General features: G+C 45.7%; 1 protein-coding gene across 15 annotated transcripts; it reads left to right on the forward strand.

Moving 5' to 3' along the window:
* The first annotated feature begins 15,210 nt into the window (after nt 1–15,210).
* Nucleotides 15,211–44,876, forward strand: LOC311132774 (polyadenylate-binding protein-interacting protein 2B-like). 15 transcript variants are annotated; one of them, XR_014613537.1, is made up of 5 exons: nt 15,211–15,427; nt 25,931–26,103; nt 29,826–30,002; nt 36,260–37,174; nt 37,319–39,216. XR_014613537.1 is itself a non-coding variant. In XM_084166085.1 (5 exons), the coding sequence occupies exons 1-4, from the start codon at nt 15,322–15,324 to the stop codon at nt 36,683–36,685; spliced, it is 882 nt and encodes a 293-aa protein (XP_084022211.1). In that variant the 5' UTR covers nt 15,211–15,321; the 3' UTR covers nt 36,686–36,708; nt 36,824–39,216. The 15 variants fall into 15 exon arrangements, 11 of the variants coding, with proteins under 11 accessions (XP_084022211.1, XP_084022206.1, XP_084022216.1 ...); XR_014613538.1 differs by having other exon boundaries at nt 36,260–37,164; XM_084166085.1 differs by having other exon boundaries at nt 36,260–36,708; nt 36,824–39,216.
* Nucleotides 44,877–72,089: the final 27,213 nt, after the last annotated feature.

Here is a 72,089-nt window from a genome sequence, read left to right on the forward strand (position 1 = left end):
GATAAATTACAGACCTCTACATGCTTTGTAAGTAGGAAAACCTGTAAAATTGGCAGTGTATCAAATACTTGTTCTCCCCACTGTACACTGCCCCAAAAAAATAAAGGGAACACTTAAACAACACAATGTAACTCAAAGTCAATCACACTTCAGTGAAATCAAACTGTCCACTTAGGAAGCAACACTGATTGACAATAAATTTCACATGCTGTTGTGCAAATGGAATAGACAACAGGTGGAAATTATAGGCAATTAGCAAGACACCCCCAATAAAGGACTGGTTTTGCAGGTGGTGACCACAGACCACTTCTCAGTTCCTATGCTTCCTGGCTGATATTTTGGTCACTTTTGAATGCTGGCGGTGCTTTCACTCTAGTGGTAGCATGAGACGGAGTCTACAACCCACACAAGTGGCTCAGGTAGTGCAGCTCATCCAGGATGGCACATCAATGCGAGCTGTGGCAAGTAGGTTTGCTGTGTCTGTCAGCGTAGTGTCCAGAGCATGGAGGCGCTACCAGGAGACAGGCCAGTACATCAGGAGACGTGGAGGAGGCCGTAGGAGGGCAACAACCCAGCAGCAGGACTGCTACCTCCGCCTTTGTGCAAGGAGGAGTAGGAGGAGCACTGACAGAGCCCTGCAAAATGACCTCCAGCAGGCCACAAATGTGCATGTGTCTGCTCAAACGGTCAGAAACAGACTCCATGAGGGTGGTATGAGGGCCCGACGTCCACAGGTGGGGGTTGTGCTTACAGCCCAACACTGTGCAGGACGTTTGGCATTTGCCAGTGAACACCAAGTTTGGCAAATTCGCCACTGGCGCCCTGTGCTCTTCACAGATGAAAGCAGGTTCACTCTGAGCACAAGTGACAGACGTGACAGAGTCTGGAGACGCCGTGGAGAACGTTCTGCTGCCTGCAACATCATCCAGCATGACCGGTTTGGCGGTGGGTCAGTCATGGTGTGGGGTGGCATTTCTTTGGGGGGCCGCACAGCCCTCCATGTGCTCGCCAGAGGTAGCCTGACTGCCATTAGGTACCGAGATGAGATCCTCAGACCCCTTGTGAGACCATATGCTGGTGCGGTTGGCCCTGGGTTCCTCCTAATGCAAGATAATGCTAGACCTCATGTGGCTGGAGTGTGTCAGCAGTTCCTGCAAGAGGAAGGCATTGATGCTATGGACTGGCCCGCCCGTTCCACAGACCTGAATCCAATTGAGCACATCTGGAACATCATGTCTCGCTCCATCCAACAACGCCACGTTTCACCACAGACTGTCCAGGAGTTGGCGGATGCTTTAGTCCAGGTCTGGGAGGAGATCCCTCAGGAGACCATCCGCCACCTCATCAGGAGCATGCACAGGCGTTGTAGGGAGGTCATACAGGCACGTGGAGGCCACACACACTACTGAGCCTCATTTTGACTTGTTTTAAGGACATTACATCAAAGTTGGATCAGCCTGTGGTGTGGTTTTCCACTTTAATTTTGAGGGTGACTCCAAATCCAGACCTCCATGGGTTGATACATTTGATTTCCATTGATAATTTTTGTGTGATTTTGTTGTCAGCACATTCAACTATGTAAAGAAAAAAGTATTTAATAAGATTATTTCATTCATTCAGATCTAGGATGTGTTATTTTAGTGTTCCCTTTATTTTTTTGAGCAGTGTATATATATATATGATTATATATGTATGTGTATATGTATGTATGTGTATGTACAAATCGTGGTCAAACATTTTTGAGAATGACACAAGTATTGGTCTTCACAAAGTTCGCTGCTTCAGTGTTATGAGATATTTTTGTCTGATGTTACTATGGTATACTGAAGTATAATTACAAGCATTCCATAAGTGTCAAATGCTTTTATTGACAATTACATTAAGTTTATGCAAAGAGTCAATATTTGCAGTGTTGACTCTTCTTTTTCAAGACCTCTGCAATCCGCCCTGGTGTCACGATCGTCTGACGAATGAGACCAAAGCGCAGCGCGTTGAGTGAACATGACTTTATTAAATTAAAGTACTCAATGCCAAAACAACAAACAATGACGATACGTGAAGTCCACAGTGACAAAGACTGAATACGGAACAAAAACCCACAAACACAAGGTGAAAACACACAGTTTAAATATGGCTCCCAATCAGAGATAACGAGCCGACAGCTGACACTCGTTACCTCTGATTGGGAGTCACTCAATACAAACAAGGAAACACAACCACATGACAACCCAACCAAACAAAACACAACGAAACGAACACACCCTGGCTCAACATACAAAGTCCCGGAGCCAGAGCGTGACAGTACCCCCCCCTAAAGGCGCGGACTGCGACCGCGCCTCAAAAACCCCAAACAGGGGAGGGCTGGGTGGGCATTACTCCTCGGAGGCGGCTCCGGCTCCGGGCTTGACCACCACCCTTCTTCAATCCCCCCGTAGCGCCCCCGGTCCGATCTGACCCAGCTGGTAGGATCTGGACTGACGACGCGCACCCCTGGCTTGGCGCGTGAGGCAGGAACGGACCGGACCTGGCTGACGATACGCACCCTAGGCTTGATGCGTGGAGCCGGAACGGGCCTCACCAGGCTGACGACTCGCATCCCTGGCTTGGTGCGAGTAGCAGGAATGGGCTGGATCAGGCTGACGGCTCGCACCCTTGGCTTGGTGCGAGTAGCAGGGACGAGCTGAACCAGGCTGACGACTCGCACCCTTGGCTTGGTGCGAGTAGCAGGAACGGGCTGGACCAGGCCGACGACTCGTACCCCTGGCTTGGTGCGAGTAGCAGGAACGGGCTGGACCAGGCTGACGACTCGCACCCTTGGCTTGGTGCGAGTAGCAGGAACGGGCTGGACCAGGCTGACGACTCGTACCCCTGGCTTGGTGCGAGTAGCAGGAACGGGCCGGACCGGGCTAGCGACGCGCACCGTATGTTTGGTGCGAGTGGCAGGAACAGGCCGGGTCGGGCTGGCGACGCGCACCGTAGACTTAGTGCGGGTGGCAGGAACAGGCCGGACCGGGCTGGCGACGCGCACCGTATGTTTGGTGCGAGGAGCAGGAACAGGCCGGGCTGGGCTGGGAACGCACACCGTAGGCTTTGTGCGTGGAGCAGGAACAGGCCGGGCTGGGCTGGCGACGCACACCGTAGGCTTTGTGCGTGGAGCAGGAACAGGCCGGGCTGGGCTGGCGACGCACACCGTAGGCTTTGTGCGTGGAGCAGGAACAGGCCGGGCTGGGCTGGTGACGCACACCGTAGGCTTTGTGCGTGGAGCAGGAACAGGCCGGGCTGGGCTGGCGACGCACACCGTCGGCTTTGTGCGTGGAGCAGGAACAGGCCGGGCTGGGCTGGCGACGCACACCGTCGGCTTAGTGCGTGGAGCAGGAACAGGCCGGGCTGGGCTGGCGACGCACACCGTAGGCCTTGTGCGTGGAGCAGGAACCGGCCGGGCAGGGCTGGCGACGCACACCGTAGACCTGGTACGTGGAGCAGGAACAGGCCGGGCAGGGCTGTCGACGCACACCGTAGGCTTTGTGCGTGGAGCAGGAACAGGCCGGGCTGGGCTGGCGACGCACACCGTGGACTTGGTGCGTGGAGTAGGAACAGGCCGGTCCATACTGGGAACACACACCACTGGCCTTAACCGGGGATCAGGAACGGGCCGGACCGGACTGGTAACACACCTCAGTCTCTCACGCCGTGCCTCAACTACTTCCCTCCCTCTACTCGCCAATGGCTCCCGTAATCCGGTAGCCTTCTCTCCACGTCTCCCTGTGGCAGCCTCCTGCTGCCCAGCCGCCCAAGCCATGTGCCCCCCCCAAAAAACTTTTTGGGGTTGCCTCTCGTCCTTCCGACGATGGCCCTGCTGACGCCGTTGCTCCTCTCTCAGTCGCCTCTCCACTGTTTTACTCCATGGCCGGCGATCCATCCCATCCAGGATCTCCTCCCAAGTCCAAGACCCTTTTCCATCCAAAATCTCCTCCCATGTCCAGACCCTTGGCTCCTGGACACGCTGCTTGGTCCTGGTATGGTGGGTTTTTCTGTCACGATCGTCTGACGAATGAGACCAAAGCGCAGCGCGTTGAGTGAACATGACTTTATTAAATTAAAGTACTCAATGCCAAAACAACAAACAATGACGATACGTGAAGTCCACAGTGACAAAGACTGAATACGGAACAAAAACCCACAAACACAAGGTGAAAACACACAGTTTAAATATGGCTCCCAATCAGAGATAACGAGCCGACAGCTGACACTCGTTACCTCTGATTGGGAGTCACTCAATACAAACAAGGAAACACAACCACATGACAACCCAACCAAACAAAACACAACGAAACGAACACACCCTGGCTCAACATACAAAGTCCCGGAGCCAGAGCGTGACACCTGGCATGCTGTCAATTAACTTCTAGGCCACATCCTGACTGATGGCAGCCCATTCTTGCATAATCAATGCTTGGAGTTGGTCAGAATTTGTGGGTTTTTGTTTGTCCACCCGCCTCTTGAGGATCGACCACAAGTTCTCAATGGGATTAAGGTCTGGGGAGTTTCCTGGCCATGGACCCAAAATGTTGATGTTTTATTCCCAGAGCCACTTAGTTATCATTTTTGCCTTATGGCATGGTGCTCCATCATGCTGGAAACGGCATTGTTCGTCACCAAACCGTTCTTGGATGGTTGGGAGAAGTTGCTCTCGGAGGATGTGTTGGTACCATTCTTTATTCATGGCTGTGTTCTTAGGCAAAATTGTGAGTGAGCCCACTCCCTTGGCTGAGAAGCAACCCCACACATGAATGGTATCAGGATGCTTTACTGTTGGCATGACACAGGACTGATGGTAGCGCTCAACTTGTCTACTCCCGACAAGGTGTTTTCCGGATGCCCCAAACAATCGGAAAGGGGATTCATCAGAGAAAATGACTTTACCCCAGTCCTCAGCAGTCCAATCCCTGTACCTTTTGCAGAATATCAGTCTGTCCCTGATGTTTGTCCTGGAGAGAAGTGGCTTCTTTGCTGCCCTTCTTGACACCAGGCCATCCTCCAAAAGTCTTCGCCTCACTGTGCGTGCAGATGCACTCACACCTGCCTGCTGCCATTCCTGAGCAAGCTCTGCACTGGTGGTGCCCCGATCCCGCAGCTGAATCAACTTTAGGAGATGGTCCTGGCGCTTGCTGGACTTTCTTGGGCTCCCTGGCGCCTTCTTCACAACAATTGAACCTCTCTCCTTGAAGTTCTTTATGATCCGATAAATGGTTGATTTAGGTGCAATCTTACTAGCAGCAATGTCCTTGCCTGTAAAGCCCTTTATGTGCAAAGCAATGGTGCAACTCCCCTCCAAGTCTTCGACCACTACTTTGTATCCTTTTCTCTCTCGCTCTCCTCCAACACTACTCACTCTGCCCCTACTCAGATGGTAATGTGCCGTCGCAACCTTCACTCTCTCTCTCCCGCTACTCTCTCCTCTTCCATCCTATCATCTCTTCCCTCTGCTAAATCCTTCTCCCTCCGATCTCCTGATTCTGCCTCCTCAACCCTCCTCTCCTCCCTCTCTGAATCTTTTGACTCTCTATGTCCCCTATCCTCCCGGCCGGCTCGGTCCTCCCCTCTTGCTCCGTGGCTTGACGACTCATTGCGAGCTCACAGAAGAGGGCTCCGGGCAGCCAAGCGGAAATGGAAGAAAACTAGACTCCCTGCGGACCTGTCATCTTTTCACTCCCTCCTCTCTATATTCTCTTCCTCTGCTAAAGCCACTTTCTACCACTCTAAATGTCAAGCCTCTGCCTCTAACCCTAGGAAGCTCTTTGCCACCTTCTCCTCCCTGCTGAATCCTCCTCCTCCTCCCCCTCCCTCCTCCCTCTCTGTGGATGACTTCGTCAACCATTTTGAAAAGAAGGTTGACGACATCCGATCCTCATTTATTAACTCAAATGACACCGCTGGTCCTGCTCACACTGCCCTACCCTATGCTTTGACTTCTTTCTCCCCTCTCTCTCCACATGAAATCTTGTGACTTGTGATGGCCGGCCGCCCAACAATCTGCCCACTTGACCCTATCCCCTCCTCTCTCCTCCAGACCATTTCCGGAGACTTTCTCCTTTACCTCACCTCGCTCATCAACTCATCCTTGACCACTGGCCATGTCCCTTCCGTCTTCAAGACAGCGAGAGTTGCACCCCTACTCAAAAAACCTACACTCGATCCCTCCGATGTCAACAACTAGAGACCAGTATCCCTTCTTTCTTTTCTCTCCAAAACTCTTGAGCGTGCCGTCTCAAGCCAACTCTCCTGCTATCTCTCTCAGAATTACCTTCTTGATCCAAACCAGTCAGGTTTCAAGACTGGTCATTCAACTGAGACTGCTCTTCTCTGTGTTACGGAGGCTCTCCGCACTGCTAAAGCTAACTCTCTCTCCTCTGCTCTTATCCTTCTAGACCTATCCGCTGCCTTTGATACTGTGAACCATCAGATCCTCCTCTCCACCCTCTCCGAGTTGGGCCTCTCTTGGAATGCGTCTTAGCTGACAGGTTGCTCCTACCAGATGGCGTGGCGAGAATCTGTCTCCGCACCACGTGCTCTCACCACTGGTGTCCCCCAGGGCTCAGTTCTAGGCCCTCTCCTATTCTCTCTATACACCAAGTCACTTGGCTCTGTCATATCCTCACATGGTCTCTCCTATCATTGCTACACAGACGACACACAATTAATTTTCTCCTTTCCCCCTTCTGATAACCAGGTGGCAAATCACATCTCTGCATGTCTGGCAGACATATCAGTGTGGATGTCGGATCACCACCTCAAGCTGAACCTCGGCAAGACTGAGCTGCTCTTCCTCCCGGGGAAGGACTGCCCGCTCCATGATCTTGCCATCACGGTTGACAACTCCATTGTGTTCTCCTCCCAGAGTGCAAAGAACCTTGGCGTGACCCTGGACAACACCCTGTCGTTCTCCGCTAACATCAAAGTGGTGACCCGATCCTGCAGGTTCATGCTCTACAACATTCGCAGAGTACGACCCTATTAGGACCTGTGCCCCAGAAAGCGGCACAGGTCCTAATCCAGGCACTTGTCATCTCCCGTCTGGATTACTGCAACTCGCTGTTGGCTGGGCTCCCTGCCTGTGCCATTAAACCCCTACAATTTATCCAGAACGCTGCAGTCCGTCTGGTGTTCAACCTTCCCAAGTTCTCTCATGTCACCCCGCTCCTCCGCACACTCCACTGGCTTCCAGTTGAGGCTTGCATCTACTACAAGACCATGGCGCTTGCCTATGGAGCTGTGAGGGGAACGGCACCTCCTTACCTTCAGGCTCTGATCAGACCCTACACCCAAACGAGGGCACTACGTTCATCCACCTCTGGCCTGCTAGCCCCTCTACCTCTACGGAAGCACAGTTCCCGCTCAGCCCAGTCAAAGCTATTCGCTGCTCTGGCACCCCAACGGTGGAACAAGCTCCCCCACGACGCCAGGACAGCGGAGTCACTGACCACCTTCCGGAGACACTTGAAACCCTACCTCTTTAAGGAATACCTGGAATAGTGTAAAAGTAATCCTTCTACCTCCACCCCCCCATTAAAAAAAAAGTGGTTGTCCCACTGGCTATCATAGGTTGAATGCACCAATTTGTAAGTCACTCTGGACAAGAGCGTCTGCTAAATGATGTAAATGTAAATGTAAATAACCATGGTTAACAGAGGAAGAACAATGATTTCAAGCACCACCCTCCTTTTAAAGCTTCCATACTGTTATTCTAACTCAATCAGCATGACAGAGTGATCTCCAGCCTTGTCCTCGTCAACACTCTCACCTGTGTTAACGAGAGAATCACTGACATGATGGCAGCTGGTCCTTTTGTGGCAGGGCTGAAATGCAGTGGAAATGTTTTTGGGGGATTAAGTTCATTTTCATGCAATTATGAAAATTAGTATTTGTGTCATTCTCAAAACTTTTGACCACGACTGTATGTGTGTATATAAACAGTGGGGAGAACAAGTATTTGATACACTGCCGATTTTGCAGGTTTTCCTACTTACAAAGCATGTAGAGGTCTGTAATTTTTTATCATAGGTACACTTCAACTGTGAGAGACGGAATCTAAAACAAAAATCCAGAAAATCACATTTTATGATTAAGTAATTAATTTGCATTTTATTGCATGACATAAGTATTTGATCACCTACCAACCAGAAAGAATTCTGGCTCTCACAGACCTGTTAGTTTTTCTTTAAGAAGCCCTCCTGTTCTCCACTCATTACCTGTATTAACTGCACCTGTTTGAACTCGTTACCTGTATAAAAGACACCTGTCCACACACTCAATCAAACAGACTCCAACCTCTCCACAATGGCCAAGACCAGAGAGATGTGTAAGGACATCAGGGATAGAATTGTAGACCTGCAAAAGATTGGGATGGGCTACAGGACAATAGGCAAGCAGCTTGGTGAGAAGGCAACAACTGTTGGCACAATTATTAGAAAATGGAAGAAGTTCAAGATGACGGTCAATCACCCTCGGTCTGGGGCTCCATGCAAGATCTCACCTCGTGGGGCATCAATGATCATGAGGAAGGTGAGGGATCAGCCCAGAACGACACGGCAGGACCTGGTCAATGACCTGAAGAGAGCTGGGACCACAGTCTCAAAGAAAACCATTAGTAACACACTACGTCGTCATGGATTAAAATCCTGCAGCGCACGCAAGGTCCCCCTGCTCAAGCCAGCGCATGTCCAGGCCCGTCTGAAGTTTGCCAATGACCATCGGGATGATCCAGATGAGGAATGGGAGAAGATCATGTGGTCTGTTGAGACAAAAATAGAGCTTTTTGGTCTAAACTCCACTCGCCGTGTTTGGAGGAAGAAGAAGGATGAGTACAACCCCAAGAACACCATCCCAACCGTGAAGCATGGAGGTGGAAACATCATTCTTTGGGGATGCTTTTCTGCAAAGGGGACAGGACGACTGCACCGTATTGAGGGGAGGATGGATGGGGCCATTTATCGCGAGATCTTGGCCAACTACCTCCTTCCCTCAGTAAGAGCATTGAAGATGGGTTGTGGCTGGGTCTTCCAGCATGACAACGACCCGAAACACACAGCCAGGGCAACCAAGGAGTGGCTCTGTAAGAAGCATCTCAAGGTCCTGGAGAGGCCTAGCCAGTCTCCAGACCTGAACCCAATAGAAAATCATTGGAGGGAGCTGAAAGTCTGTATTGCCCAGCGACAGCCCCGAAACCTGAAGGATCTGGAGAAGGTCTGTATGGAGGAGTGGGCCAAAATCCCTGCTGCAGTGTGTGCAAACCTGGTCAAGACCTACAGGAAACGTATGATCTCTGTAATTGCAAACAAAGGTTTCTGTACCAAATATTAAGTTCTGCTTTTCTGATGTATCAAATACTTATGTCATGCAATAAAATTTAAATTCATTACTTTAAAATCATACAATGTGATTTTCTGGATTTTTGTTGTTGATTCTGTATCTCACAGTTTAAATGTACCTATGATAAAAAATTACAGACCTCTACATGCTTTGTAAGTAGGAAAACCTGCAAAATCGGCAGTGTATCAAATACTTGTTCTCCCCACTGTATATATATATATATATATATATATATATGTACAGTGAGGGAAAAAAGTATTTGATCCCATGTTGATTTTGTACGTTTGCCCACTGACAAAGACCTGATCAGTCTATAATTATAATGGTAGGTTTATTTGAACAGTGAGAGACAGAATAACAACAACAAAAATCCAGAAAGATGCATGTCAAAAATGTTATAAATTGATTTGTATTTTAATGAGGGAAATAAATATTTGACCCCTCTGCAAAACAGGACTTGGTACTTTTGTTTGCACACATCTCAGGAGGGATTTTGTCCCACTCCTCTTTGCAGATCTTCTCCAAGTCATTAAAATTTTGAGGCTGACGTTTGGCAACTCGAACCTTCAGCTCCCTCCACAGATTTTCTATGGGATTAAGGTCTGGGGACTGGCTAGGCCATTCCAGGACCTTAATGTGCTTCTTCTTGAGCCACTCCTTTGTTGCCTTGGCCGTGTGTTTTGGGTCATTGTCATGCTATAATACCCATTCACGACCCATTTTCAATGCCCTGGCTGAGGGAAGGACGTTCTCACCCAAGATTTGACGGTACATGGCCCCGTCCATCGTCCCTTTGATGCGGTGAAGTTGTCCTGTCCCCTTAGCAGAAAAACACCCCCAAAGCATAATGTTTCCACCTCCATGTTTGCCGGTGGGGATGGTGTTATTGGGGTCATAGGCTGCAGGATTTCAGTCCTTCACGGCGTAGTGTGTTACCAATTGTTTTCTAGGTGACTATGGTTCCAGCTGCCTTGAGATCATTGACAAGATCCTCCCGTGTAGTTCTGGGCTGATTCCTCACCGTTCTCATGATCATTGCAACTCCACGAGGTGAGATCTTGCATGGAGCCCCAGGCCGAGGGAGATTGACAGTTATTTTGTGTTTCTTCCATTTGCGAATAATCGCACCAACTGTTGTCACCTTCTCACCAAGCTGCTTGGTGATGGTCTTGTGTAGGTCTACAATCTTGTCTCTGACATCCTTGGAGAGCTCTTTGGTCTTGGCCATGGTGGAGAGTTTGGAATCTGATTGATTGATTGCTTCTGTGGACAGGTGTCTTTTATACAGGAACAAGCTGAGATATGGAGCACTCCCTTTTAAGAGTGTGCTCCTAATCTCAGCTTGTTACCTGTATAAAACACACCTGGGAGCCAGAAATCTTTCTTATTGAGAGGGGGACTAATATTTATTTCCCTCATTAAAATGCAAATCAATTTATAACATTTTTGACATGCGTTTTTTCTGTGTTTTTTTGTTGTTGTTCTGTCTCTCACTGTTCAAATAAACCTACCATTAAAATTATAGACTGATTATGTCTTTGTCAGTGGGCAAACGTACAAAATCAGCGTGGGATCAAATACTTTTTTCCCTCACTGTATATATATATATACAGCTCTGGAAAAAAGTAAGAGACCACTGCAAAATTATCAGTTTCTCTGGTTTTACTATTTATAGGTATGTGTTTGGGTAAAAATAAGATTTTTGTTTTATTCTATAAACTACTGACAATATTTATCCCAAATTCCAAATAAAAATATTGTCATTTAGAGCATTTATTTGCAGAAAATGACAACTGGTCAAAATAACAAAAAAGATGCAGTGTTGTCAGACCTCGAATAATGCAAAGAAAATAAGTTAATGTTCATTTTTTTAAAACACAATACTAATGTTTTAACTTAGGAAAAGTTCAGAAATCAACATTTGGTGGAATAACCCTGATTTTCAATCACAGCTTTCATGCGTCTTGGCATGCTCCACCAGTCTTTCACATTGATGTTGGGTGACTTTATGCCTCTCCTGGTGCAAAAAGTCAAGCAGCTCGGCTTTGTTTGTTGGCTTGTGACCATCCATCTTCCTCTTGATCACATTCCAGAAGTTTTCAATGGGGTTCAGGTTTGGAGTTTGGGCTGGCCATGACAGGGTCTTGTTCTGGTGGTCCTCCATCCACACCTTGATTGACCTGGCTGTGTGGCATGGCGCATTGTCCTGCTGGAAAAACCAATCAACAGAATTGGGGAACAATGTCAGAGCAAAGGAAGCAAGTTTTCTTCCAGGACAACCTTGTACGTGGCTTGATTCATGCATCCTTCACAAATACAAATCTGCCCAATTCCAGCCTTGCTGAAGCACCCCCAGATCATCACCGATCCTCCACCAAATTTCACAGTGGGTGCGAGACACTTGTAGGCCTCTCCAGGTCTCCGTCTAACCATTAGACAGCCAGGTGTTGGGCAAAGCTGAAAATTGGACTCATCAGAGAAGATGACCTTACTCCATTCCTCTACGGTCAAATCCTTATAGTCTTTTGCAAACCTCAGCCTGGCTCTTCTTTGCTTCTCATTGATGAAGGGCTTTTTTCTAGCTTTGCACGACTTCAGCCCTGCCTCTAGGAGTCTGTTTCGACCCGACCTCGCCGTGCACTTCACCCCAGCTGCCGTTTGCCATTCTTTTTGTAGGTCACTTGATGTCATCCTACGGTTGCTGAGTGATATTCGAATGAGTTGGCGGTCATCCCAGTCAGTAGAGAGTCGTTTTCGCCCTCTGCCGGTCTGTAGCTTTGTTGTCCCCAATGTCTGCTGCTTGACCTTGTTCTTATGAACCGCCGTCTTTGAAATCCTAAGGATGGAAGCGACCTGACGCTCACTGTATCCCTCTGCCAGTAAAGCCAGAATTGAACCCTTCTTTTCCTCACTCAAAACGTTCCTTTTCAACTCTTTTGGCATGGTCAATAGTTATTTTTTGATTAATAATACTTTTGAGGTACTATTAGCACTGTTTTTGCCATCCAGCTGGTCCTATTGCAAGAGGATAGTGATGACCACAGCAGTGTTTTTTATACTTTTCCTCGTTAAATAAGATTTTGTTCAGGTGATCACCTAATCAGTATCTAATTCAGTAGAATGAGGTGTGCCTGTGTTGGAATTCAACAGACACTGGAATGGAATGGCTGTCATACATGTAGAGATGCTGATTTAAGAACAATTTGCAGTGGTCTCTTAATTTTTTCCACAGCTGTATATATATATATATATATATATATATATATATATATATATATATATGCGAGAAAAAAAACATATGGGGGATTGGAAGTGATGCAGACAATTACAGGAAGTCACAATCTATCTGCAATATTAAAGGTGATCGACCCCCTAAAAAAAAAAAATGGTGTATTTATTTATCATGTTATTATTTGTATATTATTGATATATTTTTTATCTCGGCATTGTTGGGAAGAGCCCGTAAGTAAGCATGTCACTGTTAGTCTACACCTGTTGTTTATGAAGCATGTAACAAATCAAATTGGAATTTATTTGACTATCAGTCGATGTACACTACCAGTCAAAGGTTTGGACAAACACCTACTCATTCAAGGGTTTTTCTTTCTTTCTTTTTATTTTTTTTACATTGTAGAATAATAGTGAAGACATCAAAAATATGAAATAACACATATGGAATCATGTAGTAACCAAAAAAGTGTTAAACAAATCAAAATATATTTGAGATTTGAGATTCTTCAAATATCCACCCTTTGCCTTGATGACAGCTTTGCACACACTTGGCATTTTCTCAACCTGCTTCACCTGGAATGCTTTTCCAACAGTCTTGAAGGAGTTCCCACATATGCTAAGCACTTGCTGGCTGCTTTTCCTTTACAATGTAGAAAATAGTAAAAAATAAAGAAAAACATTTGAATGCAACCAGCTTCACCTGGAATGATTTTCCAACAGTCTTGAAGGAGTTCCCACATATGCTAAGCACTTGCTGGCTGCTTTTCCTTAATTTACATTTTAGTCATTTAGCAGACGCTCTTATCTAGAGCGACTTACAGTTAGTGTGTGCATACATTTTTCATACTGGCTCCCCTTAGGAAACAAACCCACAACCCTGGCGTTGCAAGCGCCATGCTCTACCAACTGAGCTACAGGAGGGCCTTCACAATGTAGAAAATAGCAAAAATAAAGAAAAACATTTGAATGAGTAGGTGTTTCCAAACTTTTGACTGGTGCTGTATGTAGTTCTGTCCTTGTTGTTCTTGTCTATTAATGTTCTGTATTATGTCATGTTTCATGTTCTTTGTGGACCCCAGGAAGAGTAGCTTCTGCTTTCGCAACAGCTAATGGGGATCCTAATGAAATACCAAAAAAAGATAGGCCTACTTTTGTCTGAAAACACCTAAGTTTGTCCTATACAACTGTGGACCTTCCGTGGGGTGCTGAAATTCATACTTTTAATAAAAATGTAGCAAATACAACCTACATTTTTCTCATTTGTGTTGCTCAACTGGAGACTTAGCCAGTAGATTGTCGACGTGATTCATGATGATGACTGCTTGTCTAACTTTTAAAAGTATGATGTTGACATGATCAGTCCAATCAGGTAGCTTAGTGGCGGCAGGTAGCTTAGTGGTTAAGAGCGTTGTGCCAGTCACCGAAAGGTTGCTGTTTCTAATCCCCGAGCCGACTAGGTGAAAAATTTGTCGATGTGCCCTTGAGCAAGGCACTTAACCCTAATTGCTCATGTAAGTCGCTCTGGATAAGAGCATCTGCTAAATGACATAGATATAACGTGATTTGATGTCATTTTATCTGTGGCCAATGACCTTAAGCCTTCTTGGATGGGCACTTCTAATGTAAATCTATGAAAGCACCTAAGGGGGCTTGACCTTTCTAGCTCTCCCTGTAGATTTTGCAGTAACGTAGTGTCCCCATGAGTGACAGAACACTGAGCCAATCACGGCTTGACTAGAGAAGATTACCAACCCCTACGCTCTGTATTTTCCGCTGGCTGCCCCTCCACCACAGAAATCAATGAGCTAGGCTGAAACACCTGCATTTTGGAGCTGCCTTACTCAAGAAAGCAAAAAAGAGACCATGTTTGTATGCAGCTTTATTAACTCAATTAAAAAAAATTGTACATTGTTTGCAAACTTATATGTGACACGTATTAATGCCAAAATAACATGCAAAACCGGCAACAACAAACGTTTTTTTTTTTTTTTTTAGCTAAACAGGTGGGGCTCATTAGAATGACAATCACAGAGAAAGGGACAGGGCAACAACTCTTACAATTCCAACTATTGAATCCTGCAAGATACTGTTCTTAATGCTAAACCAGTTCGTTTCAGCCATGAATTCTGATACCACCGGTATGACAAAACATGTATTTTTACTCCTATAATTACGTTGGTAACAACTTTATATTAGCAATAAGGCACCTCTGGAGTTTGTGGTATATGGCCAATATACCACGGCTAAGGGCTGCATCCAGGCACTCTGCGTTGCGTCGCGCGTAAGAACACCCCTTAACCATGGTATATTGGCCATATACCCCCTCGGGCCTTATTGCTTAATTATACAACTACATTTTTTGGCCAAAGCAGATGCTGAAAAAATTGTTTTGCCCAGGCTACAGAAGTCTATATTGTTCCGCTAATACTAGTAAAGGCCCAGTGCACTACGATAATTTTTTTAAATGGGAGCTGCAGCACCCTCAGAACACCTACCTCCCGTGGCTATGGAAATTGAGCTTCCCATAAAAATGTCTGAGGTTGCAACAGTATCCAAGGGGGCGGGATTTAGCGAAGGGTCGGTGTGTACAGTTGGACAATCGGTACCACGTGACCGTTTTCCTAGTTCGCCTTTGTGGCACAAATCGTGATTTTCGAGGCTCTCTATGGCCAATAAGGGGAGAAAACGGACAAAGACGCATATTTACGAGGCTTAAATCGGATGTATTCAATTGTTTTGTTGTGTGGTTCTTTCGTATTTCCGGGAAGACAGGAGCTGCTGTGTAGTTTTTACGGCGGGTTTTGTTTACCACATCTCAACTTGGTTGGTGAGTGGTTATTGGTAAGCCGCTAGGTTGCTAACAGCTGTGCCCGCATTGTTCTTTTTGCTTGACAGTTTAATATCAAAACAAAGCTAGCTAGCTAGGTAACGATAGTGATTTTCTGAAAACACCCACTTTGCCTTGTCTGTTAGCTAGCTAACAACATTGTTTACTCTGCTAGCCAACATGCTGCTTTGTTTATCTAGCAGTGCTTTGAACTAGCGCTAACGTTATCTAGCTATGATGTATCCACTGTGTCACAAGCAAAAACTGTTTAGTAACAGTCTGGTATACTTGTTTCTATTCAACATTCAACAAATACAGCCCTTTGACTTTCCTTTTCTTACCACTCCGCTACCTTCGATGTTAGCCAATAGCCACGCGTGTGTGTTTTGGTGAAAGAGACGGGAGGGGGCGCGTCTTTGATGTTGGACCACATGACCACCGTGTTCCTAATGTAGTTAGCTAACCTCGCCTGGAAATTTACGAGTTTGTTGTTGGAAATACGTTCTTATTGTCTGCTTGAAGTAACGCGAAAGCACGGGATGCCAGGTACTACTTTCGAACACCCACTGTCAGTTTTTACGTGGATTTCACATCCACGCATTTGAACGCTGAGTCTTGCGTCTTGACCCGATTCCGTGCGAAATGCCATTCACTGAACTAACAATGCTAGCTGGTTAGTTTTGCTAGCCTATCTTGTTAGCTGGTTGGTCTCTGACGCATAAATCCATTGTGCCATGGGAATGGAATCCGACGCATTGTTACATTGCGTTGTGGCGTTATATAATTGAATATTGTTCCATATTTGCAAATGCGTTTAGAATGCGGTTTCAAAACATGTTCACTGTCAAACTTTTTGTGTGTGAAATTTAGCTAGCTAGTTAACTCCGTTCCGTCATGTTTTCCTTGAAGGCCCATCCGTGGTGGTAGTATAGTCATGGTGTAGCCCGCTAGTATTACATTTTACATTTTAGTCATTTAGCAGACGCTCTTATCCAGAGCGACTTACAGTTAGTGTGTGCATAAATGTTTTCATATTACCTAGCTAAGCTCTCTTTTAACTAACATTTAGATAGTTCGCTAATTTCATGTAACTATCGTGATAACTTAATGTACGGCCTGGGGCTGTGTGTTGTAACCAACCTTGATGTTGTTAGCTACCTTCCTCAGAGGGCTAGCTAGCCGTTTTGGCAATATGTGACACTGGTTTATTATAAGCTACCAATATAAGGCAGGGTAATATAACTAGCTAGCATTAAATCCATCACCACGAACTGCCTTATATAAGAGTTAGCCAGTTTTAGTCGTTATTAAGTTTATCACAAGGCAGAGAAGAACCTGGGGTGTTTTCATTCCGCCGATTGTTGCAAAACGGGCAGGGGCCTAAATAATTTTGTCAAATAGACACTAGTTTTGCTCCGTTTGGTTCTTAAATCGTAAACTGTTTCCGTAATGAATACACCAGACTAGTAAAATATGGCTAATCCGCTAGAAAGCCAGTAACAGGCTACAGATGTGTTAGCTGTAATCCTGGCATTGTTGATTGCAAAATAAATACAACACGTGGTTTCATTTGTGACGTTAGCTAGCTTTAGCTCATTGTCCTGCACTGCAATAGCATGATATTGTTAACTAATGCAGGAGAACTGGCAATGTAACCGTCTGTTAGGACTGATGTTGAAGTATTCAACAGCACCAAGCAAACGTTGGGTGGGTGTCATGACGAGTGTATAGGCTAGCCTATGTTGTTGTAGCTGAGTGGCCTAGCTACTGTAGCAAGTTAGACCTCGTATATAACTAGCGTGCTTGCAATTACTACACTCCACGCAGGTCTCTGACTAGCTAAGGAAAACACACTATTCAGGCCACTTCGATGCCGAAGTGACTTTTTCGTAGCAGGTTAGGGTTAGAAAAATTATCTCCTAACCTGCTACGAAAATGATGTTGTATTGAAGTGGTGTGAAAAGTGTGTCCCAGCTAGCTACATTACATAAGCACCATTACATGGCCGGACACATTGTTACATTTACATTTTAGTCATTTAGCAGACGCTCTTATCCAGAGCGACTTACAGTTAGTGAATACATATTTTTTTATACTGGCCCCCGTTGTTGACATCATAGACCAGATTTTTTCCATGGGCCATGTCACTTTCTGCCAGGGTTTCCTTTAGCAGGTAATAGCTGGCTTTTTGCCATATTTGTTTTATTAGAAAAGCCAATAAATAAAATTTTCACCAGCCAGTTGTCTGGGAGAAGAAGAAAAAATCCAATTTGCTTAATGCTTTTTTGCCTATTGATTGATGGAAATACATTGGACAGGTAATGCTTATCAGTCAATGGGGTCATTTGCATAATTTAGTGGAATTAAATTGCTGTGTGTGTATATTCATTATCTATTTTATTTATCACACCTGCACAGCATACAGAGTTAGACTTGACTGTATGACTACTCGGGTAAAAAAAAAAATCGCTAGCCTGCTACAGTTACAGTAGTAGGTATATGTTGCTTGCTATTATGCATTCTTTATTTAGTGGCAATGGAAAATCCACCTTCCTTGAGCCAGCTTTCTCACCTGAGTCTTGACACACTCTCACTGTGGGTTGATGGCTAATTTAAAAACTACTTGTGCCACAGGTGCAGGGCCTGAATAATGCAGGACTGAATCCCCTGGGCCCAAGAGGCCAACAAATCCAACCAATTCTCAATGTTCAAAATACACCGGAGAGCATAATTTAGCCCCAGAGGATCAATAGTTTCCTGGGTCCTATGATTTCTTAAAACCCATTAGTTTAAGCTATATGGAATTGTTTTAAGACTGTCATACCTTCCATACTTTCCACGGGGGGTTGGGGGGGGTGGGGTCATAATAGTTTTTTTAGGTCAAACCGTTCGGACACTACAGATGATTTTGTGAGAAGACCTAGATGTGTCATGGTCTGACAAACACCGCTCTAGCTCTGTCACCTTTCACCGCAGATGTGGAGGTGTGACATTAGCGGATGTAATGAATTGAGACGCATTTAATACAACAACAACAAAAATATCTCTAGCTTAAACTGACAGATTTTGATGGAGCGGTTGTTGACTTCTTGAATGTAAATAAACTACAATATGATTGGTCGGCTGCTGTTGGAGGATATTGTGTGTGTGTGTGTGAGAGAGAGAGTTGAGTAAACTTTCTTTGAATCAGGTCTTTTCAAAATGCTGATAAAATCTGTGTTGTGGACGGAATCCAGACATTTAAAGAGAATTCAACAATATATTTTTTTGTTGAACTTAATAGGCAAATCATAAGACATGAACAAAATGCATCAGTGATTTGTATTTTCCTGCAACTTTCTGAAATGACACAGGAATGACCCTTTGTGTAGCCATTACCGATGATGCTAATGATAAACTCCTTCTGGTAGAGATGGAAAGGATTCCCCAAAAACCTTCTCAATTAAATGTTAACTTCAAAGTAGTGTATGCCTACCTGGCAGAATATCATGATTATTTGCATCAATCCAGTGGCCATTTGTTTTGCAAACACTGCAATCACACTAAATCAAATCAAATTTTATTGGCCACATGCGCCGAAAACAACAGGTGCAGACATTACAGTGAAATGCTTACCTACAGCCCTTAACCAACAGTGCATTTTATTTTTAATAAAAATGTAGAATAAAACAACAACAAAAGTGTTGAGAAAAAAAGAGCAGAAGTAAAATAAAATAACAGTAGGGAGGCTATATATACAGGGGGGTACCGGTGCAGAGTCAATGTGCGGCTAGTTGAGGTAGTTGAAGTAATATGTACATGTGGGTAGAGTTAGTGACTATGCATAAATAATTAACAGAGTAGCAGCAGTGTAAAAAGATGGGGTGGGGGGGCAGTGCAAATAGTCCGGGTAGCCATGATTAGCTATTCAGGAGTCTTATGGCTTGGGAGTAGAAGCTGTTGAGAAGTCTTTTGGACCTAGACTTGGCACTCCGGTACCGCTTGCCGTGCGGTAGCAGAGAGAACAGTCTATGACTAGTGTGGCTGGAGTCTTTGACAATTTTGAGGGCCTTCCTTTGACACCGCCTGGTATAGAGGTCCTGGATGGCAGGAAGCTTGGCCCCAGTGATGTACTGGGCCGCACGCACTACCCTCTGTAGTGCCTTGCGGTCGGAGGCCAAGCAGTTGCCATACCAGGCGGTGATGCAACCAGTCAGGATGCTCTCGATGGTGCAGCTGTAGAATTTTTTGAGGATCTGAGGACCCATGCCAAATCTTTTCAGTCTCCTGAGGGGGAATAGGCTTTGTCGTGCCCTCTTCACGACTGTCTTGGTGTGTTTGGACCATGAGGAACTTGAAGCTCTCAATCTGTTCCACTACAGCCCCGTCGATGAGAATGGGGGCGTGCTCAGTCCTCTTTTTTTTCCCTGTAGTTCACAATCATCTCCTTTGTCTTGGTCACGTTGAGGGAGAGGTTGTTATCCTGGCACCACACGGCCAGGTCTCTGACCTCCTATAGGCTGTCTCATCGTTGTCGGTGATCAGGCCTACCACTGTTGTGTCGTCGGCAAACTTAATGATGGTGTTGGAGTCATGCCTGGCCATGCAGTCATGGGTGAACAGGGAGTACAGAAGGGGACTGAGCACGCACCCCTGAGGGGCCCCCGTGTTGAGGATCAGTGTGGCAGATGTGTTGTTACCTACCCTTACCACCTGGGGGCGGCCCGTCAGGAAGTCCAGGATCCAGTTGCAGAGGGAGGTGTTTAGTCCCAGGATCCTTAGCTTAGTGATGAGCTTTGAGGGCACTATGACGTTGAATGCTGAGCTGTAGTCAATGAATAGCATTCTCACATAGGTGTTCCTCTTGTCTAGATGGGAAAGGGCAGTGTGGAGTGCAACAGAGATTGCATCATCTGTGGGTCTGTTGGGGCGGTATGCAAATTGGAGTGGGTCTAGGGTTTCTGGGATAATGCTGTTGATGTGAGCCATGACCAGCCTTTCAAAGCACTTTATGGCTACAGACGTCAGTGCTACGGGTCGGCAGTCATTTAGGCAGGTTATCTTAGAGTCCTTGGGCACGGGAACTATGGTGGTCTGCTTGAAACATAACTAGAGCTACAGAAACATCGCTAACCAAACTGTCTCTTGCATTAAAGGGGGTAACTACACCCCAAAATCAAGTGTTTTTAAGCATTGTTGTGGACTTAACACTGCCTGTTTTTTGTTCATGTATTTTTTTTTTCTTGTGTGATTTTTGAGAACGAAAAAATAGGAAAAACAGAAACCTGGAAAAATAAAATGGAATTCTGAAAAAAACTCAATGGAATTAGGCTAAAAAAATATAGGTGATTTTTTAGGGCCCTAATTTCCTTATTTATCTTGAATGACAGTGAGTGAGTGTAGAGGTGTGGCCTAATAACAGTGGTCCTCAAACCTCTCCTCGGGGACCCCAGACGTTTCATAATGCCTCCTGTAGCTCAGTTGGTAGAGCATGGCGCTTGCAACGGCAGGGTTGTTGGTTCGATTCCCAAGGTGGGCCAGTATGAAAAATTTATGCACTCACTAACTGTAAGTCGCACTGGATAAGAGTGTCTGCTAAATGACAAAAATTAAAAAATAAAAATTAAATGTTGTTGCCCTGAACTAGCTCACTGATAAACCTATTTAAGGGCTTGATGATTAGTTGCAGGGCCTAAAATTAACACAACCGCTGCCTGTCAAATACGGGTAGATTTTGTCATTGGTGGGTAAGATGTCTATTTCACCAGCCACGTTGGCGGGTGGTCAGGGCTCCACAGTGCGAGCATTTCACTCGCGTTTGTGAATAAAAATAATAAGTATGATCAAATGTATATTAACATAAATGCTGCAGTGGCTGTTTTCAAAGTATTTCTGCCGTTTTGTTTCATAGCTGGTAAATCAATCGCACAAAGTCAAAGAACGACAAATCCTATATAGCCCATTCCACCTTGTGCTGTAACACTGGCTGTGCCCACGATTCATTTTTAAAAGCGCTACGCACAGGCATAAAAGTTGGTCTAATTTACTTGAAACGAAAGACTACTTTGTCCTTGTGTTTCTTGGCTATTTACATTGTTTTGTTCACAAGCTCGGTTCTTTTTCTATGTTTGAGTTTCAACTGCTAGCAAAGAGAAGACAACACATCTACTAGTCAGACTCAATCTCACAGGCACAAACACAACTGGAGTCGAGCTACCACGGTAACCGGTAAAGGGGCAGGTGAAAATGTTCCTCATCTGTGATATTTTGGTTAAAATGTAATTAAACAATATACCACATTAGTAATAACTACTTATTAGTAATATATTTAGTGTTTTAGAAACATTACAAAGAATGTTCATCAGTTTTTGGTGTGATTTTAGCAGCGAAAAATATTTTGCCTGGTAAAAAATCTAGAGTTGCTGGAAGAATTTTTAAATCTACCTGTCACAGTGGCTGGTGGACCAAAAAGTACATTTTATGCCCTGATTAGTTGACGATTTAGTACACCTGATCTAGACATCAACACTGACCCACCAACCAAAGAAGAAATAATCACTACCATGAAGTCACTAAAGAACGAGAAAGCTCCAGGTCCTGATAACCTTTATGCAGAGCTGTTTTAATATCAATCCAGTATTGGCTGCAAACATTCTTCTTCCACTCTTCACTGACATCTGGATGGAGGGAAAGATACCTTCACATTAGACCAAGGGGGTCATCATACAGGTACCTAATGGCACACTTTCCGACTGCAACAAATGGAGGAGCATCACTTTTATATATAAAGGTTATCGTACAACATATGTCTTCAGCTGTAGGCAAAGTGCTTAGGAATGAACAAGCATGTTTTAGTGGAGGAAGGAGCTGTACAGACCAGATCTTCACCTTCAGGAACATCATTGAGTAATGTAGTAAGTGGCAACAGCAGCTATACATAAACTTGATTAACTTCCAGAAGGCTTTTGACAGCATCCACCGCGAAAGCCTATGGCAGAGTAAAAAAATGTATGGAATCCCTACCTATGTTGTTAACCTCATAAAACAGTTCTACAGCAACTTTTCATTGACACTGGGAATGAACGGCACAAGCTTTGCTGTGAAGTCTGGAGTTCGTCAAGGTTGTGTGATGTCAGGCTTACTCTTCAACCTTCTGTTGTTCGCCTAGACTGGGTCATGCGGCGAACAACAGAAGATCAGACGAGGAATACAATGGCCGATGACCTGGCTCTTTTATCACACACACCAACATCTAGGCCTACAAGAAAAAAACTGACAAGACTCCAGTCCTTTGGCCAGCAAGTTGGCCTGGTTATCAACTGCAGCAAATCAAAGGTCATGCCCAGGGCTGTTACGGTGACCGTATTACCGCCACACCGGTGGTCACGAGTCATGGCCGCAGTCAAATTCCATGTGACCGTTTAGTCACGGTAACTAGGCTTCTCCAAGCTCTAACGCTGCCGATGGTCATTAGAAGAATACCGAACTTGCTAACTGCCTGAGAAAACAGCGTTTTGATGACCTCTTAAAAAGAAGAGGATCCCATCAGCTTTCTATAGGCTATGCCTACTATATTTATTTATTTATCAACTTTCCAAATATTAAGCACATTGCTTCGCTTTACAACAGGAGGATAATCTACTGGGCTGGCATGAAAATGAACCACGGGAAAAGCGTCATCCATTTGCTATTTAAGTGCGTAGATTACATATTTTTTTTCCCCACACCCCTGTTCTGAGACAGGTACATGATAATGGTCCATTCTAAATCAAAACACATTTCTCACACAGATTATTTAGTACATGTAAAGACATCATTAAATTAGAATAGTCTGATGGGTGACAGTATTAGCTTATCACTTGTGAATGATGCCCAGCGTGTGCAAGAAACAGCGAATGCCTTTTTTTGCGTCTTTTTCAAATCATAGTCAAACACCTCATGTAGCCTAGCCCATAGGCCTATGTGTCATTTTTTACAATATTTTTGTATATATTTTTTTATTTGACCCCCTTTTTCAATTACGATCTTGTATTCAGACCCCTTTCCACATTTTGTTACGTTACAGCCTTATTCTAAAATTGATTACATTATTTTTTTCCCCTCATCAAACTACACACAATACACCATAATGACAAAGTAAAATTTTTAAAAAACATTTTTGAAAAATGTTTTAAAAATAAAAAACAGAAATACCTTATTTACATAAGTAATTCAGACCCTTTGCTATGAGACTCGAAATTGTGCTCCGGTGCATCCTGTTTCCATTGTTCATCCTTGACGCTTCTACAACTTGATTGGAGCCAACCTGTGTTAAATTCAATTGATTGGACATGATTTGGAAAGGTACACACCTGTCTAATATAAGGTCCCACAGTTGACAGTGCATTTCAGAGCATAAACCAAGCCATGAGGTCGAAGGAATTGTCTGTAGAGCTCCAAGACACAGGATTGTGTGAAGACACAGATCTGGGGAAGGGTCCCAAAACATTTCTGCAACATTGAAGGTCCCCAAGAACACAGTGGCCTCCATAATTCTTAAATGGAAGAAGTTTGGAACCACCAAGACTCTTCCTAGAGCTAGCCGGCCGGCCAAACTGAGCAATCGGGGGAGAAGGGCCTTGGTCAGGGAGGTGACCAACAACCCGATGGTCACTCTGACAGAGCTCTAGAGTTCCTCTGTGGAGATGGTTGTCCTTCTGGAAGATTCTCCCATCTCTGCAGCACTCTACCAATCAGGCCTTTATGGTAGAGTGGCCAGACGGAAGCCACTCCTCAGTAAAAGCCACATGACAGCCCGCTTGGAGTTTGCTAAAAGGCACCTAAAGACTCTCAGACCATGAGAAACAAGATTCTCTGGTCTGATGAAACCAATATTGAACTCTTTGGCCTGAATGCCAAGCATAAGTATTCAGACCCTTGACTCAGTACTTTGTTGAAGCACCTTTGGCAGCGATTACAGCATTGACTCTTCTTGGTTATAACGCTACAAGCTTGGCACACCTGTATTTTGGGAGATTCTCCCATTCTTCTCTGCAGATCCTCTCAAGCTCTGTCAGGTTGGATGGGGAGCGTTGCTGCACAGCTATTTTCAGGTCTCTCCAGAGATGTTCGATCGGGTTGAAGTCCGTGCTCTGGCATTTGAGGACATTCAGAGGCTTGTCCCAAAGCCACTCCTGTGTTGTCTTGGCTGTGTGCTTAGGGTCGTTGTCCTGTTGGAAGGTGAATCTTTGCCCCAGTCTGATGTCCTGAGTACTCTGGAGCAGGTTTTCATCAAGGATCTCTGTACTTTGCTCTGTTCATCTTTCCCTCGATCCTGACTATTCTCCCAGTCCCTGCCGCTGAAAAACATCCCCACAGCATGGTGCTGCCACCACCATGCTTCACCGTAGGGATGATGCCAGGTTTCCTCCAGATGTGAAGCTTGGCATTCGGGCCAAAGAGTTCAATCTTGGTTTCATCAGACCAGAGAAGGTCTGAGAGTCTTTAGGTGCCTTTTGGCAAACTCCAAGCTGGCTGTCATGTGCCTTTTTACAGAGGAGTGGCTTCCGTCTGGCCACTCTACCATAAAGGCCTGATTGGTGGAGTGCTGCAGAGATGGTTGTCCTTCTGGAAGGTTCTCCCATCTCAGAGTGACCATCGGGTTCTTGGTCACCTCCCTAACCAAGGCCCTTCTCCCCAGATTGCTGAGTTTGGCCGGGCGGCCAGCTCTAGGAAGAGTCTTTGTGGTTCCAAACTTATTCCATTTAAGAATAATGGAGGCCACTGTGTTCTTGGGGACCTTCAATGCTGCAGACACTTTTTGGTAGCCTTCCCCAGATCTGTGCCTACGGACAATTCCTTCGACCTCGTGGCTTGGTTTTTGCTCTGACATGCACTGTCATCTGTGGGACCTTATATAGACAGGTGTGTGCCTTTCCAAATCATATCCAATCAATTGATTTGACCACAGGTGGACTCCAATCAAGTTGTAGAAACATCTCAAGGATGGTCAATATAAACAGGATGCACCTGAGCTCAATTTCGAGTCTCGTAGCAAAGGTCAAGTCAGTTTTTTTTTATTTTTCATAAATTAGCAAATTCCCCAAAACCTGTTTTCGCTTTGTCATTATGGCGCATTGTGTGTAGATTGCTGAGGATTTTTATTTATTTAATCCATTTTAGAATAAGGCTGTAATGTAACAAAGTGTGGAAAAAGTCCAGGGGTTTGAATATTTTCCGAAGGCACTGTGTATTGACGCTTTGCTTGGGCAGTGAGCTACCCTGAAGGAGCAAAGCCTATATCGCCAATACTTGCATTATTCATTGCTTAATGAATGGTTAAACATATTTTATAAAGTGCTTTTCTTTCTGAAACATGTATCATGCACATTCACTAATAATGAATAACTTCTTGTAGCAGGTGTTAGAGAAAATTAATGCAGGTCTCATAAAATCTCTCAAGCACAAGCCCTCGTGCTATTGAGTAGCCAGCTAAAAAAAAAAACATTGTGTAACCATGCATCTTTATCTATCCCGCCCAATCAGAGCCGTCGGAGATGAGTGGTCCAGAGGTAGCGAAGACGCCGGGGGGCGGGGCTCCGGGGAAGGAAGGCATGGAGGCCGTAGCCAATGGCCATGCAGGAGAGGGTGAACAGGGAGGAGACGATCCCTTCGCTGAGTACATGTGGATGGAGAACGAGGATGCGTACAACAGACAGGTTGGTACACACACACAGTTTTGTTTAACTAACCTTGTGGTGACACACAATTTATAACCATTGTAAATCCTATTTTCCCTAACACGTAACTCCAAAACCCAACCCTAACTCCTAAACCTAATTCTAACACAAATTCTACCTTAACCCTAAACCCCCTAGAAATAACATTTGACCTTGTGGGAACTAACAGAATGTCCCCAGTTGGTCAAATGTTAGTTTGTGTACTATTCTTGTGGGGACTTTTGGTCCCCACAAGTATAGTTACACACATAGTGGCGCATACACAAACACGCGCACACACACACCTGATGGATACATATTGGGAAAATCAAAAGAAATCAGCCAAGACCTCAGGTCTGGTTCATCCTTGGGAGAAATTTCCAAACGCCTGAAGGTACCACGTTCATCTGTACAAACAATAGTACGCAAGTATAAACACCATGGGACCACACAGCCGTCATACAGCTCAGGAAGGAGGCGCGTTCTGTCTCCTAGAGATGAACGTACTTTAGTGCGAAAAGTGCAAATCAATCCCAGAACAACAGCAAAGTATCTTGTGAAGATGCTGGAGGAAACAGGTACAAAAGTATCTATACCCACAGTAAAACGAGTCCTATATCGACATAACCTGAAAGGCCACTCAGCAAGGAAGAAGCCACTGCTCCAAAACCGCCATAAAAAAGCCAGACTACGGTTTGCAACTGCACATAGGGACAAAGATCGTATTTTTTGGAGAAATGTCCTCTGGTCTGATGAAACAAAAATAGAACTGTTTGGCCATAATGACCATCGTTATGTTTGGAGGAAAAGGGGGGGGCTTGCAAGCCGAAGAACACCATCCCAACCGTGAAGCACGGGGGTGGCAGCATCATGCTTTGGGGGTGCTTTGCTGCAGGAGAAACTAGTGCACTTCACAAAATAGATGGCATCATGAGGAAGGGAAATTATGTGGATATATTGAAGCAACATCTCAAGACATCAGTCAGGAAGTTAAAGCTTGGTCGCAAATGGGTCTTCCAAATGGTCAATGACCCCAAGCATACTTCCAAAGTTGTGGTAAAATGGCTTAAGGACAACAAAGCCCTGATCTCAATCCTATAGACAATTTGTGGGCAGAACTGAAAAAGCGTGTGCGAGCAAGGAGGCCTACAAACCTGACTCAGTTACACCAGCTCTGTCAGGTAGAATGGGCCAAAATTCACCCAACTTATTGTGGGAAGCTTGTGGAAGGCTACCCAAACCGTTTGACCCACGTCAAATACTAATTGAGTGTATGTAAACTTCTGACCCACTGGGAATGTGATGAAAGAAATAAAAGCTGAAATAAATCATTCTCTCTACTATTATTCTGACATTTCAGATGCGATAGCCCATCCTTGACAAGGACCAACGAGTTGTGCATTCTAAGATGCCATTCTGCACACCACTGTTGTACTGCACGGTTAATTGCCTGTTTATTGCCAGTTTGTTAGCTTGCACGATTCTTGCCATTCTCCTTCGACCTCTCATCAACAAGCTGTTTTCACCCACAGGACTGCCGCTGTACTGTATGTTTTTTGTTTTTCGCACCATTCTCGGTAAACTCTAGACACTGTTGTGCGTGAAAAGCCCAGGAGGCCAGCCGTTTCTGAGATACTGGAACCGGCGCGCCTGGCACCGACGATCATACCATGCTCAGTCTCTTAGGTCACTAGTTTTTGCCCATTCTAACGTTATATCGAACAGTAACTGAATGCCTCGACGCCTGTCTGCCTGCTTTATATAGCAAGCCATGGCCACGTGACTCACTGTCTGTACGAGCTAACCATTTTCGTGAACGGTGTGGTTTACCTAATAAACTGGCCACTGAGTGCATATTAACTATATCCTTCTCTCTCTTGCTCGCTCGCTTGCTCTCTCTCTCTCTCTCTCTCTCTCTCTCTCTCTCTCTCTCTCTCTCTCTCTCTCTCTCTCTCTCTCTCTCTCTCTCTCTCTCTCTCTCTCTCTCTCTCTCTCTCTCTCTCTCTCTCTCTCTCTCTCTCTCTCTCTCTCTCTCTCTCTCTCTCTCTCTCTCTCTCTCTCTCTCTCTCTCTCTCTCTCTCTCTCTCTCTCGTGGAGGAGTTTTCAGAGCAGGAGTTCCTGGAGCGTTGATTCTCAGTCTCTCCCTCCATATATACTGAAGAAAAATATAAACGCAACATATAAAGTGTTGGTTTCATGAGCTGAAATAAAAGAACCCAGAAATGTTCCGTGTGCACAAAAAGCTTTTCTCTCAAATTTTGTGCACAAATTTGTTTACATCCCTGTTAGTGAGCATTTCTCCTTTGCCAAGATAATCCATCAAGAAGCTGATTAAACAGCATGAACATTACACAGGTGCACCTTGTGCTGGGGACAATAAAAGGCCACTCTAAAATGTGCAGTTTTGTCACAACACAATGCCACAGATGTCTCCAAGTTTCGAGGGAGATTGCAATTGGCATGCTGACTGCAGGAATGTCCACCAGAGCTGTTGCCAGATAATTTAATGTCAATTTCTCTACAATAAGCCGCCTCCAGCGTCATTTGTAGAGTTTGGCAATACGTACAACCGGCCTCACAACTGCAGACCATGTGTATCCACGCCAGCCCAGGACCTCCACATCAGGCTTCTTCACCTGCGGGATCGTCTGAGACCAGCCACCCGGACAGCTGATGAAACTGTAGGTTTACACAACTGAAGAATTTCTGAACAAACTGTCAGAAACAGTCTCAGAGAAGCTCATATGCATGCTCGTCGTCCTCACCAGGGTCTTGACCTGACTGCAGTTCAACTTCAGTGGGCAAATGCTCTCCTTCGATGGCCACTGGCACGCTGGAGAAGTGTGCTCTTCACAGATTAATCAGTTTCAACTGTACAGGGCAGATGGCAGACATGTATGGCGTCGTGTGGGCGAGCGATTTGCTGAGTCCCCCATGGTGGTGGGGTTATGGTATGTGAAGGCATAAGCTACGGACAACGAACACAATTGCATATCGATGGAAATTTGAATGCAAAGAGAGACCGTGACAAGAGCACGAGGCCCATTGACGTGCCATTAATTTGCCGCCATCGCCTCATGTTTCAGCATGATAATGCATTGCCCCATGTCGCAAGGATCTGTACACAATTCCTGGAAGCAGAAAAGTTATTCCATGGCCTGCATACTCACCAGACATGTCACCCATTGAGCATGTTTGGGATGCTCTGGATCGACATGTACGACAGCGTGTTCCAGTTCTCGCCAATATCAAGCAACTTCGCACAGCCATTGAAGACGAGTGGGACAACATTCCACAGGCCACAATCAACAGCCTGATCAACTCTATGCGAAGGAGATGTCTCGCTGCATGAGGCAAATGGTGGTCACACCAGATAATAACTGGTTTTCTGATCCACGCGCCAACCTTTTATTTAAGGTACTGTATCTGTGACCAATTGAAAAAGAAAAGGAGAGCCGCTCACTCTAGGAGCTCAGATGCAATAATTTTAATAACCAACGTTTCGACAGACAAGCTGTCTTCATCAGGGTTGTCTCCAAGAGATGTATATCTGTATTCCCAGTCATGTGAAATCCATAGGTTAGGGCCTAATGAATTATTTTCAATTGACTGATTTCCTTTTATGAGCTGTAACTCAGTGAAATCGTATGAAGTGTTTCATGTTGGTTTTATTTTTGTTCAGTGTAGATACTAAACCCTCTCTCCTTCTTTGTCTCTGTCAGGTTGAAGAGGAATTGTTGGAACAGGAGTTCTTGGAGCGTTGTTTCCAGGAGATGTTGGATGAGGAGGACCAGGATTGGTTCATCCCGGCCAGAGACCTCCCCTCAGGGATGGGGCAGATCCAGCAACAGCTCAACGGCTTGTCAGTCAGTGACAGAGGAAATGCAGAGGAGATGGCGGTGAGCATGGAACACACACACAGTGTGGGACACGGGCACACACACACACACACACACACACACACACAATGCCGAACACAGTCAGCCAGCCAAGCAACCAACCAGTCAGTCAGCCAGATCCAGCAACAGCTTAAAGGCCTGTCAGTCGGTAACGGAGGAAAGGCAGAGGAGAGGGGAAGTGCCAAACACACACACACACACACACACACACACACACACAGCGTCGAACAGATACGGCATGGAACGTTTACGAGTCTTTTTGTCGAGCAAAACTTTCTGTGGAAGGTACTACGCAGCGCACAGACCCCCCTCGCGTAATCAACTTCGAGTTTCCTTGTAGGGTTATAAAATGTGAAGCCAGCTGTATAGCCTGTTTCTATCGTAGTATTTTATTAAAGCATGTTCAACAATGTTGTTTCTGTTTGCTGCATTTCAATAAATTGACATTTACATTTGAGTCATTTAGCAGACGCTCTTATCCAGAGCGACTTACAGTTAGTGAGTGCATACATTTTTCATACTGGCCCCCCGTGGGAATCGAACCTACAACCCTGGCGTTGCAAGCGCCATGCTCTACCAACTGAGCTACAGGAAGCCTCTATCGACACTGAGTGTACAAAACATTAGGAACACCTTGTTAATATTGAGTTGCACCCCCTTTTGCCCCCAGAACAGCCTCAACTTGGACGGGGCATGGACTCTACAAGGCGTTCCACAGGGATACTGACCCATGTTGACTCCAATGCTTCCCACAGTTGTCAAGTTGGCTGGATGTAGTTTGGGTGGTGTACCATTCTTGATACACACGGGAAACTGTTGTGTGGAAAAACCCAGCAGCATTGCAGTTCTTGAAACACTCAAACCGGTGCGCATGACACCTTCTACCATACCCCGTTCAAAGGCACTTAAATATTTTCTTGCCCATTCACCCTCTGAATGGCACACGTGCAATCCATGTCTCAATTGTGTTGTGGCTTAAAAATCCCTCTTTAACCTGTCTCCTCCCCTTCATCTACATCAGTGTTTCCCAAACTTGGTCCTCTGGACCCCAAGTGGTGCAGGTTTTTGTTTTTTGCCCTAGCACTACACAGTTGATTCAAATGAACTAATTATCACATTGGGGTCCCGAGGACTGAGTTTGGGAAATACTGATTGAAGTGGATTTAACAAGTGACATCAATAATGGATCATAGCTTTCACCTGGTCAGTCTGTCATTGAAAAAGACGGTGTTCCTAATGTTTTGTACACTCAGTGTATAGGCTAGCATACTGCATTTTGATCAGTTATGGGAAAAAAATATGTCATGCTGGAAAAATTTCTGGTAAAAGGCCGACATTTGGATGTTTCATGACTATAGAAATGGAAACATTGTGATTTTAGAGACACAAAGTAAGTAACAATAGCTTATGATTAAAAGGTGAGGCTATACTGGGTTCTCACTGACATTATCATTATACACATAATTCCAATTCTATCAGTCACAATTATCAGCTTGGGTAGTGACATCAGTGAGCAGGCATTCAGAGTGAGAAGAGATGCATGGTTAGGCATACCAACAGAAAACATCTGAAAACCAAAATTATGAAATTCGGACCACAGAAATCCAATCTTTATATAAAATGTCTGCCTTTAAACCTATATTTTAAGTCTAAATCAATTTAATATAGGACATTTCAAAATCCATTTGGCCTATGTCGTTTAATTTAGTTTAATTATGATACGGAAAATGTAGGCTATTTCAAAAGAACAGAATACCATATTTTGAGTTGACCTTACCAGCTATTATACTAAAGATCTAGCCGATGTTCAACTTTTAAGGCAAGGGCATCTTTTAAAACCATTTTGATACTCACCTCATGTCTTGATAATATGATTGAGAATGTAGTCCATTTTTGTTTTGAAATCAGTATTTGTCAATCTCTCCCATTGTTCCCATTTTCAAAAAATATGCATGAGACCATAACATTGGAACATTGAAATAAAATGTATTACAAGGAAATAAAGCTTTTTAGCTTTTGAAGCTGATTAAAAAATGCTATAGGCCTACATTTTTTGCCTGTATAGTTGGACTATCCTTTTCGTAATGTATGATACATCAAAACATTCTAGAATAACATTGCGTGGTATCATAACCGCTGTTCACTTTACTGTCATTCTGGAGAATAAAAAAATCTGAATCAGCTGGTTATTGTTGAAACAGGGTTCAAGTTCATTGTCTAATTTCACAGATAAATGCTTATTATATTGAAATGCAAACAACACTGCCATTAATACAAGGAACGTAAAGTGTTTTATCTCACACGATTCTGGACAAGTACATTTATTTTGGGAATGTATTGTTACATTCCCATGACGCCCAAAATACTGTTCTCGTTTTAGGTCATACTTAAATGTAAAATAATAGGCACACAAACTGCTGCTAAAGAAGAATGACTAGGCCCAGTTGATTATCTTTGAAACGATCCTCTTTGAACTGCCGGGTCTGAGTAAAAGTGTTGGATGGATGGCTTCGAATAGTCCAGCAATTGAATTGCAAGTTGTTCATATGCTAATAATCCAAATAGTCTGCTTAAAAAGATCTTGCACTGCTACCCTCAGCATTCATTATTCTTAGAGGAGGTCAGAACAAGCAATGCAACCTGAATTTATCCTCTGTGCTTGGAAAGAATATAGTGGTGCATGAAGGCGAACACCTACAGACGGGAACGACAGACACGACCAAAAGTATTTGGACACCTGCTCGTCGAAAATCTCATTCCAAAGTCATGGCCGTTTAATATGGAGTTAGTCTCCCCTTTGCTGCTATAACAGCCTCCACTCTTCTGGGAAGGCTTTCCACTAGAACATTGCTGTGGGGACTTGCTTCCATTCAGAGCATTAGGGAGGTCGGGCACTGATTGTGGGCGGTTAGGCCTGGCTCGCAGTCGGCGTTCCAATTCATCCCAAAGGTGTTCGATGGTGTTGAAGTCAGTCAAGTTCTTCCACACCGATCTCGACAAACCATTTCTGTATGGACCTTGCTTTGTGCACGGGGGAAACCAAGATGGCGCCGGAGGGGATGGCTGCCGTTTTATGGACTCTTAACCAACCCTGCTATTTTGTGTTTTTTTTCGCATTGTTTGTAACTTATTTTGTACATAACTTTGCTGCTACCGTCTCTTATGACCGAAAAGAGTTTATGGACATCAGAATAGCGATTATTCACCTTGAACTGGACAAATAATTTTTCTTTAATGAGTCTGACGAGATCGATTTGCTCCAGACACCCGACAGTGCCCTCATTCCCATCATTCGCAGTAGAAAGAAAATGATATTGCGGAAGGAGATCGGGGTGCTTGGTAAGGAGCTGGCAACGAGTGGCTAATCTGGCTTTGACCTCGATACTATTGGCCAACTTACAACCGCTTGATAATAAAGTGGACGAACTACAGGCACGAATATCCTACCAACGGGACATTAAAAACTGTAATATCTTATGTTTCACCAAGTCGTGGCTGAACGAAGACAAAACCTATCACTAAGCTAAGGACCCTGGGACTAAACTCCTCCCTCTGCAACTGGATCCTGGACTTCCTGACGGGCCGCCCCCAGGTGGTAAGGGTAGGTAACAACACATCCGCCATGTTGATCCTCAACACGGGGGCCCCTCAGGGGTGCGTGCTCAGTCCCCTCCTGTACTCCCTGTTCACTCATGACTGCATGGCCAGGCACGACTCCAACACCATCATTAAGTTTGCCGATGACACAACAGTGGTAGGCCTGATCACCGACAATGACGAGACAGTCTATAGGGAGGAGGTCAGAGACCAGGCCGTGTGGTACCAGGACAACAACCTATCCCTCAACGTGATCAAGACAAAGGAGATGATTGTGGACTACAGGAAAAAGAAGAGGACCGAGCACGCCCCCATTCTCATCTACTGGGCTGTAGTGGAGTAGGTTTAGAGCTTCAAGTTCCTTGGTGTCCACATCACCAACAAACTAACATGGTCCAAGCATACCAAGACAGTCGTGAGGAGGGCACGACAAAACCTATTCCTCCTAAGGAGACTGAAAAGATTTGGCATGGGTCCTCAGATCCTCAAAAGGTTCTACAGCTGCACAATCGAGAGCATCCTGGCTGGTTGCATCACTTCCTGGTATGGCAACTGCTCGGCCTCCGAACGCAAGGCACTACCAAGGGTAGTGCGTACGGCCCAGTACATCACTGGGGCCAAGCTTCCTGCCATCCAGGACCTCTATACTAGGCGGTGTCAGAGGAAGGCCCTAAAAATTGTCGAAGACTCCAGCCACCCTAGTCATAGACTGTTCTCTCTGCTACCGCACGGCAAGCGGTACCGGAGCGCCATGTCTAGGTCCAAGAGGCTTATAAACAGCTTCTACCCCCAATCCATAAGATTCCTGAACATCTAATGAAGTGGCTACCCAGATTATTTGCATTGCTGCAACTCTCTGTTTATTATCTATGCATAGTCACTTTAATAACTCTACCTACATGTACATATTACCTCAACAACCGGTGCCCCCACACATTGACTCGGTACCCCCTGTATATAGCCTCGCTATTGTTATTTTTACTGCTGCTCTTTTAATTATTTGTTGCTTTTATTTTGTATTTTATATTGTGTGTGTATGTATGTATGTATGTGTGTATGTATGTGTGTGTATATATATATATATATATCTATATATATCTATATTACACACAGTGAGGGAAAAAAGTATTTGATCCCCTGCTGATTTTGTACGTTTGCCCACTGATAAAGACATGATCAGTCTATAATTTTAATGGTAGGTTTATTTGAACAGTGAGAGACAGAATAACATAATGTCAAAAATGTTATAAATTGATTTGCATTTTAATGAGGGAAATAAGTATTTGACCCCTCTGCAAAACATTTATTTAGTACTTGGTGGCAAAACCCTTGTTGGCAATCACAGAGGTCAGACATTTCTTGTAGTTGGCCACCAGGTTTGCACACATCTCAGGAGGGATTTTGTCCCACTCCTCTTTGTAGATCTTCTCCAAGTCATTAAGGTTTCGAGGCTGACGTTTGGCAACTCGAACCTTCAGCTCCCTCCACAGATTTTCTATGGGATTAAGGTCTGGAGACTGGCTAGGCCACTCCAGGACCTTAATGTGCTTCTTCTTGAGCCACTCCTTTGTTGCCTTGGCCGTGTGTTTTGGGTCATTGTCATGCTGGAATACCCATCCACGACCCATTTTCAATGCCCTGGCTGAGGGAAGGATGTTCTCACCCAAGATTTGACGGTACATGTCCCGTCCATCGTCCCTTTGATGCGGTGAAGTTGTCCTGTCCCCTTAGCAGAAAAACACCCCCAAAGCATAATGTTTCCACCTCCATGTTTGACGGTGGGGATGGTGTTCTTGGGGTCATAGGCAGCATTCCTCCTCCTCCAAACACGGCGAGTTGAGTTGATGCCAAAGAGCTCGATTTTGGTCTCATCTGACCACAACACTTTCACCCAGTTCTCCTCTGAATCATTCAGATGTTCATTGGCAAACTTCAGACGGGCCTGTATATGTGCTTTCTTGAGCAGGGGGACCTTGCGGGCGCTGCAGGATTTCAGTCCTTCACGGCGTAGTGTGTTGCCAATTGTTTTCTTGGTGACTCTGGTCCCAGCTGCCTTGAGATCATTGACAAGATCCTCCCGTGTAGTTCTGGGCTGATTCCTCACCGTTCTCATGATCATTGCAACTCCACGAGGTGAGATCTTGCATGGAGCCCCAGGCCGAGGGAGATTGACAGTTATTTTGTGTTTCTTCCATTTGCGAATAATCACACCAACTGTTGTCACCTTCTCACCAAGCTGCTTGGCGATGGTCTTGTAGCTCATTCCAGCCTTGTGTAGGTCTACAATCTTGTCCCTGACATCCTTGGAGAGCTCTTTGGTCTTGGCCATGGTGGAGAGTTTGGAATCTGATTGATTGATTGCTTCTGTGGACAGGTGTCTTTTTTATACAGGTAACAAGCTGAGATTAGGAGCACTCCCTTTAAGAGTGTGCTCCTAATCTCAGCTCGTTACCTGTATAGAAGACACCTGTGAGCAAGAAATCTTCCTGATTGAGAGGGGGTCAAATATTTATTTCCCTTATTAAAATGCAAATCAATTTATAACATTTTTAACATGCGTTTTTCTGGATTTTTTTGTTGTTATTCTGTCTCTCACTGTTGAAATAAACCTACCATTATCTGGAGAACACAACCATATTCCGAACAATGCTTGGATTCAGATCCGAAAGGTGATAAATGGCCTGAAGGAGAGAAGCCTGGAGACCCAGGAAGAAACCAACCAAGTTGTGGACCGTGGTACACATGGATGGCCTGCGTCTATTTGGGGAGAAATGCCCTCTCTGAAAAACATGAAGTTGGTGCAGACACACCGACAAAAGAACTACCTGGCATGGCCCCTCTACCTACATCCCTCTCCGAACTCGTCCTCCCTGACAGCTACAACGGAGAGCTGTTCCTCCAGCATGACAGTGGACCCGGGCCAGACAGAATTCTCATCTTCACAACCACATATGCAACTTGGAGTCCCTGTGCAACTCTTAAGTACAGGTTTGCAGATGGAACATTCAAGACAACCGCTCCTTTGTTTAGCCAGTTGTACACCATTCACGGGTTGCAGGAGGGGAACATGGTTCCAACAGTCTTGATGTTGCTGCCCAATAAGACTGAGGTATGTATCAACAATTGCTTTTGACGTTTTATTGAAGTGTTAAAAAAAGTCAATTTTAAGCAACTAAATGTAGGCCTAAACTTGCAGTCTAACATGATATATTTTCTATTTTTAGGGAACATACGCTCGTGCGTATGCGGTGCTGAAAAGCCTGAGGCCCGACCTGAAACTCCATCATGACTGACTTTGAGCCAGCTGCTTTTAAAGCCTTTACGAAGGTGTTTTCCATCAGACCCACAACCGGGGTTGCTTCTTTCAAATGAAACAGGCCATTTGGCGAAAAGTACAAACACTTCCCAAAGTGCGACAAATGTTACCTCAACAACACCTACAACGCCCAAGAGATCAGGAAGCTTGGCGCACTCGTCCCACCGGCTGATGTAGGCTTCGACGACCTGCTGGATACCCGGTTCTTCCAGCGACTGGAACGTCAACTGGAGGAGCTCCTGACATACAGTACTTTCAGGCAACATGGGTTGGGGAGATGTTCGGAAGCATTTAAAGAAAGCCAATGTCTTGTTTAACATAATGGCTTAATTATTATTATTATTGATGACCGAATGCGAAAGGCCAATAACATGGTTGCTAATCTTTTTATTAATGTTTTTAGAATGATGTAACTACTACGATGCTGTCCTGCAAGACTTGGCGAAGACTAACAACGGAGAGGAGTGGCATCACATTTTCGATGCTACCCCACCATTTGGAAGTTCATTGATGCATTGGAACGACAGCAGCAAAGAGGTGAAACGAGAATGGAGCAGCGACTTGCTGGCGTTTCACCGCCATGGCAAAGACCACAAGCAACAGAAGGATCTTAAGTCCCTGGTTGAGAAGTACACAGCTCAGCGGCTGGAGTCTTACCTGAAGAGCGTTGCATACACTTTCAAGTTGCAGTTGCGAATACTCCAAAATCCATCTGAGAAAAATGAGCACCTAACCTACTTGGACACTTCTTCATGACACTTATACATTTTAACCCTTTCAATTACTCCAAAATCCTTATAAGACCCTGAACACAAAGCACGTTCTTAGACGATTTGTTTATTAACTTGTTTTTATGGTACTGCATTGTCATACAGCCTACTTTAATTTGTTGTATTTGTTTGGTTATTTGAAATGAAAGTTTTAGGCTTACTTATTTTTGCCCCATTTTCAGTATTTTGCTCAACTTATTTGTTTAAATAAATGTTTTATAGTGAATGGTTGGTGTTAATGGATGGTATGAAAATGAAATAAAAGGAAAATACATGCGTTAAAAGGAAAATACATTTGTAGAAACAAGATATAGTATAGTCTGTTTTTAGCCTTCAGCATTTATATAACCATTTGAATTAATTTATATACAATATTATTTTAGGCCATATTTGAACCGATTTCTGTAGGCTCTATATACAATATCTGCCCATATGAACAAATGTATACTGAGCAAAAATATAAACGCAACATTTTCAAAGATTTTACTGAGTTAAAGTTCATATAAGGAAATCGGTAAAATAAATTCATTAGGCCCTAATCTATGGATTTCCCATAACTGGGAATACAAATATGCATCTTTTGGTCACAGATACCTTAAAAAAGTTGGGGCGTGGATCAGAAAACCAGTCAGTATCTGGTGTGACCACCATTTGCCTCATGCAGCGCGACATCTCCTTAGAGTTGATCAGGCTGTTGATAGTGGAATGTTGTCCCACTCCTCTCTCTGGAACACGCTGTCGTACATCCAGAGCATCCCAAACATGCGCAGTGGGTGACATGTCTGGTGAGTATGCAGGCCCTAGAAGAACTGGGACATTTTCAGCTTCCAGGAATTGTGTACAGATCCTTGCGACATGGGGCAATGCATTATCATGCTGAAACGTGAGGTGATGGCGGCGGATGAATGGCACGACAATGGGTCTCAGGAACTCGTCACGGTATCTCTGTGCATTCAAATTGCCATCAATGAAATGCAATTGTGTTCGTTGTCCGTAGTTTATGCCTGCCCATATCATAATCTCACCGCCACCAAGGGGCACTCTGTTCACAACGTTGACATCAGCAAACCGTTCTCCCACATGACACCATACACATGAAGCCTGTTGGACATACTGCCAAATTCTCTAAAATGAAGTTGGGATGCGGCTTATGGTAGAGAAATTAACATTCAATTGTCTGGCAACAGCTCTGGTGGACATTCCTGCAGTCAGCATTCCAATTGCACGCTCCCTGAAAACTTGAGACCTTTGTGGTATTGTGTGACAAAACTGCACATTTAGTGGCCTTTTATTGTTCCCAGCACATGGTGCACCTGTGTAATGATCATGATGTTTATTCAGCTTCTTGATATGCTACACCTGTCAGGTGGATGAATTATTTTGGCAAAGGAGAAATGCTCACTAACAGGGATGTAAACAGATTTGTGCACAAAAGTAGAGAAATAAGCTTTTTGTGCATTTGTAACATTTCTGGGATCTTTTATTTCAGCTCATAAAACATGGGACCAACACTTTACATGTTGCGTTTATATTTTTGTTCAGTGTACACTACTGGTCAAAAGTTTTAGAACACCTACTCATTCAAGGGTTTTTCTTTGTTTATACTATTTTCTACATTGTAGAATAATAGTGAAGATATCAAAACTATGAAATGGCACATATGGATTAATGTAGTAACCAAAACAGTGTTAAACAAATCTAAATATATTTTATATTTGAGATTCTTCAAATAGCCACCCTTTGCCTTGATGACAGCTTTGTACACTCTTGGCATTCTCTCAACCAGTTTCACCTGGAATGCTTTTCCGACAGTCTTGAAGGAGTTCCCACATATGCTGAGCACTTGTTGGGTGCTTTTCCTTCACTCTGCGGTCCGACTCATCCCGAACCATCTCAATTGGGTTGAGGTCGGGGGATTTTGGAGACCAGGTCATCTGATGCAGCACTCCATCACTCTCCTTCTTGGTAAAATAGCCCTTACACAGCCTGGAGGTGTGTTGGGTCTTTGTCCTGTTGAAAAACAAATGATAGTCCCACGAAGCCCAAACCAGTTAAGATGGCGTATTGCTGCAGAACGCAGTGGTAGCCATGCTGGTTAAGTGTGCCTTGAATTCTAAATAAATCACAGACAGTGTCACCAGCAATGCACCCCCACACCATAACACCTCCTCCTCCATACTTTACGGTGGGAAATACACATGCAGAGATCATCCGTTCAACCACACCGTGTCTCACAAAGACACGGCGGTTGGAACCAAAACTCTCCAATTTGGACTCCAGACCAAAGGACAATGCTCGTGTTTCTTGGCCCAAGCAAGTCTCTTCTTCTTATTGGTGTCCTTTAGTAGTGGTTTATTTGCAGCAATTCGACCATGCAGGCCTGATTCACACAGTCTCCTCTGAACAGTTGATGTTGAGATGTGTCTGTTACTTGAACTCTGTGAAGCATTTATTTGAGCTGCAATTTCTGAGGCTGGTAACTCTAATGAACTTATCCTCTGCAGCAGAGGTAACTCTGGGTCTTCCATTCCTGTGGCGGTCCTCATGAGAGCCAGTTTCATCATAGAGCTTGATGGTTTTTGCGACTGCACTTGAAGAAACTTTCAAAGTCCTTGACATTTTCCGTATTGACTGACCTTCATGTCTTAAAGTAACGATGGACTGTTGTTTCTCTTTGCTTATTTGAACTTTTCTTGCCATAATATGGACTTGATCTTTTACCAAATAGGGCTATCTTCTGTATACCCCCCCAACTTTGTCACAACACAACTGATTGGCTCAAACACATTAAGAAGGAAAGACATTTCACAAATTCACTTTTAAGAAGGCACACCTGTTAATTGAAATTCATTCCAGTTGACTACCTCATGAAGCTGGTTGAGAGAGTGCCAAGAGTGTGCAAAGCTGTCATCAAGGCAAAGGGTGGCTATTTGAAGAATCACAAATATAAAATATATTTTGATTTCTTCAACACTTTTTTGGTTACTACATGTTTCCATATGTGTTATTTCATAGTTTTGATTTCTTCACTATTTTTCTACAATGTAGAAAGTAGTAAAAATAAAGAAAAACCCTTGAATGAGTAGGTGTTCTAAAACTTTTGACCGGTAGTGTATATACAGTGGGGAGAACAAGTATTTGATACACTGCCGATTTTGCAGGTTTTCCAACTTACAAAGCATGTAGAGGTCTGTAATTTTGATCATAGGTACACTTCAACTGTGAGAGACGGAATCTAAAACAAAAATCCAGAAAATCACATTTGTATCATTTTTAAGTAATTAATTTGCATTTATTGAATGACATACGTATTTGATCACCTACCAACCAGTAAGGATTCCGGCTCTCACAGACAATTAATTAGTTTTTCTTTAAGAAGCCCTCCTGTTCTCCACTCATTACCTGTATTAACTGCACCTGTTTGAACTCATTACCTGTATAAAAGACACCTGTCCACACACTCAATCAAACAGACTCCAACCTCTCTACAATGGCCAAGACCAGAGAGCTGTGTAAGGACATCAGGGATAAAATTGTAGACCTGCACAAGGCTGGGATGGGCTACAGGACAATAGGCAAGCAGCTTGGTGAGAAGGCAACAACTGTTGGCGCAATTATTAGAAAATTGAAGAAGTTCAAGATGACGGTCAATCATCCTCGGTCTGGGGCTCCATGCAAGATCTCACCTCGTGGGGCATCAATGATCATGAGGAAGGTGAGGGATCAGCCCAGAGTGAGGGACTACGCCGTCATGGATTAAAGTCCTGCAGCGCACGCAAGGTCCCCCTGCTCAAACCAGCGCATGTCCAGGCCCGTCTGAAGTTTGCCAATGACCATCTGGATGATCCAGAGGAGGAATGGGAGAAGGTCATGTGGTCTGATGAGACAAAAATAGAGCTTTTTGGTCTAAACTCCACTCGCCGTGTTTGGAGGAAGAAGAAGGATGAGTACAACCCCAAGAACACCATCCCAACCGTGAAGCATGGAGGTGGAAACATTCTTTGGGGATGCTTTTCTGCAAAGGGGACAGGACGACTGCAGCGTATGGAGGGGTGGATGGATGGGGCCATGTATCGCGAGATCTTGGCCAACAACCTCCTTCCCTCAGTAAGAGCATTGAAGATGGGTCGTGGCTGGGTCTTCCAGCATGACAACGACCCGAAACACACAGCCAAGGCAACTAAGGAGTGGCTCCGTAAGAAGCATCTCAAGGTCCTGGAATGGCCTAGCCAGTCTCCAGACCTGAACCCAATAGAAAATATTTGGAGGGAGCTGAAAGTCCGTATTGCCCAGCGACAGCCCCGAAACCTGAAGGATCTGGAGAAGGTCTGTGTGGAGGAGTGGGCCAAAATCTATGCTGCAGTATGTGCAAACCTGGTCAAGACCTACAGGAAACGTATGATCTTTGTAACTGCAAACAAAGGTTTCTGTACCAAATATTAAGTTCTGCTTTTCTGATGTATCAAATACTTATGTCATGCAATAAAACGCAAATTAATAACTTACAAATCATACAATGTGATCTTCTGGATTTTTGTTTTAGATTCCGTCTCTCACAGTTGAAGTGTACCTATGATAAAAATGACAGACCTCTACTTGCTTTGTAAGTAGGAAAACCTGCAAAATCGTCAGTGTATCAAATACTTGTTCTCTCCACTGTACAATATTTGTAGTCATACGTGATTTAATGAAAAGCAGTTAACATACCTGCCCATATGAATGAATGTAGGCCAATAGTCTGGCTATACAATATTTATAGCGATACATGATTTCATGAAAAGCAGTAAACATACACATTGTTTCACATTCTTTAATAACAGACCCATAAACACAATCATGCAATAGGCTACAGCTCGCTTCACAGTTTCCCCGGGAAACTCGAGGTATTGTAGCCTCACGCAAACGAAAGAGAAGCGGAGGAAGGAGTTTGCTTTTGCTGCGGTGTTCACTGTAAAATATGTGTTGCTGTGATGCTTCTACATGGAACACACACACTTTAGGGAAAAACCATTCACAAACACCATATTCTGTACAACAATGGACAGCAATCTTGTGGTTGTATAATGTAAATTAGTTTGTACAATTTGAGAGTTCTCACACTTTCCTCTCTCTCTCCTTAATCCCTCCATCACTCCACTCCTCCATCCGTCAATCTCCTCACCCCTCCATCTCTCTCTGCAGAGGAAAAGCAACTTGAACCCCGATGCAAAGGAGTTCGTTCCGGGAGTGAAATACTAGGAGACTCCCTCACCCCCAGGGAGCCCAAACACTCACGCTCACATAACCTTGCAGAGACTCTGGCGGCCTCGACCGCAACACACACACACACACACACACAGGTCCAGGGTGTGTAGGTAGAAACCTGTAGGGGGGGACCTATTTTCTTGAAGCTTTTTATTTGATGTGTTTCAACTTGTAAACTAAGGGACATGGTCGGTGTATCAGCATCAACAGAGCCCTATAGAGGGCGCTGCTGCTGCATTGACACACACTTGTGTCCCAAATGGGACCCTATTCCCTATGTGGTGCACTACTTTTGACCAGGGCCCTACCATTGTGGGCCCTGGTCTAAAGTAGTGCACTCCATAAGAAAAAGGGTGCTTTTTCGGACGCACAGAAAGGTGTACATATACAGAGAAATTGCAAACTCTTGAGATTTTCTGACTTTTCATGGTTGCCATGTTGGCACCTAAAAGTTCCATGCTAATACAACAAGCGAATTGCAAATGACCCCCTGTTCCACCATATAGTGCACTACCTAGTAAAAATAGGGTGCCATTTTGAGATCTGCATTTATACGTTTCATGGCGGCCTTGTTGGCGCCAGAATGTTCAACAATGTTACCATTCTAATTGGAATCCAACTAAGAATGTAATTATTGATAACGAACGACGACTGGTGCCAACATGGACGACAGTTGGCCGTTCTAGAACTCTGTATCTATGTACCTCTGGTCACAATATGACATAATTACTCTTCTGTCTCATTTCCCCTTATGACATCATCATTCATACTCGCTCTGTGTAGAGCTGTTTTTATTTCTCATGGGCCTGGTTCCAAATCAATTACTCATCTCTCCTATTCCCTACACCCTTTAAACTCAACTCTTGACCTCGAAGCCAGTTCCACTGCATTTTGTCATATTTCCCTCTAATCAGGGACTGATTTAGAACTGGGACACCAGGTGAGTGCAATTAATTATCAGGTAGAACAAAAACCAGCAGGCTCCGACCCTCGTAGGGTAAGAGTTGAATACCCCTGCCCTACACCATTGTTCACTACCCCCTTGTGGGTGAAAAGGTTGAAGTTATATTCCCCATAGGCTGTGTTTACACAGGCAGCCCAATTCCTGATATTGTTTTCTAGTAATTGGTCTTTTGACCAATCACATCAGATATTTTTCAGAGCTGATCTGATTGGTCAGAAGACCAATTAGTGAAAAAAATATCAGAATTGGGCTGCCTGTGTAAACGCAGCCATATCGTCCTACTTTTAACCAGAACCTGGAGTCCTGGTCAAAAGTAGTACTATACAGGGTATCATTTGAGGTGTCACGTGATGGGGTGCATGGGTTAGGGTATTGGTGTTTGGTTTGTAACTAGGCCGTTCTCTGGCATGCGTTTCAAATGGCACCCTATTCCCTTATAGTGCACTACTTTTGACCTGGGCTCTGGTCAAAAGTAATGCACTAAATAGGGAATAGGGTGCCATTTGGGACATTACCTCTCTATCTCAGTACTGAAAGAATGGAAGCAGCATGTTGAACTCTGTTGGATCAATAATGTTGATCAACACATCAGGTTTATCTGTTAAAATCAATCTCCTCTTTTGTTTTTTGAGGAGCAAGGTGTTTTGTGTCTCTTGGGTTGCCGTAGCCTGTGGTGAAAACGGGAATGGATGTGTGTCCCAAATGGAACCCTATGCCCTTATATAGTGCCCTACTGTTAACCAGGGCCCATAGTGCTCCCTATGAGCTCTCAAAAGGGGGGACTCTAAAACTGAATGGGGACTTGAGTTCGGGTTGACCAACCACAGGCCACGTGCACCCTGGGTCAACCAATAGGAATTGTCCGCCAGGTGGATTTACATGAAAATAATTGTGATTTTCAGTTGAAAAAGTCCTGATGACCCAAAGTATGAATTTCATTACAAAAAGGAGGAAAAATATATGAATAAACATTTTAAACTGTCTGGTGGTTGTTAATTTTTTTGGGGTCAAATTGTTAAATCAGCGATTTGATAAACGTCCTTATTTTACCTCAAGGAAAGGATGGAGGTAAAGAAAATGGGAAAGGAGGGCCATTCAAATCAAATCAATTTGTATTTGTCACATACACGTGTTTAGCAGATGTTATAGCGGGTGTAGCGAAATGCTTGTGCTTCTAGCTCCGACAGTGCAGTAATATCTAACAATTTCACAACATATACCCAATACACACAAAAAGTAATAATAATAATAATAATAATATGCCATTTAGCAGACGCTTTTATCCAAAGCGACTTACAGTCGTGCGTGCATACATTTTTGTGTATGTAAGGAATGGGATTTAAGAATATATACATATATGGACAAGCAATGACAGAGCGGCATGGACTAAGATACAGAAGGATATTATCGAATAGAATGCAGTGTATACATATGAGATGAGTAGTGCAAGATATGTAAACATTATTAAAGTGACTATTGTTCCATTTCTTAAAGTGGCCAGTGATTTCAATAGGCAGCAGCAGCCTCTAATGTGCTAGTGATGGCTATTTAACAGTCTGATGGCCTTGAGATAGAAGCTGTTTTTCATTATCTCGGTCCCAGCTTTGATGCACCTGTACTGACCTCGCCTTCTGGATGATAGCGGGGTGAACAGGCAGTGGCTCGGGTGGTTGATGTCCTTGATGATCTTTTTGGCCTTCCTGTGACACCGGGTGCTGTATGTGTCTTGGAGGGCGGGTAGTTTGCCCCCGGTAATGCGTTCGGCAGACCGCACCACCCTCTGGAGAGCCCTGCGGTTGTGGGCGGTGCAGTTGCCGTACCAGGCGGTGATACAGCCCGACAGGATGCTCTCAATTGTGCATCTGTAAAAGTTTGTGAGGGTTTTAGGTGATAAGCCAGCTCTGTTGTGCCTTCTTCACCACACTGTCTGCGTGGGTGGACCATTTCAGTTTGTCGGTGATGTGTATGCCAAGGAACTTGAAGCTTTCCACCTTCTCCACTGCGGTCCCGTCTATGTTGATAGGGGGGTGCACCCTCTGCTGTTTCCTGAAGTCCACGATCATCTCCTTTGTTTTGTTGATGTTGATTGAGAGGTTATTTTCCTGGCACCACACTCCCAGAGCCCTCACCTCCTCCCTGTAGGTGGTCTCGTCATTGTTGGTAATCAAGCCTACTACTGTTGTGTCGTCTGCAAACTTGATGATTGAGTTGGAGGCGTGCTTGGCCACGCAGTCATGGGTGAACAGGGAGTACAGGAGGGGGCTGAGCACGCACCCTTGTGGGGCCCCAGTGTTGAGGATCAGCGAAGTGGAGATGTTGTTTCCTACCTTCACCACCTGGGGCCGGCCCGTCAGGAAGTCCAGGACCCAGTTGCACAGGGCGAGGTTCAGACCCAGGGCCTCGAGCCTAATGATGAGCTTGGAGGGTACTATGGTGTTGAATGCTGAGCTATAGTCAATGAACAGCATTCTTACACTGCTCAAAAAAATAAAGGGAACACTCAAATAACACATCCTAGATCTGAATGAATGAAATAATCTTATTAAATACTTTTTTCTTTACATAGTTGAATGTGCTGACAACAAAATCACACAAAAATTATCAATGGAAATCAAATGTATCAACCCATGGAGGTCTGGATTTGGAGTCCCCCTCAAAATTAAAGTGGAAAACCACACTACAGGCTGATCCAACTTTGATGTAATGTCCTTAAAACAAGTCAAAATGAGGCTAAGTAGTGTGTGTGGCCTCCACGTGCCTGTATGACCTCCCTACAACGCCTGGGCATGCTCCTGATGAGGTGGCGGATGGTCTCCTGAGGGATCTCCTCCCAGACCTGGACTAAAGCATCCACCAACTCCTGGACAGTCTGTGGTGCAACGTGGCGTTGGTGGATGGAGCGAGACATGATGTCCCAGATGTACTCAATTGGATTCAGGTCTGGGGAACGGGCGGGCCAGTCCATAGCATCAATGCCTTCCTCTTGCAGGAACTGCTGACACACTCCAGCCACATGAGGTCTAGAATTGTCTTGCTTTAGGAGGAACCCAGGGCCAACCGCACCAGCATATGGTCTCACAAGGGGTCTGAGGATCTCATCTCGGTACCTAATGGCAGTCAGGCTACCTCTGGCGAGCACATGGAGGGCTGTGCGGCCCCCCAAAGAAATGCCACCCCACACCATGACTGACCCACCGCCAAACCGGTCATGCTGGAGGATGTTGCAGGCAGCAGAACGTTCTCCATGCCGTCTCCAGACTCTGTCACGTCTGTCACTTGTGCTCAGTGTGAACCTGCTTTCATCTGTGAAGAGCACAGGGCGCCAGTGGCGAATTTGCCAATCTTGGTGTTCTCTGGCAAATGCCAAACGTCCTGCACGGTGTTGGGCTGTAAGCACAACCCCCACCTGTGGACGTCGGGCCCTCATACCACCCTCATGGAGTCTGTTTCTGACCGTTTGAGCAGACACATGCACATTTGTGGCCTGCTGGAGGTCATTTTGCAGGACTCTGGCAGTGCTCCTCCTGCTCCTCCTTGCACAAAGGCGGAGGTAGCAGTCCTGCTGCTGGGTTGTTGCCCTCCTACGGCCTCCTCCACGTCTCCTGATGTACTGGCCTGTCTCCTGGTAGCGCCTCCATGCTCTGGACACTACGCTGACAGACACAGCAAACCTTCTTGCCACAGCTCGCATTGATGTGCCATCCTGGATGTGCTGCACTACCTGAGCCACTTGTGTGGGTTGTAGACTCCGTCTCATGCTACCACTAGAGTGAAAGCACCACCAGCATTCAAAAGTGACCAAAACATCAGCCAGGAAGCATAGGAACTGAGAAGTGGTCTGTGGTCACCAGCTGCAAAACCAGTCCTTTATTGGGGGTGTCTTGCTAATTGCCTATAATTTCCACCTGTTGTCTATTCCATTTGCACAACAGCATGTGAAATGTATTGTCAATCAGTGTTGCTTCCTAAGTGGACAGTTTGATTTCACAGAAGTGTGATTGACTTGGAGTTACATTGTGTTGTTTAAGTGTTCCCTTTTTTTTTTGAGCAGTGTACATAGGTATTCCTCTTGTCCAGATGGGATAGGGCAGTGTGCAGTGTGATGGCAATTGCATCATCTGTGGATCTATTGGGGTGGTAAGCAAATTGAATATGATCCTTGACTAGTCTCTCAAAGCACTTCATGATGACAGAGGTGAGTGCTACAGGGCGATAGTCATTTAGTTCAGTTACCTTTGCTTTCTTGGGTACAGGAACAATGGTGGCCCTCTTGAAGCATGTGGGAACAGCAGACTGGGAAAGGGAGAGATTGAATATGTCCATGAACACACCAGCCAGCTGGTCTGCGCATGCTCTGAGGACGCGGCTAGGGATGCTGTCTGGGCTGGCAGCCTTGCGGGGGTTAACATGCTTAAATGTCTTAATCACGTCGGCCATGGAGAAGGAGAGGCCACAGTCCTTGGTAGTGGGCCTCGTCAGTGGCACTGTGTTATCCTCAAAGCGGGCGAAGAAGGTGTTTAGCTTGTCTGGAAGCGAGACGTCGGTGTCGGCGACGTGGCTGGTTTTCTTTTTGTAGTCCGTGATTGTCTGTAGACCCTGCCACATACGTCTCGTGTCTGAGCCGTTGAATTCCAAGACATTTAAATGCTTCCCCTTAAACCACTTGAGTGTTGCTTTAGCATTATGCTTAGGGTCATTGTCCTGCTGGAAGGTGATCTCCGTCCCAGTCTCAAATCTCTGGAAGACTGAAACAGGTTCAATTCCTTCAATTCTGACCAGTTTCCCAGTCCCTGCCGATTAAAAATATCCCCACAGCATGATGCTGCCACCACCCTGCTTCACTGGATGGTGTTCTCGGGGTGATGAGAGGTGTTGGGTTTGCGCCAGACATAGTGTTTTCCTTATTGGCCAAAATGCTCAATTTTAGTCTCATCTGACTAGAGTACCTTCTTCCATATGTTTGGGGAGTCTCCCACATGCCTTTTGGCGACCACCAAACGTGTTTGCTTATTTTTTTCTTTAAGCAATGGCTTTTTTCTGGCCACTCTTCTGTAAAGCCCAGCTCTGTGGAGTGTACGGCTTAAAGTGGTCCTATGGACAGATACTCCAATCTCCGCTGTGGAGCTTTGCAGCTCCTTCAGGGTTATCTTTGGTCTCTTTGTTGCCTCTGATTAATGCCGTCCTTGCCTGGTCCGTGAGTTTTGGTGGGCGGCCCTCTCTTGGCAGGTTTGTTGTGGTGCCATATTCTTTCAATAAAAAAAAAATGGATTTAATGGTGCTCCGTGGGATGTTCAAAGTTTCAGATATTTTTTTATAACCCAAACCTGATCTGTACTTCTCCACAACTTTGTCCCTGACCTGTCTGGAGAGCTCCTTGGTCTTCATGGTGCCGCTTGCTTGGTGGTGCCCCTTGCTTAGTGGTGTTGCGGACTCTGGGGCCTTTCAGAACAGGTGCATATATACTGAGATCATGTGACAGATCATGTGACACTTAGATTGCACACAGGTGGACTTTATTTAACGAATTATGTGACTTCTGAAGGTAATTGGTTGCACCAGATCTTATTTAGGGGCTTCATAGCAAAGGGGGTGAATACATATGCACGCACCACTTTTCCGTTATTTATTTTTTAGAATTCTTTGAAACAAGTTATTTTTTTCATTTCACTTCACCAATTTGATTTATTTTGTGTATGTCCATTACATGAAATCCAAATAAATATCAATTTAAATTACAGGTTGTAATGCCAAGGGGAATTAATACTTGGGCGGCAGGTAGCTTAGTGGGTAAGAGCGTTGTGCCAGTAACCGAAAGGTCGCTGGTTCTAATCCCCGAGCCGACTAGGTGAAAAATCTGTCGATGTGCCCTTGAGCAAGGCACTTAACCCTAATTGCTCCTGTAAGTCGCTCTGGATAAGAGCGTCTGCTAAATGACAAAAAAATAAAATAAATAAATAAAATTTGCAAGGCACTGTATAAGAGGCTGCTCTGTTCTACATCATCACTGCCAATATTACATCATTGGATACATGGACCTTCCTTCTACAACCTACTCAAAGATAATTGAGAGGTTTTGGAGTTATTATTCCAAAAGTTTATGGAGAAATGTATTGTTGAACAGCCCTGATTTTATTTTATTTTATGCAGAATAAGGAAGTGCGGTGTTTATTGAAATAATGCATGTATATCTTCAGCAAAATTGTTAATTTAACTGTTTATTTGTGATAATTTGCAATAGAAAAAACTGGTTGAGATAAAAAAAATATATAGATTCAACTTGAAAGATGATGAAGATAAAGTTAAATATGATGATGGTGGCTAGTCAGCGACTGTTATACTGGTAGTACTCCGGGCAGGTCTTGGGGCGGGACATGAGCGTCTGGTGAAGAAGAGGATGAATAAGAAAAACTGATGGGCTGCACCTGAAAAGGCACCTTATTCGCTACATAGTGCACAAAAAATTTATTGAGTCAATAAGTATTCAACCCCTATGATAATGCAAGCCTAAATAAGTTGTGCTTAACATAAGCTGTTGCATGGACTCACTGTTGTGTGCAATAATAGTGTTTAACATGATTTTTTTTCCCTCATCTCTGAACCCCACACATACAATTATCTGTAAGGTCCCTCAGTCGATCAATGAATTTCAAACAGATTCAACCACAAAGACCAGGGAGGTTTTCCCATGTCTCGAAAAAGGACACCTATTGGTAAGCAGATGGTGTACACTTTAGATGGTGTATCAATACACCCAGTCACTACAAAGATACGTGTCCATCCGAACTCAGTTGCCGGAAGGAAACTGCTCATGGATTTCACCATGAAGCCAATAGTGTCTTTAAAACAGTTACAGATAGGGGAAAATGTACAATGGATCAGCAACATTGTAGTTATTCCACAATACCAAACTAATTGACAGAGTGAAAAGATGGAAGCTTGTACAGAATACAAATATTCCAAAACATGCATCCTGTTTGCAACAAGGCACTAAAGTAATACTACAAAAAATGTGGCAAAGCAATTAACTGTTTCCTAAATACAAAGTGTTATATTTGGGGCCAGTGGCGATTTTAGAATGTAAATCTTGGTGGGGCAAACTCCTAAACAATACATTAATTGCACTATAACGGTGACAAACAGTGCCCACAAACTGTTAGGGCCTACATAAAGCTGTCCCAACAGCAGAGTCTCAACAGCAGTCCCAACACCTTACCACTGCTACACCTGGCTATCAGCGGAGCCTTGTCTGGCAGCGAAACAGTTCATTCAGCCTAATTTACTGCCTTTAAAAAAAACATAGCTGATATGGCTGACTTGCTTAAACAAATGTGGTTTCTACTGACAATTGAAATGTACAAACTATGGAATAAGGGGACGATGAGCAGATAAGAGGCAATCCGTAATTTTGATTAAGACATTAATGAGCGAGCTAGGACGGACGCAGTCAATATAACTATTTGTTCAACACTTTTGAAATGTACAGCGACATAATTCAGCCGTTCTTACAGTATTCTACCAGTACATCAAGTCAGAACCGTAGGATAAATAAAGGGGGCATATTGTCATGAGCCTCTCACTCCACCGGGTTACCACCTTATTTTCTTCCACTCTGCTCACCACTCTCTCTACTCAGCCTAACTAGCTCCACCTGTCCCTGCTCTGCTCTGCTCTAATTACTCTGCCAGCTGCGCTGCATTACCCACTACCTCTCCCAGTATTTAAGGCCCTGTCTTTCAGCTCTCCGGTGTCAGATCGTCTGCAAAGCTCACACCCGGAACCTGTTTGCTCGCGCTTCTGGCTCACCCTGGTTTTGTGACCCCGGACCTGCCTGATTTTTGGATACTCGTCTGCCCCAGGAGATCCAGACCTGCTTCTGCCATTACGACTCCTGACTACTCTTCAATCCCGGTAACTCTGACCAGCCTTCTGCCTTGCTACTACGTATTTTGGATTTCCCTTGAACTGTACTGCTGCCTTGTTTCATTCCGCCCTGTTGTGTCTGTGTCTCCCCCCCCCCAGGACTTCTGGACCACCCACCACCGGCTTCATAGGACGCATCGCTGCCACTGGGGGGGGCACAGACCCAGCACATTGGACGGGATCCCTGTTACCCCTGGAGCCTTCATTCACTCCCTACTTCCCTTTTCCCTTAAGTTTAATAAACTTTCTGGTGTGACGCAATTGTGGTCCTCTGGTCGTCTGTCTGAACCGTGACAGTACGATCTGACCATTATGGACTCAGCGCACACTTTCCCCGACATGGAAACCGATGAGCATGAGCAGCAGTTCCAGCAGCAGCAACAACAACTCGCCATGATCATTCAACTCCTCACCAACCTGACCCCAGCCAGTCTGCCCACCAGCCCTGCCCCCGAGTTACCTGCCCCGGTCATTGCAGCCGCTGCTCCGGAACCCAAGATTGGAAACCCCGAGCGGTTCAACGGCGATTCAACCCAGGTCCGGCCATTCCTGACTAGCTGCCGACTTCAGTTCTCCTTGCAGCCAAGGACCTTCGCCACGGAGGGGGCTAAAGTTGGGTATGCCATCACTCACCTGACGGGCCGAGCTCGACTCTGGGGAACAGCAGAGTTCGAACGTCAAACCCCCGCATGTGCAACCTTCGACCTGTTTGCTGAGGAGATGCTGAAGGTGTTTGACCTGGATTCACCAACCGCAGAGGCGTCTCGTGAACTGTTCAGTATTCGACAAGGCAGACGTACAGTCGCAGACCATTCCATCGACTTCCGAACCCTGGCTAGACGAAGTTCTTGGAACACACCATCGTTGGTGGACGCGTTCTTCCATAGTTTGGCTGACTATATCAAGGACGAGTTGGTCTCCCATGAACTGCCTTCCACTCTTGATGAAGCCATCGCACTAACTGTCAGGATCGACAGAAGGATACAGACCCGTCGTCGTGAGAGGGGGCGCCAAGGTCCACCTACTACCGGCATTCGGAGAGATCCGACTGGGCTCCTGTCATCTACTGCCACTCACCCAGGTCAGCTTGATCAGTCTGAGCCTATGGAGATTGGGCGAGCCTCTCTCACTCCTGCAGAGCGCCAGCGACGCTTCACCTCAAACCTCTGCCTCTATTGTGGAGGTGATGGACATCGTGTGGTAACCTGCCCTTTAAAGGGCCGAAGCTCACCGGGCATAGGGGGAGTCCGGTTGAGTTCAATGACCATCCAGTCCTCCGACCGCAAACCCCTGCTGCAAGTTCACCTCCGCCTCTCTGACTCAACTCACACCCTGGCTGCTCTGGTGGATTCTGGCGCCGAAGCCAACATAATGGACATCAAGCTGGCACGCCAACTGGGACTGGAGAACCTCCGTTTGACACCTCCTATTCCTGCCCGGGCACTGGACGGACACTTACTCGGATCGGTCACTCATGTCACGGCCCCGGTCTCGATGGGTCTGTCCGGAAACCATCAAGAAACTATCCAGTTTCACCTGCTCCCCTCTCCAGGCCAACCCCTCATCCTGGGTTACCCATGGCTCCGCCGGCACAACCCTCAGCTCGACTGGGTGACCGGGGTGATCAGGGAGTGGGGAGAGGACTGCCACCGAACCTGCCTGCTTGCTGCCGCACTACCCCCTCGGCCAGTACCTACTAACTCCGCTCCTGACCTCTCCAATGTCCCAGAATGCTACCATGGTCTCAGAGAGGTGTTTGACAAAGCAAGAGCCACATCTCTGCCCCCTCACCGACCGTACGACTGTGCCATCGACCTCCTCCCTGGAACAGCCCCTCCAAAGGGTCGTCTTTATTCGTTGTCTGCTCCTGAAAGAAAGTCCATGGAGGACTACATCAATGGCTCTCTGTCCGCAGGATTAATCCGTTCATCTTCATCTCCTGCTGGTGCTGGCTTCTTCTTTGTGGGGAAGAAGGACGGATCTCTTCGCCCCTGCATCGACTACAGGGGACTCAACGACATCACAGTGAAAAACCGTTACCCTCTGCCTCTGCTCACCTCTGCTTTTGAGTTGCTCCAGGGAGCCACTGTTTTTACCAAGTTGGATCTCAGAAACGCTTACCACCTAGTGCGGATCCGGGAGGGAGATGAATGGAAAACCGCATTCAATACACCAACAGGCCACTACGAGTATCTGGTTATGCCTTTTGGCCTCACCAATGCTCCTGCTGTGTTCCAGGCTCTAGTGAATGATGTACTGCGGGACATGTTAAACAAGTTTGTCTTCGTTTACCTGGATGACATCTTAATCTACTCCAGAAACCTGTCTGAACACACCCGCCATGTCCAGCAAGTCCTTCATCGTCTTCTGGAGAATTCCCTCTACGCCAAGGCAGAGAAATGTGAGTTTCACGTCAAGACAGTGGCCTTCCTGGGGTACATAGTGGCAGAGGGAAGTATCCAAATGGATCCTGCCAAAGTATCAGCAGTCACTTCATGGCCAGTTCCGGAGAACAGAAAGAAGCTGCAACAGTTTCTGGGGTTTGCTAACTTCTATAGAAAGTTTATCCGGAACTACAGTACCGTTGCTGCCCCTCTCACTGCTCTAACCAGCACCAAGCAACCCTTCACCTGGACCCCAGCAGCCGACAAAGCCTTCAGTACCCTCAAGGTGAGGTTCACCTCCGCTCCCATCCTCCAGATGCCTGATGTGGACCGGCAATTCATTGTGGAGGTGGACGCCTCGGATGTGGGAGTTGGTGCTGTGATTTCTCAGTGGGCTGCGGAGGATAGGAAGCTCCATCCCTGTGCCTTTTTCTCACGTCGGTTGTCCCCCTCTGAGTGCAATTACGACATAGGGAACCGTGAGCTGCTGGCTGTGAAGCTTGCCTTGGAGGAGTGGCGTCACTGGCTGGAGGGGTCCACCATTCCATTTCTCGTTTGGACCGATCATAAGAACTTGGAGTACATCCGCACGGCCAAACGGTTGAACTCCAGGCAGTCCCGCTGGGCCCTGTTCTTCACCAGGTTTAATTTCACTCTGTCATACCGGCCTGGATCACGCAACACCAAGCCAGACGCCCTCTCCCGTCAATTCCAGAAGGATGACACCCCCTCCAAGGACCCTGTGTCGATTCTGCCAAGTCCCTGCATCGTTGCAGCTCTGACCTGGGCTGTTGAGGAACAGGTGCTGGAGGCTCTCCGTAACCAGCCAGGTCCCAGCACTTGCCCAGCTGACCGCCTTTTTGTCCCCGAAGACCTGAGGTCCCAGGTCGTTCAGTGGGGACATGACTCCCGCCTAGCTTGTCACCCTGGCTCCACCCGCACTTACAACCTGCTCGCCCAGAGGTTCTGGTGGCCCTCTCTGAGGAAGGATGTACGGGAATTCGTCCAAGCCTGCCCCATCTGCAACCAACACAAGTCGTCCTGCCAGCCCCCAGCCGGATTGCTGCAGCCCCTGCCTGTGCCCAGACGTCCCTGGTCTCACATCGCCCTTGACTTTGTCACGGGGCTGCCCCCTTCAAGTGGCATGACCGTCATTCTCACCATAGTTGACCGTTTCAGCAAGATGGCACACTTCATTCCCCTCCCCAAGCTCCCAACCGCCAAGGAGACCGCCCAGGTGGTCCTGGAACACGTCTTCCGGATCCACGGACTGCCTAAGGATGTAGTTTCTGACCGTGGTCCACAATTCTCCTCCGCTTTTTGGAAGGAGTTCTGTCACCTGCTGGGAGCCACAGTCAGTCTGACTTCCGGATTCCATCCCCAATCCAATGGGCAGTCAGAGCGGGCTAATCAGGAGCTCGAGAAGGCACTGCGATGCATGACTTCACGCAACCCCCACTCCTGGTCGCAGCAATTGACATGGGTGGAGTACGCACACAATTCTCTGACCTGCTCTGCCATCGGTATGTCCCCTTTCCAATGTGTTTATGGATACCAGCCTCCTCTATTTGCCAGCCAGGAAGAGGAGGTTACTTGCCCATCTGCACTTGCTTTTGCCCGTCGATGTCGCCGCACCTGGTCACAAGCCCGAGCCACACTCCTCAGATCCGTTGCCAGCTACACTACCGGGGCCAACCGTCGGAGAATTCCTGCTCCCACCTACCATGTTGGTCAAAGGGTGTGGTTGTCATCGAAGAACCTGCCACTCAGGGTGGAGTCGCAGAAGCTGGCACCTCGGTTCATTGGCCCATTCCCTATCATAAGAGTGATTAGCCCAACTGCTGTCCGGCTCCAACTGCCTAATTCCCTGAGGGTGCACCCCACTTTCCATGTGTCTAAGATTAAGCCCATCCATGAGAGTCCGCTGGTCCCTGCTGCGCCTTGTCCTCCTCCTCCACGGCTCGTCGATGGTGGTCTGGTTTACACCGTCCGCCGCCTGCTTCGGTCCAGACGGAGGGGTAGGGGTCTCCAGTACCTCATTGACTGGGAGGGCTATGGACCTGAGGAAAGGACCTGGGTGCCAGCTAGTCGGATTGTGGATAGGACTCTCATCACCGCTTTCCACCAACAGCATCCTGATCAACCTGCAATCCGTAGGGGCCGCCCCAGAGGGGTCCCTAACCGTCCTGCCCGCTCGGCTTCCTGTCCTGTGCCTGATCCTGTCTCGGGACCCGTCCCATCTCCCGACCACGGCCCTCCGGCTTCCTCCGAGGATGAGGACGTTCACTCGGACCGTTCGGAGGAGTTCTAGCCCTCCTCCGGCTCCCCTCCTCCCGCCCGGCGTGGTGTTGCTCTTGGGACTTCTGGGGCCGTCCCTTGGGGGGGGGGTTCTGTCATGAGCCTCTCACTCCACCGGGTTACCACCTTATTTTCTTCCACTCTGCTCACCACTCTCTCTACTCAGCCTAACTAGCTCCACCTGTCCCTGCTCTGCTCTGCTCTAATTACTCTGCCAGCTGCGCTGCATTACCCACTACCTCTCCCAGTATTTAAGGCCCTGTCTTTCAGCTCTCCGGTGTCAGATCGTCTGCAAAGCTCACACCCGGAACCTGTTTGCTCGCGCTTCTGGCTCACCCTGGTTTTGTGACCCCGGACCTGCCTGATTTTTGGATACTCGTCTGCCCCAGGAGATCCAGACCTGCTTCTGCCATTACGACTCCTGACTACTCTTCAATCCCGGTAACTCTGACCAGCCTTCTGCCTTGCTACTACGTATTTTGGATTTCCCTTGAACTGTACTGCTGCCTTGTTTCATTCCGCCCTGTTGTGTCTGTGTCTCCCCCCCCCCAGGACTTCTGGACCACCCACCACCGGCTTCATAGGACGCATCGCTGCCACTGGGGGGGGCACAGACCCAGCACATTGGACGGGATCCCTGTTACCCCTGGAGCCTTCATTCACTCCCTACTTCCCTTTTCCCTTAAGTTTAATAAACTTTCTGGTGTGACGCAATTGTGGTCCTCTGGTCGTCTGTCTGAACCGTGACACATATAAGCAGACAATGAAAGCTCTTACAATATTCGATCTAAAACAGGCTATAGGCTACATGTGCACCACCAAGTCAGAACAGTAGGCTAAATTATGAGGGGGAAAGGGACCAAATTGTTAGGGTGAGGCCATGGGCCACTAACAGCTTACTACACAACATACACTTAGTATTACTTTCTTAGCTACAGTATACATATCTCCCTGGCATATTACATCATTTATGCAGCAGCATACAATACATTTTTGGACTCACCTTGTTGTGCTGTGCTCACTTGGACAGGAAGGTGGCGCGGCGGTCATTCGTGGTCAAACTTTGTCATCAAATCTGGCATTCTAAGGATTTATGGTGCTTTCAAGACAACTGGGAACAAGGTTTAATCATGATGATGTCAGTGATCTTCAGGTCGGAGCTCTAGAAAGAGGCCCAAGTTCCCGACTTGCAATTCCGAATTGGATGACCGTTCAAAACATATTTTTCCAGTCGGAGCTAGTTTCTTTCTGAGTTCCCAGTTGTCTTGAACTCACTGAAGTCTGAGATTTTTCAGTTCCGAGTTTCCAGTTGTTTTGAGCGCGGCAGAAATCATGCTGGATTGACAGCATGGCCAATGTTGAATGTTTATCCTTTTAAGCTTGGAAAAGAGGCCATTAGACCCAGACTTGGACCACACACCCACTCCACTGAATAGCAGGCTAGTGATTGCTTTGCAATGCTTGCAGTTAGCCACTGATTCCTTCCAAACCGCTCATTGTTGAATTTGCGATTTCCAACTTGTTATGTAATGTTTATGTCCAATGGCCGATGAGCACCGATATGTTTTATCTATAATTTCTCTTCATTATTTCTCTTCATGTGACAAGGATTGAAAAGGATATGCCAGTAGATTATTGACTTGATTCATGATGATGACTGCTAGCTTGCTAGCTAAGATTTTGAAAGTGTGATGTTGTCATGATCAGTCCAATCAAAGCTATGGTAGATATAACGTGATTTAACGTCATTTTATCTGTGGCCAATGACCTTGAACCTTCTTGGATGGGCACTTCTAATGAAACTCTATGGCAGCATCCAAGGGGCTTGAATTTTTTAGCTCTACCCGTAGATTATGCGGTGATGTAGTGTCTCCATGAGTGACAGAACACTGAGCCAATCACGGCGCAACTAGAGAACATTACCAACCCCCAATGCACCGTATTTTCTGCTGGCTGCCCCTCCACCACAGAAAGCACTAAGCTAGGCTGAAACACCTACATTTTGGAGCTGCCTTACTCAAGAAAGCAAAAATGTTTGTATGCGGCTTTATGAACTAAAAAAAATTTTTTTAGGGTGACACATATTAATGGCAAAATAACATGCAAAACAGGCTCTGTCCCACCTGCCCTGAATGTTAAGGACTACATAGTTTTTCAGGATAAAAAGAAACGGAATGGAGCTAAGCAAAGGCAAAATCCTAGAAGATTAATTCTGCTTTCCACCAGAAACTGGGAGATGAATTCACCTTTCACCAGGACAATATAACCTAAAACACAAAGCCATATAATATATGGGTTGTAATGACGCCGGAGGATGGCTGCCGTTTTACGGGCTACTAACGAATTGTGCTCTTTTGTATGTTTTTTCGCATTGTTTTTAACTTATTTTGTACATAATGTTGCCCGAAAAGAGCTTCTGGATATCTTCTGGATATCAGAACAGCGATTACTCACCTCAAACTGGACAAAGATTTTTTCTTTAATGAGTCCGACGCGAATGATATAATGTTGCTCCCGGACAAGGCCCAAATCCCCATCATTCTAATTAAGAAAATTAAGAAATACAGGGGGTGGAGATCAAGGTGCCTTGTGAGAATGCGTCGGCGAGTGGGTAACCCGCCTCTACCATCCATTCTATTGGCCAATGTGCAATCACTAGAGAATAAACTGGATGAGCTCCGTTCGAGACTATCCTACCAACCGGACATTAAAAACTATAATATCTTATGTTTCACCGAGTCATGGCTGAACGACTCGGCTGGGTTTTCCGTGCATCGGCAGGACAGAACAGCTACATCCGGTAAGACGAGGGGTGGGGGTGTGTGTCTATTTGTCAATAACTGCTGGTGCGCAATCTCTAATATTAAGGTAGTCTCAAGGTATTGCTCGCCTGATGTAGAGTACCTCATGATAAGCTGTAGACCACACTATCTACCAAGAGAGTTTTCATCAATATTTTTCGTAGCTGTCTATTTACCACCACAAACCGACACTGGCACTAAGACCGCACTCAACGAGCTGTATAAGGCCATAAGCAAACAAGAAAATGTTAATCCAGAAGCGGCGCTCTTAGTGGCCGGGGACTTTAATGCAGGCAAACTTAAATACCTAATGTCACATGTGCAACCAGAGGAAAGTAAACTCTAGACCACCTTTACTCCACACACAGAGACGCGTACAAAGCTCTCCCTTGCCCTCCATTTGGAAAATCTGAACATAATTATATCCTCGGGATTCCTGCTTACAAGTAAAAAACTAAAGCAGGAAGTACCAGTGACTCGCTGAATACAGAAGTGGTCAGATGTCGCGGATGCTAAGCTACAGGACTGTTTTCCTAGCACAGACTGAAATATGTTCCGGGATTCATCCAATGGCAATGAGGAGTATACCACCTAGGTCACCAGCTTCATCAATAAGTGCATCGACAACGTCGTCCCCACAGTGACCGTACCGTACATATCCCAACCAGAAGCCATGGATTACAGGCAACATCCGCACCGAGTTAAAGGCTAGAGCTGCCGCTTTCAAGGAGCGGGGCACTAATTGGACGCTTTTAAGAAATCTTGCTATGCCCTCAGACGAACCATCAAACAGGCAAAGCATCAATACAGAACTAAGGTTGAATCCTACACCGGCTCTGACTCTCGTCGGATTACAAACTATTACAGACTACAAAGGGAAACCCAGCCGCGAGCTGCTCAGTGACGCGATCTTATCAGATGGGCTAAATGGCTTTTATGCTTTCTTCGAGGCAAGCAACACTGAAGCATGCATGAGAGCACCAGCTGTTCCGGACGACTGTGTGATCATGCTCTCCATAGCCGATGTGAGCAAGACCTTTAAACAAGTCAACATTCACAAGGCCGCTGGGCTAGATGGATTACCAGGACGTGTACTCAGAGCATGCGCTGACCAACTGGCAAGTGTCCTCACTGACATTTTCAACCTCTCCCTGACCGAGTCTGTAATACCTACATGTTTCAAGCAGACCACCATAGACCCTGTGCTTAAGAAAGCAAAGGTAACCTGCCTAAATGACATCTATAATGAAGTGCTTTGAAAGGTTGGTCATAGCTCACATTAACACCATCATTCCGGAAACCCTAGACCCACTCCAATTTGCATACCGCCCCAACAGATCCACAGATGACGCAATCTCAATCGCAATCCACACTGCCCTTTCCCACCTGGACAAAAGGAACACCTATGTGAGAATGCTGTCCATTGACTACAGCTCAGCGTTCAACACCATAGTGCAAACAAAGCTCATCACTAAGCTAAGGACCCTGGACTAAACACCTCCCTCTGCAACTGGATCCTGGACTTCCTGACAGGCCGCCCCCAGGTGGTAAGGGTAGGCAACAACACATCTGCCACGCTGATCCTCAACATGGGGGCCCCTCAGGGGTGCGTGCTTAGTCCCCTTCTGTACTCCCTGTTCACCCACGACTGAGTGGCCAAACACGACTCCAACTGCATCATTAAGTTTGCTGACGACACAACGGTGGTAGGCCTGATCACTGACAACAATGAGAGCCTATAGGGAGGAGGTCAGAGACCTGGCAGCATGTTGCCAGGACAATAACCTCTCCCTCAACATGAGCAAGACAAAGGAGATGATTGTGGACTACAGGAAAAGGAGGGCCGAACACGCCCCCATTCACATCGACAGGGCTGTAGTGGAGTGGGTCTAGAGTTTTAAGTTCCTTGGTGTCCAGATCACCAACAAACTATCATGGTCCAACCACACCAAGAAAGTCGTGAAGAGGGCATGACAACGCCTTCTCCCCCTCAGGAGACTGAAAATATTTGGCATTGGTCCCCAGATCCTCAAAAAGTTATACAGACGCACCATCGAGAGCATCCTGACCTGTTGCATCACCGCCTGGTATGGCAACTGCTCAGCATCCGACCATAAGGCGCTACAGAGGGTAATGCGTACAGCCCAGTACATCACTGGGGCCAAGCTTCCTGCCATCCAGGACCTATATACTACGCGGTGTCAGAGGAAGGCCCAAAAAATTGTCAAAGACTCCAGTCACCCAAGTCATAGACTGTTCTCTCTGCTACTGCACGGCAAGCGGTACCGGAGCGCCAAGTCTAGGTCCAAAAGGCTCCTTAACAGCTTCTACCCCCAAGCCTTAAGACTGCTGAACAATTAATCAAATGGCCACCTGGACTATTTGCATTGCATTTTTTATTTTATTTTTACTTTAGTTTATTTAGTAAATATTTTCTTAACTATTTTCTTAAAACTGCAATGTTGGTTAAGGGCTTGTAAGCATTTCACGGTAAGGTCTACACCTGTTGTATTTGGCGCATGTGACAAATAAAATTGATTTGATTTTTTGTAAATGTAATTTTTGATATACACTGGATTTGCTTAAGAAGACGACATTGATTGTTCCTGAGTGGCCTAGTTTCAGTTTTGACAGTTTTATCTTGAAAATCTATGGCAGCCAACTTGACAGAGCTTAATTTATTTTTTAAAGAATAATGTGCTATTATTGTACAATCAAGGTGTGGAAAGCTGTTAGAGATATACCCAGAAAGACTTACATCTGTAATTGCTGCCAAAGGTGATTCTAACATGTATTGGCTCAAGGTGTTAATACTGATGTAAAAGAGATATTACTGTATGTCACGCCCTGACCTATGGAACTCTTGTTTGTTGAGTCAGGGTGTGAATGTCTATTTGAGATCTATGTTAGTCTATTTCTATGTTGCAGATCTAGGTTGATCTTTCTATGTTTGGCCAGGTATGATTCCCAATCAGAGGCAGCTGTCGCTTGTTGTCTCTGATTGGGGATCATACTTAGGTAGCCTGGTTGCCTACCTTAGTTGTGGGATCTTGTTCCTGTTAGGCTTGTATGTGTATAGCCCTTTGGACTTCACGTTACGTTGTTATTTGTTTTGTTGTATGTTTATTGAGGTAATAAACATGTACGCTTTTCACGCTGCACCTTGGTCCGACCCGTCTCTCAACGTTCGTTACACTGTATTTCATTTTCTATAAATTTGCAAAAATGTCTAAAAACATGTTTTCACTTTGTCATTATGGGGTATTGTGTTTAGATGGGTTTGAAAAAATATATATTTAATACATTTTCAAATCAGGCTGTAACACAACAAAATGTGGAATAATTCAAGGGGTATTAATATTTTTTGAAGGCACTGTATGTTGTTCAGGTGTGTTATGTACAGGTGTGTACTTACGTCTATGAGTGATGGTGGCCTGAACAGCAAAGCGGATGTTGGTATAGGTGGGTCATGTAAAGGTGTGTGGGTATTTTTATTTTTATTTTATTAGGATCCCCATTAGCTGTTGCGAAAGCAGCAACTACTCTTTCTGGGATCCACACAAAACATGACATAATACAGAACATTAATGAACAAGAACGGCTCAAGAACTACATCAATTTAAAAAATGGCCTACATATCAATACCTACACACAAAATACAGTGCATTCGGAAAGTATTCAGACCCCTTGACTTTTTCCACATTTTGTTACGTTACAGCCTTATTCTAAAATGGATTACATTGTTTTCCCCCCTCATCAATCTACACACAATACCCCATAATGACAAAGAAAAAACTGGTTTTTAGACATTTTTGCAAATCTATTAAAAATAAAAAACTGAAATATTACATTTACATAAGTATTCAGACCCTTTACTCAGTACTTGTGGAAGCACCTTTGGCAGTGATTAGAGCTTAGAGTTTTCTTTTATTTATTTTTATTTTTTTCTTATTATTTTTATTTATTTTTTTAAAATTGTTTTTATCTTTTTTTTTGGGGGGGGGGGGGAATGGATCAGCTTAATATTGCAGATAGATTGTATCTTCTATCAATGTAATTGTCTGCATCACTTCCAATCCCCCATGTTTTTTTTATATTTTTTTTATATATATACTCCCCTTTATTACTTTTCAACCCCACCATCCTTTCCCTACTTGGAGTAAATTAGTGAACAACAATGCCCAGGCCTCTACTTCCGGTCTATACTTACTATCTACACCTTATGGACAGAGTTAATTTTACAGTAATTATATTATATTTATTTTTTATTTTTATTTTTATTGCTCCTGAACTTCTTCTACTCTCAACCTCTCCGATCATTTTCATGATGTCCATCCGGTTTGCTTCTATATGCCATATCTTTCTAACTGTGCTCTTTCCCAAAAGCTCCCAACATACAACCTATATACTTATTATGGACACAGTATGCTTACATTATTAGCTATCTTTGTTATTATTTGTTGTTATTTGTTATTAGTCCCATCCTTCAACTCTATTCAATACCTCCCATCTATCTCTTAACACCATCCATATAGGATTTCTATTTGCCATATATATTTCAACCGTACTGTGATGTTTTACAAAAGTTCTGAACCTTTCTATTCTCATTGCTTCTACAGATTGTGAATTAAAAATAAACATCTTTGCTAAAAGTATTTTTATATTATTGATTGATTGACTATGACTTTTCAGATCACCCAGTAATGCTATCTGCAAGGTTAGTTCCAGCTTAGAGTCTTCTTGGGTATGACGCTACAAGCTTGGCACACCTTTATTTGGGGAGTTTCTCCCATTCTTCTCTGAATATCCTCTCAAACTCTGTCAGGTTGGATGGGGAGCGTCACTGCACAGCTATTTTCAGGTCTCTCCAGAGATGTTCGATCAGGTTCAAGTCCGGGCTCTGGCCACTCAAGGACATTTAGAGACTTGTCCCGAAGCCACTCCTGCGTTGTCTTGGCTGTGTGCTTAGGGTCTTTGTCCTGTTGGAAGGTGAACCTTCGCCCCAGTCTGAGGTCCTGAGAGCTCTGGAGCAGGTTTTCATCAAGGATCTCTCTGTACTTTGCTCCGTTCATCTTTCACTCGATCCTGACTAGTCTCCCAGTCCCTGCCACTGAAAAACATCCCACAGCATGATGCTGCCACCAACCAACATGCTTCACCGTAGGGATGGTGCCAGGTTTCCTCCAGATGTGATGCTTGGCGTTCAGGCCAAAGAGTTAAATCTTGTTTCTCATGGTCTGAGAGTGTTTAGGTGCCTTTTGGCAAACACCAAGCGGGCTGTCATGGGCCTTTTACTGAGGTGTGGCTTCCGTCTGGCCACTCTACCATAAAGGCCTGATTGGTGGAGTGCTGCAGAGATGGTTGTCCTTCTGGAAGGTTCTCCCATCTCCACAGAGGAACTCTGGAGCTCTGTCAGAGTGACCATCGGGTTCTTGGTCACCTCCCTGACCAAGGCCCTTCTCCCCCAATTGCTCAGTTTGGCCGGGCGGCCAGCTCTAGGAAGAGTCTTGGTGGTTCCAAACTTATTCCATTTAAGAATGATGGAGGCCACTGTGTTCTTGGGGACCTTCAATGCTGCAGAAATGTTTTGGTAGCCTTCCCCAGATCTGTGCCTCGACAGAATCCAGTCTTGGAGCTCTACGGACAATTCCTTCGACCTCACGGCTTGGTTTTTGCTCTGACATGCACTGTCAACTGTGGGACCTTATATAGACAGGTGTGTGCCATTCCAAATCATGTCCAATCAATTGAATTTATCACAGCTGGACTCCAATCAAGTTGTAGAAACATCTCAAGGATGATCAATGGAAACAGGATGCACCAGAGCTCAATTTAGAGTCTCAAAGCAAAGGGTCTGAATACTTATGTAAATAAAAACCTGTTTTTGCTTTGTCATTATGGGGTATTGTGTTTAGATTGATGAGGAAATAAAATAATTTAATCAATTTTAGAATAAGGCTGTAACGTAACAAAATATGGAAAAAGTCAAGGGGTCTGAATACTTTCCGAATGCACTGTATCTAGGTCAAATAGGGGAGAGGCATTGTGCCTTGAGATGTTGCTTTATCTGTTTTTTGAAACCAGGTCTGCTGTATGGCTCTATATAATACTGTACACTTTCTTGAATTTGTTCTGGATTTGGGGACTGTGAAAAGACTCCTGGTGGCATGTCTGGTGGGCTAAGTGTGTGTGTCAGAGCTGTGTGTAGTTGACTATGCAAGGAGTCTTTGGCATCTTTTAGGGCCTTCCTCTAACACCGCCTGGTATAGAGGTCCTGGATGGCAGGAAGCTTGGCCCCAGTGATGTACTGGGCCGTACGCACTACCCTCTGTAGTGCCTTGCGGTCGGAGGCCGAGCAGTTGCCATACCAAGCGGTGATGCAACAGGTCAGGATGCTCTCGATGGTGCAGCTGTAGACATTTTTGAGGATTTGAGGACTCATGCCAAATCTTTTCAGTCTCCTGAGGGGGAATAGGCATTGTCGTGACCTCTTCACGACTGTCTTCGTGTGGTTGGACCATGATAGTTCCTTGGTGATGTGGACACCAAGGAACTTGAAGCTCTCAACCTGCTCCACTACAGCCCCTTTGATGAGAATGGGGGCTTGCTCGGTCCTCCTTTTCCTGTAGTCCACGATCACCTCCTTTGTCTTGATCACGTTGAGGGAGAGGTTGTTATCCTGGTACCACACTGCCAGGTCTCTGACCTCCTCCCTATAGGCTGTCTCATCGTTGTCTGTGATCAGGCCTACCACTGTTGTGTCATCGGAAACTTAATGATGGTGTTGGAGTTGTGCTTGGCCATGCAGTCATGGGTGAACAGGGAGTACAGGAGGGGACTGAGCACACACCCCTGAGGGGCCCCAGTGTTGAGGATCAGCGTGGCAGATGTGTTGTTGCCTACCCTTACCACCTGGGGGCGGCCTGTCAGGAAGAACAGGATGGGGTTGCAGAGGGAGGTGTTTAGTCATAGGGTCCTTAGCTTAGTGATGAGCTTTGAGGGCACTATGGTCTTGAACGCTGAGCTGTAGTCAATGAATAGCATTCTCAAGTAGGTCACTCTTTTGTCCAGGTGGGAAAGGGCAGTGTGGAGTGCAATAGAGATTGCATCATCTGTGGATCTGTTGGGGCGGTATGCAAATTGGAGTGGTTCCAGGGTCTCTGGGATAATGGTGTTGATGAAGTGATGCATTCAGTCTCTGCTCAACTCTTAGCCAAGAGAGACTGGCATGCATAGTATTTATATTAGCCCTCTGATTACAATGAAGAGCAAGACGTGCCGCTCTGTTCTGGGCCAGATGCAGGTCTTTCTTTCCAGCACTTAACCACATGGCTGGACAATAAGCAAGATAAGACAAAACTAGAGCCTGCAGGACTTGCTTTTTGGAGTGTGGTGTCAAAAAAGCAGCGTATCTCTTTATTATGGACATACCTCTCCCCATATTTACAACCACTGAATCTATGTTTTGACCATGACAGTTTACAATCTAAGGTAACACCAAGTAATTTAGTCTCCTCAACTTGTTCAACAGCCACACCATTCATTACCAGATTCAGCTGAGGTCTAGAGCTTAGGGAATGATTTGTACCAAATACAATAGTCTTAGTTTTAGAGATGTTCAGGACCAGTTTATTACTGGCCACCCATTCCAAAACTGACTACAACTCCTTGTTAAGGGTTTCAGTGAATTCTTTAGTTGTGGTTGCTGACACGTATAGTCATGGTAAAACGTTTTGAGAATGACACAAGTATTGGTCTTCACAAAGTTCGCTGCTGACTGATGGCAGCCCATTCTTGCATAATCAATGCTTGGAGTTTGTCAGAATTTGTGGGGTTTTGTTTGTCCACCCGCCTCTTGAGGATCGACTACAAGTTCTCAGTGGGATTAAGGTCTGGGGAATTTCCTGGCCATGGACCCAAAATGTCGTTGTTTTGTTCCCAGAGCCACTTAGTTGTCACTTTTGCCTTATGGCAAGGTATTCCATCATGCTGGAAAAGGCATTGGTCGTCACCAAACTGTTCTTGGATGGTTGGGAGAAGTTGCTCTCGGAGGATGTGTTGGTACCATTCTTTATTCATGGCTGTGTTCTTAGGTAAAATTGTGAGTGAGCCCACTCCCTTGGCTGAGAAGCAACCCCACACATGAATGGTCTCAGGATGCTTTACTGTTGGCATGACACAGGACTGATGGTAGCGCTCACCTTGTCTTCTCCGGACAAGGTGTTTTCCGGACGCCCCAAACAATCAGAAAGGGGATTCATCAGAGAAAATGACTTTACCCCAGTCCTCAGCAGTCCAATCCCTGTACCTTTTGCAGAATATCAGTCTGTCCCTGATGTTTTTCCTGGAGAGAAGTGGCTTCTTTGCTGCCCTTCTTGACACCAGGCCATCCTCCAAAAGTCTTCGCCTCACTGTGCATGCAGATGCACTCACACCTGCCTGCTGCCATTCCTGAACAAGCTCTGCACTGGTGGTGCCCCGATCCCGCAGCTGAATCACCTTTAGGAGACGGTCCTGGCGCTTGCTGGACTTTCTTGGGCACCCTGATGCCTTCTTCACAACAATTGAACCTCTCTCCTTGAAGTTCTTGATGATCCGATAAATGGTTGATTTAGGTGCAATCTTACTAGCAGCAATATCCTTGCCTGTGAAGCCCTTTTTGTGCAAAGCAATGATGATGGCACGTGTTTCCTTGCAGGTAACCATGGTTAACAGAGGAAGAACAATGATTTCAAGCACCACCCTGCTTTTAAAGATTCCAGTCTGTTATTCTTACTCAATCAGCATGACAGAGTGATCTCCAGCCTTGTCCTCGTCAACACTCTCACCTGTGCTAACGAGAGAATCACTGACATAATGGCAGCTGGTCCTTTTGTGGCAGGCCTGAAATGCAGTGGAAATGTTTTTTGGGGATTAAGTTCATTTTCAGGGACTTTGCAATTAATTGCAATTTATCTGATCACTCTTCATGACATTCTGGAGTATATGCAATATGTTGGAGTCATTAAATCTTGTTTTTCAACCACTCCACAAATATCTTGTTAACAAACTATACTTTTGGCAAGTCGGTTAGGACATCTACTTTGTGCATGACACAAGTAATTTTTCCAACAATTGTTTACAGACAGATTATTTCACTTATAATTCACTGTATCACAATTCCAGTGGGTGAGAAGTTTACATACACTAAGCCTTTAAATAGCTTGGAAAATTCCAGAAAATGATGTCATGGCTTTAGAAGCTTCTGATAGGCTAATTGACATCATTTGAGTCAATTGGAGGTGTACCTGTGGATGTATTTCAAGGCCTACCTTCAAACTCAGTGCCTCTTTGCTTGACATCATGGGAAAATCAACATAAATCAGCCAAGACCTCAGAAAAGAAATTGTAGACCTCCACAAGTCTGGTTCATCCTTGGGAGCAATTTCCAAACGCCTGAAGGTACCACGTTCATCTGTACAAACAATAGTACGCAAGTATAAACACCATGGGACCACGCAGCCGTCATACCGCTCAGGAAGGAGACGCGTTCTGTCTCCTAGAGTTGAACGTACTTTGGTGCGAAAAGTGCGAATCAATCCCAGAACAACAGCAAAGGACCTTGTGAAGATGCTGGAGGAAACAGGTACAAAAGTATCTATATCCACAGTAAAAACGAGTCCTATATCGACATAACCTGAAAGGCCGCTCAGCAAGGAAGAAGCCACTGCTCCAAAACCGCCATAAAAAAGCCAGACTATGGTTTGCAACTGCACATGGGGTCAAAGATCGTACTTTTTGGAGAAATATTCTCTGGTCTGATGAAACAAAAATAGAACTGTTTGGCCATAATGACCATCGTTATGTTTGGAGGAAAAAGGGGGAAGCTTGCCAGAAGAACACCATCCCAACTGTGAAGCACGGGGATGGCAGCATCATGCTGTGGGGGTGCTTTGCTGCAGGAGGGACTGGTGCACTTCACAAAATAGATGGCATCATGAGGAAGGAAACTTATGTGGATATATTGAAGCAACATCTCAAGACATCAGTCAGGAAGTTAAAGCTTGGTCGCAAATGGGTCTTCCAAATGGACAATGACCACAAGCATACTTCCAAAGTTGTGGCAAAATGGCTTAAGGACAACAAAGTCAAGGTATTGGAGTGGCCATCACAAAGCCCTGACTTCAATCCTATAGAAAATGTGTGGGCAGAACTGAAAAAGCGTGTGCGAGCAAGGAGGCCTACAAACCTGACTTAGTTACACCAGCTCTGTCAGGAGGAAGGGGCCAAAATTCACCCAACTTATTGTGGGAAGCTTGTGGAAGGCTACCTGAAATGTTTGACCCAAGTTAAACAATTTGAAGGCAATGCTACCAAATACTAATTGAGTGTACGTAAACTTCTGACCCACTGGGAATGTGATGAAAGAAATAAAAGCTGAAATAAATCATTCTCTCTACTATTATTCTGACATTGTCACGATCGTCTTGAAAAGGAGCGGGCCAAGGCACAGCGTGAGATGCGTACATATTTATTTTCTTGTACACCACAGCGAACAAAACAACAAACGAAACGTGAAGTCCTTCGATACAAACACAAATCAAAAGGAACAAGAAACCACACCAAACGAATGCCTTACAGCTACCTAAGTATGGCTCCCAATCAGAGACAACGAGCAACAGCCGTCTCTGATTGGGAGCCACCCTGGCCAACATAGAAACACAAAACTAGAACCTAACACCCTGGCTCAACATACGAGAGTCCCCAGAGCCAGGGCGTGACAGTACCCCCCCCCCCCAAAGGCGCGTACTCCGGCCGCGCCAACCAAACACCACAGGGGATTGCCCGGGTGGGCACTCCACCTCTGCGGTGGATCCGGCTCCGGGCATGACTCCCACTCCCTCTCTAACCCCCCAAAGCGCCCCTGATCCGGTCTGGCCCTGCTGGCCGGAGCTGGACTGAACACTGGTGGAGCGGAATGCTCTAGCTCCGGAGTGGAGCAGCTGACCGGTGCCGGACCAGGCACCGGTGGAACAGGCACGGGCTGTGCCGGACTGACGACGCGCACCACAGGCTTGGTGCGGGGAGCAGGGACGGGCCGGACCGGGCTGACGATGCGCACCATTGGCTTGGTGCGGGGAGCAGGGACGGGCCGAACCAGGCTGATGAAGCGCACCACTTGCTTGGTGCGGGGAGCAGGAACAGGCCGGACCGGGCTGACGACGCGCACCATTGACTTGGTGCGGGGAGCAGGGACGGGCCGAACCGGGTTGACGAAGCGCACCATTGGCTTGGTGCGGGGAGCAGGGACGGGCCGAACCGGGCTGATGTAGCGCACCACTTGCTTGGTGCGGGGCGCAGGAACAGTCCGGACCGGGCTGACGACGCGCACCATTGGCTTGGTGCGGGGAGCAGGGACGGGCCGAACCGGGCTGACGAAGCGCACCACTGGCTTGGTGCGGGGAGCAGGAACAGGCCGGACTGGGCTGGCGACGCGCACCATAGGCTTGGTGCGGGGAGCAGGAACAGGCCGAACCGGGCTGACGAAGCGCACCATAGGCTTGGTGCGGGGAGCAGGAACAGGCCGAACCGGGCTGGCGACGCGCACCACAGGCTTGGCGCGAGGGACAGGAACAGGCCGGACCGGGCTGGCGACGCGCACCACAGGCTCGGTGCGAGAGGCAGGAACAGGCCGAACCGTACTGGGAACACACGCCACTGGCCCTACGCGGGGATCAGGAACGGGCCGGACCGGACTGGCAACACACCCCAGTACCTCTCGCCGTGCCTCTACATACTCCTTCCCCCTGGTGTCCAGTAACTCCCGTAACCTGGCGGCCTCCTCTGCCAACCCTCTGAACCACTCTATCCCGTACTCCTGCTGCCCCATCTTCCATGGCGTGAGCCCCCCCCTAAACATTTTCTGGGCTTGTCTCTCCCCCGTGGACCAGGCCTCCATGGTTCTCGTCCAATTCTCTCTCCACTGCTCCCAATTCCAACCTTTCTCCTCATCACGCTGCTTGACCCAGTCGTGGTGGTTTCTTCTGTCACGATCGTCTTGAAAAGGAGCGGGCCAAGGCGCAGCGTGAGATGCGTACATATTTATTTTCTTGTACACCACAGCGAACAAAACAACAAACGAAACGTGAAGTCCTTCGATACAAACACAAATCAAAAGGAACAAGAAACCACACCAAACGAATGCCTTACAGCTACCTAAGTATGGCTCCCAATCAGAGACAACGAGCAACAGCCGTCTCTGATTGGGAGCCACCCTGGCCAACATAGAAACACAAAACTAGAACCTAACACCCTGGCTCAACATACGAGAGTCCCCAGAGCCAGGGCGTGACAGACATCTCACATTCTTAAAATAAAGTGGTGATCCTAACTGACCTAAAACAGGGAATTTCTACTAGGATTAAATGTCAGGAATTGTGAAAAACTGAGTTTAAATGTAGTTGGCTAAGGTGTATGTAAACCTCCGACTTCAACTGTATATGGTTGAGTCATCAGCATACTGTACATGGACACACAGGCTTTGTTTAATGCTAGTGGCAGGTCATTGGTAAAAATATAGAAACGTAGAGGGTCTAGAGAGCTGCCCTGCAATACACCACACCCTACATGTTCAACATTATAGTGGCTTCCATTAAAGAAAACCTGTTGAGTTCTATTAGATAGATAGCTTTGAATCCACGATATGGAAGAGGTTGAAAAGACATTAAACATACGTTTTCTCAACAACAGGTTATGGTCAATAATATCAAAGGCTGTACTGTAATCTAACAGTACAGCTACCACAATCTTCTTA

Source organism: Coregonus lavaretus (genome assembly GCF_964263955.1).
Source record: "Coregonus lavaretus genome assembly, chromosome: 7".
Classification (NCBI taxonomy): Eukaryota; Metazoa; Chordata; class Actinopteri; order Salmoniformes; family Salmonidae; genus Coregonus; species Coregonus lavaretus.

Bases quoted from the DNA above. Each gene is read 5' to 3' on its own strand.
- LOC311132774 (XM_084166080.1), top strand. From the start codon at position 15,322: ATGTATTCAATTGTTTTGTTGTGTGGTTCTTTCGTATTTCCGGGAAGA. The intron at 15,428-25,930 runs GTGAGTGGTTAT...CCGCCCAATCAG, and splicing joins ACCACATCTCAACTTGGTTG to AGCCGTCGGAGATGAGTGGT. The intron at 26,104-29,825 runs GTTGGTACACAC...TGTCTCTGTCAG, and splicing joins AGGATGCGTACAACAGACAG to GTTGAAGAGGAATTGTTGGA.